At 45.5% G+C, this 66866-nt stretch overlaps 2 protein-coding genes across 9 annotated transcripts in view; one reads left to right on the forward strand and one right to left on the reverse strand.

Moving 5' to 3' along the window:
* The first annotated feature begins 31711 nt into the window (after window positions 1-31711).
* LOC122944490 (interferon-induced very large GTPase 1-like) lies at window positions 31712-59857 on the forward strand. Of its 8 annotated transcripts, XM_044302818.1 has the most exons (15): window positions 31712-32124; window positions 33093-33182; window positions 33333-33551; window positions 33981-34070; window positions 34559-34672; window positions 36279-36347; window positions 45325-45408; window positions 47113-47181; window positions 48309-48410; window positions 48737-48871; window positions 49488-49640; window positions 50524-50589; window positions 50711-51181; window positions 51818-51889; window positions 55095-59857. In XM_044302818.1, exons 2-15 carry the CDS (start codon window positions 33113-33115, stop codon window positions 59558-59560), a joined length of 6180 nt encoding a protein of 2059 aa, XP_044158753.1. In that variant the 5' UTR covers window positions 31712-32124; window positions 33093-33112; the 3' UTR covers window positions 59561-59857. The 8 variants fall into 8 exon arrangements, with proteins under 8 accessions (XP_044158753.1, XP_044158754.1, XP_044158757.1 ...); XM_044302819.1 differs by lacking the exon at window positions 51818-51889; XM_044302822.1 differs by lacking the exon at window positions 49488-49640.
* A 6160-nt stretch (window positions 59858-66017) lies between these two features.
* Window positions 66018-66866, reverse strand: part of LOC122945556 (vitamin K epoxide reductase complex subunit 1-like protein 1) — a 5873-nt gene continuing 5024 nt past the window's right edge. Inside the window, exon 3 of the mRNA XM_044304620.1 lies at window positions 66018-66794. Within this exon, the coding sequence (XP_044160555.1) occupies window positions 66559-66794 (236 nt within the window). The 3' untranslated portion in view covers window positions 66018-66558. The remainder of the gene's footprint in view (window positions 66795-66866) is intronic.

Raw genomic sequence — 66866 nt, forward strand, 5'->3', positions numbered from 1 at the left:
AGAACAAAGTTTTTCCCCTAGATCCTGCACCATCTGCGTCAGATTAGAGACATGGTCAGTCAGTGTCACCAGAGGATTCATTATACAGTGGTTATTGGGCCTGTTAATCTGTAACGGTCACGTACACACACACACAGGGGCAAGAATATAACTACTATAATGCTGCTCCTATGTACAAGAATATAACTACTATAATACTGCTCCTATGTACAAGAATATAACTACTATAATACTGCCCCTATGCACAGGAATATAACTGCTATAATACTGCTCCTATGTACAAGAATATATCTACTATAATACTGCTCCTATGTACAAGAATATAACTACTATAATACTGCCTCCTATGTACAAGAATATAACTACTATAATACTGCCCCTATGTACAAGAATATAACTACTATAATACTGCTCCTATGTACAAGAATATAACTACTATAATACTGCCTCCTCTTCTATGGAAAAATGAATCAGCCCCTTCGTTCTTGATGTGGACGGAAAAAATTGACCAATTATATCGGTTCGAAGAATTAGCCCACTGGGAAAATGACTCTAGAGCAGTTTTTGTAAAAATATGGTCTCCTTGGAAGCTATATCGCAATTTCTAGGTTTAGACATGTCTTGACTTAAGATGTTGATTGACATCCAACTCTCCCCCTCCCCTCTATCCCCCCCTGTTTCACCTTCCTTTGTCTTGTTATGACCCCCCTCGTCAGATATTTGTTCATTTTTGTCACTTTATTATTTGAAGTCGTGTATGCCATCATTTTGCACATAGTGTGCTTGCTGATTATGCACTTTTCCAGCTGCGTCTGGACACAAGATGTATGTTTCTCTACATGACTGTGTATATCTCTCAAATAAAAAGAAATTTGATAAAGAATATAACTACTATAATACTGCCCCTATGTACAAGAATATAACTACTATAATACTGCCTCCTATGTACAAGAATATAACTGCTATAATACTGCTCCTATGTACAGGAATATAACTACTATAATACTGCTTCTATGTACAAGACTATAACTACTATAATACTGCTCCTATGTACAAGACTATAACTACTATAATACTGCTCCTATGTACAAGACTATAACTACTATAATACTGCCTCCTATGTACAAGAATATAACTACTATAATACTACTCCTATGTACAAGAATATAACTACTATAATACTGCCTCCTATGTACAAGAATATAACTACTATAATACTGCTCCTATGTACAAGAATATAACTACTATAATACTGCTCCTATGTACAAGAATATAACTACTATAATACTGCTCCTATATACAAGAATATAACTACTATAATACTGCTCCTATGTACAAGAATATAACTACTATAATACTGCTCCTATGTACAAGAATATATCTACTATAATACTGCTCCTATGTACAAGAATATAACTACTATAATACTGCTCCTATGTACAGGAATATAACTACTATAATACTGCTCCTATGTACAAGAATATAACTACTATAATACTGCTCCTATGTACAGGAATATAACTACTATAATACTGCCTCCTATGTACAAGAATATAACTACTATAATACTGCTCCTATGTACAAGAATATAACTACTATAATACTGCCTCCTATGTACAAGAATATAACTACTATAATACTGCTCCTATGTACAAGAATATAACTACTATAATACTGCTCCTATATACAAGAATATAACTACTATAATACTGCTCCTATGTACAAGAATATAACTACTATAATACTGCTCCTATGTACAAGAATATATCTACTATAATACTGCTCCTATGTACAAGAATATAACTACTATAATACTGCTCCTATGTACAGGAATATAACTACTATAATACTGCTCCTATGTACAAGAATATAACTACTATAATACTGCTCCTATGTACAGGAATATAACTACTATAATACTGCCTCCTATGTACAAGAATATAACTACTATAATACTGCTCCTATGTACAAGAATATAACTACTATAATACTGCTCCTATGTGCAAGAATATAACTACTATAATACTGCTCCTATGTACAAGAATATAACTACTATAATACTGCTCCTATGTACAAGAATATAACTACTATAATACTGCTCCTATGTACAAGACTATAACTACTATAATACTGCCTCCTATGTACAAGAATATAACTACTATAATACTGCTCCTATGTACAGGAATATAACTACTATAATACTGCTCCTATGTACAAGAATATAACTACTATAATACTGCCTCCTGAGGAGTGGAAGAACCTTGCCCTAACTCAAAAGAACAAAGTTTTTCCCCTAGCTCCTGCACCATCTGCGTCAGATTAGAGACATGGTCAGTCAGTGTCACCAGAGGATTCATTATACAGTGGTTATTGGGCCTGTTAATCTGTAACGGTCACGTACACACACACACAGGGGCAAGAATATAACTACTATAATACTGCTCCTATGTACAAGAATATAACTACTATAGAGGGGCGGAGCCTAGCCACGCTGCTGAATGGCCGCACGAGCTTGAGCTCCTCCAGCAGCCCGGCTCATTTGCCCTAATTAAGCATACAATTTCACCTTATTATGGGGAAACCTGGCAAGGACAAGGTCAGAGGAAGCACAGAGACGACTCCGAGGCACTCCAAACAGCCAGAAATGGAGAAGTTTCTCCGGAAAACGCCGCGGCTTGTGGCACAGAAAGGCCCCAATATGGCGGAGTCTGCTGCTCATGACTCCGATGCCGGAGACCTCTCAGATGCGTGCAGCGGATCCGACATCTCCGACAGGAGACCCAGAGACCCACCGATTTCAGAGCGGACTCTCCGAAGGGTCCTGGAATCAGCCCTCTCACCCATCAAGCAAGACCTATCCGACATAAAGGATGATCTAAGGCATTTAGGGCAGAGGGTGGTTGCGCTAGAAACAGCGCAAGAATCCATCATGGCGTATGAAGGCAAAGCTTCGGAGGCGCTGGCGGCCCATAGGGCCTTACTGAATGATGCTTTTTTAAAGCTTGAAGACCAGGAGAACCGCAGCCGCAGGCGCAATATTCGATTCCGCGGTTTACCTGAATCGATAGCGGCGGAGGCCCTGCCGACAATGGCGCGCGAAATTTTCTCCATGCTGCTAGGCCCGGATAGAGCGGAAGGTATCGTGGTGGAGCGGATACATCGGGCGCTGCGGCCCAGGCCTAAGCCGCAAGAGCCCCCACGCGACATCATCTGCGGCTTGTTGAGCTACGTGGACACTGCGGCCCTCTTGAAGAGGCAAAGAGAAATGGAGACACTCGAATATGAAGGTACGCCATTCCAGATGTACCAAGATTTGGCGCCATCGACTCTGGCGAAGCGACGCCTGCTGAAGCCCCTTCTGGATGTTCTGAGAAAATCGTCTACGCCATTTCGGTGGCTATACCCCTTTGGGCTTGCTGTATCCAGAAACGGTAAAGTACTTACCATACGATCCCCTGCCGATCTTGCTTCAGTCTGGAACTCTCTGGATGTCCCTCCTGTGGAGATTCCTTCCTGGCTGCCGGCCGACCAGGATGGCCCGTTACCAGTCCCGCCGCGGACCTCGGCCTGGCAGAAGGCCTCATCGGGCCGACCGGAGCGCCCGAATCGTGGCAAGGCGGACAGGGCCCCCACCTGATTTTTGCTAACCTTTTTTCTTTAAGAATAAGTTTCTGGGCCTGAGGTTTTATTTTTCCCCTATGGTTATGGGGGTGTCTGTTTTGCATCCTTTGTCCTGCATTCCTCAGTTTCCACGTGGCCAGGGGAGATCCTGACCTATTTTTCTGGTTTTGGGGCCAGAGCTGTTTTCTTCCATATTGACGGATGGGAATATGTTGTTATGAGGAACTGCAATACCTCTTTATTATATGCTGAACGTTATCTCTGAACTGAGAACTTTGATCCCCACATGCAGGGTAATGACCGGAGCGTTTCCGGTGCTGGATATGTTTTTTGTTGTTGGTCTCTTTTTATTACAGACCATAGGGTGCTTTACCTGCCCCCTCGCCAATCCAACCCTGTCTTGGATGGTGATGGGTGAAGCACTCACTCTCTTTTTCAGATGGATATTCTGTCTGCGCTGGCTCATTGCCAGTTTCACATGTTGGTTGTTCTGTTTTTTTTTACTTTTTATTCCTTTTTGCCTTCTCCCCCCTTTCCCTCATATTCCTTGCTCTGCTCGCATATTCTATGCGCTATTTAATACTTTCCTGGGTATCTGGTACTATTTCTCTCATGAATGTATGTTGATATGTCGTCCATTGTAGTCGCCTCCCTAAATGTTCATGGGCTGAACGAGCCATGCAAACGGTCTCAAATTATTTCTCTTCTCCTGAGGGACAAGGTCTCAGTTGCTTTTCTGCAGGAGACTCATTTTAGGACGGGTAAAATCCCCAATCTCCCCCCTAAGAAATTTGTTCAGTGGTTCCATAGCACAAATGACTCAGCTAGTAGAGGAGTTAGTGTGGCTCTGCACAAAAGTCTACCATTCAAGCACACCGCTACCTCGGCGGACCCTGAGGGACGGTACATTTTTGTGAAGGGTGTTTTAAACGACTCTCCGGTTACATTCGCCAATCTATATGCGCCTAATAGGGGCCAAGTACCATGGCTCGTTCAGACCCTTGACCTACTGGCGTCCTTCTCTGATGGACTATTGGTTTTGGGGGGCGACTTCAATGTTGCCCTGGAACCGGCGGTGGATACCTCCGTGGGCAGACCGTCTGTGTCCTACAGGCTTTTGAAAAGGCTTAAATCTTCCCTGCGAAAATTGAAGGTCAGGGATGTGTGGCGTACTTTGAATCCCAGTGGCAGGGATTATACATATTACTCACATGCCAGGTCGTCCTTCCACAGGTTGGATTACCTGTTCTTGTCTGACTCACACATACGCAATGTCTCTGGGGCCCGGATTGGTAGTATCACGTTATCCGATCACGCGCCTGTTATTATTAAATTCTCCCTGTCTGGACCACTCAGAAAAGACCGTTTATGGCGTCTCAACGACACCTTGATTTTGGATCCCACCCACGCTTGCAAAATCAAGAAGTCGATTTCTGAGTTTTTCAAACTTAATGATACACCTGACTCCCCTCCTTCTCCTTCCATATTATGGGAATCCCATAAGGTAGTAATTAGGGGGGAACTTATTGCGTTAGGAGCTCATGTGAAGAAACAGAGGACGCAGGCCTTAGATACTGTACTAGCGGACATTGCTCGCCTTGAATCCTCTCACAAGGAGTCACAGGCCAAACGCTGTTTGAAGGATCTTACTGAAGCCAGAGTACGCTTGAGAAATCTACTAAATGTCACCTCTGCTAAGTTGGTCCTGCGCTCACGTTTTAAGGCTTATGCACATGGAGATAGAGGAAACAGACTGATGTCGGCGATTGCCAAGAAGCAGTTCTCTGACTCCTTTGTTTCCTCTATTAAGGACTCCAAAGGTATAATACATAAGTCCACTCCTGATATTGCCAAGGCATTCTGCGCCTTCTATGAAGCCTTATATAACTTACCCACACCTGGGGGGTCCACTACGGGTGACCTTTCAGAGGCAACAGATAAGTTTGTACAGACACTAGACCTTCCCTCTATATCCTCAAACAAGGCATCCCAGCTTACTGAGCCCGTTACTGATTCTGAGATTCTGAAGGTGCTCGCGTCCATTCCCTCGGGCAAAAGCCCGGGCCCAGACGGTTTCTCTATTACTTATTATAAGTCCTTTAAGGACGTTTTAATCCCCCGCTTCAGGGATTTGTGCAATTATCTCCTCTCAGGAGGTTCCCTGGCTCCTCACTCTTTATTGGCGCACATCACTGTCCTGCATAAGGAGAATAAGGATCCCACTTGCTGCAGCAACTACAGGCCGATCTCTTTGCTTAACTGTGATGTGAAGTGGTGGGCGAAGATTTTGGCTACTAGGCTTCAGGATGTTCTCCCTGACATCGTTCATGAAGATCAAGTTGGCTTTGTCCATGGCAGACAGGGGTCCGATAATACGGTACGGCTTCTTCATCTTGTAAATTGGGCCAAAAGATCCTCTAAGCCTTTGGTGTTGGTTAGCACCGATGCAGAAAAGGCCTTCGACAGGGTCGGCTGGCACTATATGTCGCGGACCCTGTCGAGGTTTGGTCTTCCAGACCAATTCATTGCAGCCATTTATACCCTGTATTCGTCCCCCTCTGCCAGGGTCAAGGTCAACGGTGCATTGTCGCCCCCATTTCGCATCACTAACGGAACGAGGCAGGGTTGCCCCCTCTCTCCTGCACTATTCGTCTTGGTAATGGAGACCCTTTTGTGTAAAATAAGAGGGGATCCAGATATTAAAGGCCTTCAGATCGGCGCTTCTACACATGTTGCTGCAGCATTTGCGGATGACTTACTGGTCATGATCTCTAATCCTAAGGAGGCTTTACCCAAATTACTGAATATATTCGAGGACTTTGGATTTATATCCAATTTTAAAATTAATTATGGGAAATCCATGGCTCTTAACATCTCTTGCCCACCAGCGCTGGTTAAGGTTATCAAGCGTGCCACTCCACTCACTTGGGCCTCCAGAGACATTGCGTATTTGGGGACTCACATATCGGCCAATGTACAGGATCTGGCTTCCCTTAACTATATACCGCTTTTGAACACTGTGCGTACGCATTTACAAAATTTGAGGCTTCCATTTGTGTCCTGGGTAGGGAGAAAGAACTACCTTAAGACCTTTATTCTTCCCAAATTTTTGTATTTGCTGCAAGTGCTTCCTATTTGGTTGCCAAACTCATATTTTACGGAAATACGGAGAATATTCACTCGCTTCCTGTGGAATGGGAAATCTCCGCGTATAGCTTATTCGGTTCTCACGAGGGACAGACGGTTTGGTGGTTTTGGGATGCCAGATGTGAAATTATATTATAATGCAGTACAGCTCTGTAGATGTGTGGCTGTCATGACTCGTCACTCTAGTTCTCTTTGCTCCCGCCTTGAAAAGGTACTGTTCACGAACCAAGAACTACTTACTTTATGGGGCATTAGGCCTCTTTCGGCTAACCACTACTACTCCTCTCCGGTTTGGAAAGGTATGCTGGTTGAATGGTCCAAAATGGTTCAGTCTCGCATTTTTAATTTTCCTAACCCTAGTATGCCACTTAACTTGTTACAAGGCCACATCCACCCCTCTGTACTAAACCCCTCCGGGATTTGGTCTAAGCTCGCTGACATTCCTCTGCGGGATGTCCTTCTCCCGGATGGTAGTTTGAACTGGGACCCAGTGGTGGACCTCCCTGAGGTTAAAACTGCGCCTTTTTTCCACTTAGCAGATTTTAAACGAGACACAAAAAAGTGTTCTGGGCCTTTTACAGGTCATAGCTCCCCCTCCTGGCTTGAAAAAAAGGTTTTGGCTACTAAACCTCCCCTTAGACCATTATCCCAGATGTATAAAGAAATACTTTCTTCATTACCCCCAGAGCTACATTATGTGGTCTCCTGGGAGCGAGAGCTCTCCATGTCTCTTACGGAGCCGGAGAAGGCGTCCATCTTGTCCCACTCGCACGGCTTCAGTCGCTGTGTGAGGATTCAAGAGAATTCATTTAAGCTTCTCAGTAGATGGTACAAAACACCCGAGTTTTTGCATAAATTAAACCCTGAGGTCCCTGAATCGTGTTGGAGATGTGGTACAGGCATTGGGTCTTTGTCGCATATTTGGTGGTTTTGTCATAAGATCCAACCGTTTTGGAAGTCCATTGAGTCAATGGTCAACCAAATTTGCAAGACTAAGGTTTCGATAGATGCTAAACTGGTGCTCTTATGGTGCCCTAACAGCTCTCTAACTCCCTCTAAACATGACCTCCCCACGATGCTGCTTACAGCAGCTAAGTTGCTTATTCCCTTTTTGTGGAAGAATGACTCCCCACCGACTCTTCTTATGTGGTCCGACAAGGTGGACCAGATCTACCGTTTTGAGGAGCTTGCGCATTGGGAGACTAACTCACGCGCCCGCTTCTTAAGATTGTGGTCCCCATGGAAAGTTCACAGAAATTTTACATGATAGAGCAGAAGTTATCTCACTTCCTCGTTTCCCCCCCTCCTCCCTTTTCTCCCTCCTGATTGTTCCTTCCCCTTCTTCCCCTTTTACATTTTTATTTGATGTTTCTTACTAACTATGACAAGATTGATTGTACTGTCTATGCATGATGTATATGCCAGATGAGCATTTGGAGATTTGTCATCACCACTGAAATGTCATGTATGGGCCTTGACCCTGATTTCTTGCTCTTTTTCAATAAAAAGAAATATGGTTAAGAATATAACTACTATAATACTGCTCCTATGTACAAGAATATAACTACTATAATAAGCCAGCTTCCCTTTTGAGAAAGGGAATTTGTACAGAGAAGTGGGAGAAAGTGTCCAGCACCAGCAAAGACCTGCAGAGACTCCTCAAAAGGTACCACAAGTTCCAGCAGTAGCAGTGCAGTCACCACAAGCGCTGGGGGGCAGTAGAGAGCAGCAGGACTGTGGACTCAAACCAGAAGGTAACTCTGCAGTAGCAGTGCAGTCACCATGAGCCCTGGGGGGCAGTAGAGAGCAGCAGGACTGTGGACTCTCGCCTGAAGGTAACTCTGCAGTAGCAGTGCAGTCACCACAAGCCCTGGGGGGCAGTAGAGAGCAGCAGGACTGTGGACTCTCGCCTGAAGGTAACTCTGCAGTTGCAGTGCAGTCACCACAAGTCCTGGGGGGCAGTAGAGAGCAGCAGGACTGTGGTCTCTCGCCTGAAGGTAACTCTGCAGTAGCAGTGCAGTCACCACAAGCGCTGGGGGGCAGTAGAGAGCAGCAGGACTGTGGACTCTCGCCTGAAGGTAACTCTGCAGTAGCAGTGCAGTCACCACAAGTCCTGGGGGGCAGTAGAGAGCAGCAGGACTGTGGACTCTCGCCCGAAGGCAGCAGTGCAGCAGAGAGCTCGCAGGTCATGGCTCAGCAGGACTGTCAGGGCTCTGTAGAGCAGGATCATACTGCCAGTGACTGCATTGATATGACTGCATGTGATGTTACTGATGATGTTTCTGCAGAGGGGAGCGCTTCACAGTCTGTGTGGGATTTGGGGTCATCTCTAGACTCGGGTCCACCATTGGGTCAGCCTTCAGAGGCTTGTGACCCGCAGAGTATAAAGGATGATGGTGGGGAGGGGGCTGTGCAGTCTGATGCACAGCACTTCCCCCCTTTAGTTACACCAGAAGTGTCAGACCCCCATAGTGCAGGCGGTCAGCAGCCACCACAGCGCCCCCAAGTTCAGCAGGAGGGTGGAACTGGTGGTGTCTCCTCTGGTAATGCCTGGAGCCGTGGGTCACCATCCTTCACATCTAATGTGAACTATACAGGTCAGGCTTTTAAGAGGAGGAACGTGGTCAGGTTCAGACATAGAGGGGCCAAGGAGGAGTTGCCTGACAGGAGGTTTGTGGTCCGTGAACTTCTGTGCCACCAAATGGGTCTCCTGCCATCTAACATCCTGGCAGTGATAAACCTTCCTGACAGGCAGGGGTATGACGTCAGCTTTAAACTCATGTCTGACCTGGACCGCTTCTGGGCTCATTTCTCCCGGGTGAGAGATGCTGATGGCTGGAATAAGTTCAGCCTCATCCCCATCTCTAGACCAGACACAGCAAGCGTCACCATAATATTCTGGAACGAGTCGGTACCCTACCAGGATATTGTTGTATGGCTAAAAAGACACTGTGACCTAATGTCAGATCTCACCAAGACCAGGGACGAGGATGGCATATGGACTGGGGGGTGGAAGGTCCTGGTAAAGTTACGGCAGGTTAACAACATTACCCAACATCTGCCCAACTCCTTCTTTATTGGCCGGGAGAAAGGGGTATGCTTCTATGCGGGTCAGCCTAGAAAATGTTTTAAATGCGGAAAGGCCGGTCATATTGCGAGTGTGTGCACCCTGGTAAAATGTAACTTGTGCGGGGAGATCGGCCATGTCAGCGCCACCTGCCAGAACATCCGGTGCAACCTCTGTGGTAGGATCGGTCACTCCCACAGGGACTGTCCAGACGCCTGGCATAATGTTTGTAAGGACTTCCCTGATGAGGACTTGCTGGAAGGGGCAGATGACCTAGAGGAGGAGATGTTGTTGTCAGGGTCAGCAGTGACACCGCCCGAGCCTCAGCACAATATGGTTGACAATATAGGTGACATAGTGCCTGACCAGTCCCAGCCAGGAGCCACTGAGGGGAACGGGGAGGTCACTGAGCAGGTTGTGGGCACGTCGTCTTCTGGCCGAGCATCAATAAATCCACAGAAAAGACGGAAGAAGGACAAAACCAGCCGTAAGCCTGAGGGGGAATGGACCACTGTCCAAAAACCTTCCAAAAAGAAAGTAGACCCCGGGTCAGGTGTCATGACCATAACAAATAGGTACGGTGTCCTATCAGAGTCAGACGCTGAGGAAGAGATGGAGAGAGAGTTAAAGAGAGTGGTAGATGAATTTAATGAGGACCAGGAGGGCAACCCCCCCACAAAAAGGAAACCCCCGCGAGCTAAACGTCTGTCCGAATCAGACATGGAGACAGGTGGTCGGCAGGTGGGCTCAGACTCGGATCTATGATTATGGGGGTAATATCTCTGCTACTTGTGCTTTGCTATGCTTTGATGGCTGACTTCAACCTTAAAGTGTTCTCCAGTAATGTGAACAGTGTCAGAGTGAGGAGGACCAGGCATGCGGTTTATGAACATCTAAGGTCTCTTGATGCTGATATATTCTTCCTACAAGAGACACGTTTAAATACGTTAGGACTCTTACGGGAAGCCGAGCGTGAATGGCGGTCTGGTCCATCCTTTTGGTCACTGGCTGTAGAACCAAGTGCCGGGGTCTCTATCCTCTTTAACACCAATGATGTAACTATACATAGGTTGACAGAGGTATTGATGGGAAGGTGCCTAATTCTGGAAGTTACTATTCGGGGTAGGAGGCTCCGTCTCATCAATATCTATGGTTCGCAGACAGTGACTGAAAGGATTAACCTTTATAATGAAGTGAAGCCATATCTCTTCACATCTATCCCTATCATCATGGCTGGAGATTTTAATGCCACCAGGGCATCTAGTGACAGGACCTCTAATAGGCCTCTTACCAGAGACTCCAAGGTCCTAAACAGAATCATTCAACAGGCCGGGTTGTCAGATGTGTTTGTGCAGGGTGGTCGGAAACCCAAATTTACTTATTTTTGTGGTGAAAGAAGAAGTCGGATAGATTTAGCTCTGGTGAGTCCTACAGAGACCATTGGTGAGAAAGATGAGAAGATCGTCCCTTATTCAGACCATCTGGCCTTATATTTCTGTTTGGGTGTCACAAAGTGTTCTGGGACAGGTAGAGGGTTATGGAGACTTAATTCCAGTCTATTAGAAGACCCTTCGGATCAGAGTCATGTTCACTCTCTTATACAGAGTCAGCTAGAGAGAGTGGACTTTTATGGCAATATGGCCGACTGGTGGGAGGATGTCAAGGATGAGATCAGATCCCTCTTAAAGAGACTGTCAGTTATAAAGGGGAAGAGTAAGTATGGCCAGTATCTCAAGCTGCGGAAAGAATTGGAGTCACTCTATTCGGCGGGAGGGGGTGACCAACAAAGGATTGACCGGCTGAAATCTGAGATGAGGCAGTATCAGTACAGCAGGTATACCTCCCTGGTTCTTGAACGGGATTATGGGACCTTAGGGTCTCCTGATCCCTTTGAGAATTGCCGGGAGTGAGTGGCAAATAAATCTGTCACCGGTCTCACTGACCTCCAGGGTGTTTTGCAAGAATCTCGGGAGGGTATCCTGGGGGTGGTGAGATCTTACTATGCTGACTTGTTTCAGAGGAAGGTTTTGGATAGTGACAAGATGACCCAATTCTTGGAGGCAACTCCGCTCCCTGATACTAATGATTTGGACTTTTCTCCTTTGACAGCAGATTTGACGGTGGCAGAGGTTAAAGAGGCCATTGATAAGTTACATCTGAAGAAGGCACCAGGTCCAGATGGGATAACAGCAGAATTCTATAAGACATTCAGAGACCTCTTGGCCCCAATCCTCGTGGATGTATATACAAATTGTCTAGAAAGTCACCTGATGCCTCCATCCATGAGAGTGTCCTCGCTGATTCTGCTGTCCAAAGGTAAAGAGCCGAGTGACATCAAGAACTGGAGGCCGATTGCCCTCTTGAATGTCGACAGAAAGATTCTGGCAAAAATTCTGTTTTCTAGATTAGTTTGTCTGTCCTCAGCACTGTTGTCAGGCTGTCAGTTTGGCACAGTAAAAGGGCGGAGCATCTCTGGAGCAGTCCTCTCGATAAGGGAGATGTTTGAGAGATGTAAAGCTCTGAGGTGTGGGAGATATGTCGTGAGTCTTGACCAGGCTAAAGCCTTTGACAGAGTAGATCATGAGTATCTATGGGCCACTTTGTCAAAGTACGGTATTCCGGGGCAATTCATCGATTGGCTGAAGACTTTGTATTGCGAGGCTGAGAGCTTTCCTCTGGTCAATGGTTGGCAGGGTGATACCTTCAGGGTTGAGGCAGGGGTGAGACAAGGTTGCCCACTGAGTCCACTGCTGTATGTATTTGCCCTAGACCCATTCCTGAGGTCACTGCAGGAGTGTGGTTTTCAGGGGGTGCCGGTCCCCCATTGCCTGCCCCTGAGTGTTGTTGCCTATGCGGATGATGTGACTGCAGTGATATCTGAGCCTCGTGAGGTGGAGATGTTGTCTGCAGCCATCAGAAGTTACTCGGAGGCCTCAGGGTCTCTGGTCAACCTTGAGAAGAGTCAAGCTCTTTGGATATCAGACAGTGATCCAGATTTTGATCTGCCACAATTTGTGAGAGCCTCCACCTATATTAAAATCCTAGGGGTCAAATTTGGGAGGGATGATAACGGCAAACTAAATTGGGAAGAGAAGTTGGAAGCCGGAAATGCAAAGGTTCAGCGATGGAAGAACTCGAGGCTGACCTATAGAGAAAGGGTTAAAATGTTGAAGACTTACCTGGTCCCTGTCTTCTTGTATGTCTCTGTCGTTTTTCCTTTGCCGGGATCTTTCTCCACTAGGCTCTTTAGCCTGTTCTTCCAACTGTTGTGGGGGAACAGGTTGAACCTGATAAAAAGAGGGATCACCTACCTACAGAGGAGAGAGGGTGGGTTGGATATGCTGAATCCAAGGGTGTTCTTTGACTCCATGTTTCTAAAAGTTAATTTTGGTTGCCTGGACTCAGAGAACAGCTCCCTGTGGGTGAACAGTGTCAGGGACTGGATATTGCCTTTTGCAGAATCTTGGGTGCGAGGCGGCAGTCTCAAGAGGGGTCGATGGACGAGTGACTACCTCCCCCAGTACCTGGACTATGGGCTGAAGTGTGTGAGAAGGTGGAAGATAGAGAAGTCCTACATTCAGGGTAAGCCAAGGAAAGATCTATATGTGAGGATCTGTAGGGCTTTCTTTTGTTCTCCACTAGTCTTGAGGGATTGTGTGACTAGCACTTTACAAGAAAGTCTGAAGCTCCTCAATGGGAAACGTCTCCCCGCCAAATTCTTTGACATAGCTTGGTTGTCATTACATGGAAAGCTATTTGTTAGGGGTAACCTAAAATTTTTAAGTGTTTCAGATAGGAACTGTCCTCTCGGTTGTCAGCAGGAGGAGACGATGGAGCACTTCATATCTGACTGCAGGGGTGGGAGGAGAATATGGGAAGAGGTGTCACAAAAGCTAAACATCCCATTACTGCAGTCCCTGACTTATCCTGACATCATCTATGCTGTTCCATCCAGAAATAGTAATGTAGACAGGGGGACAATGTACCTGATCATTTCTGTCATAAAATATTACCATTGGCACATGAGAACCCGCGTGTCTATACACAATGAGCCATTCCACCACACCACAGCCGTAAGCCAAATAATGTCTGAGCTCCAGTGGGTTAAGTCATTAGAGATAAGGAGTAACCCAAATAATAGGAAATTATGGAGGAATGTGTCTTTGGTTTAAAACAGAAAATATGTTATTTTGTGTTTGTTTTGTTTTTTGTTTCCCCCGACCCCCCCTCTTCTTTTTCCTCCCCAGCAAATATGGACTTTATAAGTTTAATATAATTCTATAGGCATTCTAGCCGAGTAGTCATTGTGTGTACAATGCCTGTTATTTTTTGGGTTTTGTATTGTAAGAATGTATTTTTATTGTATTTTTTGTTTGTTTGTTTTTACAATAAAAATTGCCTCCTATGTACAAGAATATAACTACTATAATACTGCCTCCTATGTACAAGAATATAACTACTATAACACTGCTTCCTATGTACAAGAATATAACTACTATAATACTGCTCCTATGTACAAGAATATAACTACTATAATACTGCTCCTATGTACAAGAATATAACTACTATAATACTGCCTCCTATGTACAGGAATATAACTACTATAATACTGCCCCCTATGTACAAGAATATAACTACTATAATACTGCTCCTATGTACAAGAATATAACTACTATAATACTGCCTCCTATGTACAAGAACATAACTACTATAATACTGCCTCCTATGTACAAGAATATAACTACTATAATACTGCTCCTATGTACAAGAACATAACTACTATAATACTGCTCCTATGTACAAGAATATAACTACTATAATACTGCCTCCTATGTACAAGAATATAACTACTATAATACTGCTCCTATGTACAAGAATATAACTACTATAATACTGCCTCCTATGTACAAGAATATAACTACTATAACACTGCTTCCTATGTACAAGAATATAACTACTATAACACTGCCTCCTATGTACAAGAATATAACTACTATAATACTGCTCCTATGTACAAGAATATAACTACTATAAAACTGCATCCTATGTACAAGAATATAACTACTATAATACTGCTCCTATGTACAAGAATATAACTACTATAATACTGCTCCTATGTACAAGAATATAACTACTATAATACTGTCTCCTATGTACAAGAATATAACTACTATAATACTGCTCCTATGTACAAGAATATAACTACTATAATACTGCCTCCTATGTACAAGAATATAACTACTATAATACTGCCTCCTATGTACAAGAATATAACTACTATAACACTGCTTCCTATGTACAAGAATATAACTACTATAATACTGCTCCTATGTACAAGAATATAACTACTATAATACTGCTCCTATGTACAAGAATATAACTACTATAATACTGCCTCCTATGTACAAGAATATATGCTATAATTGTAACGGTCACGTACAAACACACACAGGGGGGAGGATAGTGACCACTGCGCTCCACCCTCACCCCTGGCCCTGGCTACTTGCCTCACGGGTCCTGATGACAGGGGACAACTGGACGGCAGTCCCTAACTTAGGATACGTGCGGGAAGGACAGACAAGACAAATAACGGATAGTGAACGGACCGGGTCAAAACCAAGAGGACAACGCAGTACAGAGGGATAAGCAAAGAAAGGTCAGGAGAAGCCAGGGTCATAAATACCAGGAGAGTCGAGAAGTACCAAAGGAGTCCGCAAAGAATAGTCAGGTAGAAGCTGAGGTCAATATACCAGGAAGGATGCGCATTACAGGAGGAGCAGGCAAAGGATCGTCAGGGAACAGGATCAGGTAAGTACACAGGTATCAAACAACTGCCAGGAACCTAAATTAACAGGCAACCTGTGGCCAGCAGGCTGCCTGTATTTATAGTGGGGAGTGAGGGTCATGTGACGTGGCCAGCGTCACATGACCGACAGACCGACCAGTCGAGCACCAAGTGATCAGCTCGGCGCTCAAGGCAGACCTAGGAGCAGGAAGCCTCCCAGCTAGCAAAGCCGCCCTGGGAACGAGGTCAAACACAGATCCTCACTCCCGAAGCTAAGCAGCAGGTCTGCGGCTGATGGGAGACCGAGTACGCCTTCATCCCCCCCGTTACAATAATACTGCCTCCTATAGACAAGAATATAACTACTATAATACTGCCTCCTATGTACAAGAATATAACTACTATAATACTGCCTCCTATGTACAAGAATATAACTACTATAATACTGCCTCCTATGTACAAGAATATAACTACTATAATACTGCTCCTATGTACAAGAATATAACTACTATAATACTGCTCCTATGTACAGGAATATAACTACTATAATACTGCCTCCTATGTACAAGAATATAACTACTATAATACTGCCCCTATATACAAGAATATAACTACTATAATACTGCTCCTATGTACAGGAATATAACTACTATAATACTGCCCCTATGTACAAGAATATAACTACTATAATACTGCTCCTATGTACAAGAATATAACTACTATAATACTGCTCCTATGTACAAGAATATAACTGCTATAATACTGCTCCTATGTACAAGAATATAACTACTATAATACTGCTCCTATGTACAAGAATATAACTACTATAATACTGCTCCTATGTACAAGAATATAACTGCTATAATACTGCTCCTATGTACAAGACTATAACTACTATAATACTGCCTCTTATGTACAAGACTATAACTACTATAATACTGCTCCTATGTACAAGAATATAACTGCTATAATACTGCTCCTATGTACAAGAATATAACTACTATAATACTGCTCCTATGTACAAGAATATAACTACTATAATACTGCTCCTATAAACAGGAATATAACTACTATAATACTGCTCCTATGTACAAGAATATAACTACTATAATACTGCTCCTATGTACAAGAATATAACTACTATAATACTGCCTCTATGTACAAGAATATAACTACTATAATACTGCTCCTATGTACAAGAATATAACTACTATAATACTGCTCCTATGTACAAGAATATAACTACTATAGTACTGCTCCTATGTACAAGAATATAACTACTATAGGGGCGGAGCCTAGCCACGCTGCTGAATGGCCGCACGAGCTTGAGCTCCTCCAGCATCCTGGCTCATTTGCCCTAAATTAAGCTATCATTTGCCTTACTATGGGGAAGACTGGCAAGGACAAGTCCAGAGGAAGTTCAGAGACGACCCCACTGCACTCCAAACAGCCAGAAATGGAAAAGTTTCTCAGGAAGACTTCGAGGCTTGCTGTGCAGAGAGGCCCTAACATTGCGGCATCCATTACTCACGATTCTGATGCAGGAGACCTCTCGGACGCGGGAAGTGGCTCTGATATCTCAGAAAGGCGACCCCGCGACCCACCACTTTCTGAACGGACCCTTAGGAGAGTCCTAGATTCAGCTCTCTCGCCTCTTAAGCAAGGCTTATCTGACATAAAAGACGATTTGAAACATCTAGGCCAGAGAGTCGTCTCCCTGGAGTCTGCTCAAGAAGACATCATGGCGTACGAAAGTAAAGCCTCAGAAGTATTAGCGACTCACAAGGCCTTATTGAATGATGCATTCCTGAAATTAGAAGACCAGGAAAACCGCAGTCGAAGGTGGAATATCCGCATACGGGGCCTACCGGAATCGCATGCGGTGGAGGCCTTGCCGTCAGTAGCGCGCGAAATATTCTCAAACTTACTGGGCGCAGAGAGGGCGGCCGGAATCGTGATTGAGCGAATACACAGAGCATTGCGCCCCAGACCAAAGCCACAGGAACCACCGCGGGACGTGATCTGTGGCTTATTGAGCTTTGTCGACACTGCGGCTCTCCTGCAGAAACAGCGGGAATCGGAAGCTCTGGAGTACGAAAACGCCCCGATTCAAATGTTTCAAGACCTTGCTCCGTCTACTTTGGCCAAACGGCGCCTGTTGCGGCCATTTCTGGATATCTTGAAGAAGTCATCGATTCCATTCCGATGGTTGTACCTGTAACGGTCAGCAGAGGAAGAGACCGTAGAGCAGGACTCAAGTACAGTGCAGCAGACAAGGAGGCTGAAGTAGAAACCGGCTTTATTAAAGGAGAACTCTAACTGCCGGAGAAGCAGATTTACAATATGAACAGCTTGAGAATTCACAACAAAGATAATGGAAATTTGCATAAAGAAAACAAATGAATCACAAACACAAGTACAGACAATAGCAGGCTACTCTCTTCTAGGTAGTCCTATCTGTCCCCGCTACCCGGGGTGCACCTCTACGGTGCACTAAACTAAATCCTATTCCACTATGTCCTAGCTCCGGTTAGCATCAGTGCACTCACAGTTCGGTGTCCGCACATGCAGGCAGGTACAGTCTGGGTCCCGATCTGGTTGCTTGCTTGCTTCAGCGTGGCTCAGCTCTGGCCTCTCTTTGTGGTCTCTGTAACTCTGGTTAGAGATAATCAGCAGCTCTGGATGTGTAATCAGGCAGGGCCTGGAATTCACTCACAGTTCCTCTGGTAAGTGCCTCACACTACAGCAGTCTCTCTTCTGCACCAGGAAACATCAGCTCAGTCAGGGAGCAAACACACTCCAATGTCTCAGATACTGTGTCACAGCAGGTTGGCAGGGAGAAATCACTCTAATCTTCCCTGTGGATCTCCCTCTCAGTGCACAGGGTCCTTCTTCCTGTGTACTCAGACACCTGCAGCCCAGGCTCTCTGCTCAGCCCGGGAAAAACACTTAACTCCTTGCCCTCTGGAAACAACTCCTCTCACTGTCCTACTCAGCCACAGTGGCCTCTGGTGGCTGGAGGGAAACATGACAGTCTGCTATATATATATGTGTTGGAAATGTTGCTGGATGATCAGGGCTGCCTCTTACATGCCTCCCCACTTAAAGGTGGCCGTCCTCGGCCTTGCTATATAGTCCATAGAAATAATGGTTAATGTAACTTTTTATACAGCAGTACAACATTGTCCGCAATACATACAGGTGGACCAAATGAACTCATCAGCAGCGTACCTGTTTGGTGGAACCCCTGCAGTAAGCCTACTGGATCTCCGGAGGTCCTGGCTATCTGTTACGACCTGACTCTCTCCACTAGGAACTGCCAGTCTGGATTCATCCACCACAATAGGAGGTTCGGGTGTGTCCGAGGGCCCCTCTCTATTACGGGCCGGCAATGGTTCTGTGACAGTGCCTTCATCACCTGTAACCTGGGAGGCTCCTTCAGTGTTGGGAGCAGTCCACCAGTCTTCACCATAATCTCCATCAGAGATAACAAGTTCTGAGTATGGGGCAGGAGGAGGTGTCCTCTGAACAGGTGCGGGATCTTTGGACCGGCATGGCCGTAACATATTCCTATGTAGAGTCCGTGAAGCAAATTCCTCATTCTCAACCTGCACTTCGTAGACCGGACCATTAGGGTACACTCTCTTGATCACTTTATACGGCTGTACTTCCCAACGCTCACTCAACTTGCCTCTGGGACGTTTCTCTCGTACCAGTACCCGATCCCCAGGCTGCAATGGAACCTCCTGAACTGGAGGACGGTCTGTATGAGCTCTCTCCTGTAACCGCTGACCTGCCAACCGGCGAATGGTCTGAAGACGCCGACGGTGTTCTTTCACCCATGAGGTGGTTGATCGCTCTATTAGGTCTTCTGGCTGTTGTAGGTTTAATTCCACGATCTCTCGACCAGCCCTACCGAACAGTAACATGTATGGGGTGTAACCGGTGGTGGTGTGGACACGATTATTGTAAGCCCAGACTAATTCTGGCAGGTAGTCAGGCCAGTGTGCCCTCTTGTCTTCCTCTAGTGTCCTCAGCATTTGCAGCAATGTGCGGTTAAAGCGCTCACAGGCTCCGTTTCCTTGGGGATGATAAGGAGTTGTCCTGGATTTTTCAATGCCGTACAGTCGATGTAGCTCTTCCATCACTTTTCCTTGAAAGCACGCCCCTTGATCTGAATGGATCCGCTTTGGACACCCATAGACCCGAATGAAGTCTTGACAAATGGCTCGTGCCGCGGACTCGGCCGTCTGGTCCCGAGTTGGGGTGACTACTGCAAACTTGGAGAAGTGGTCGATCATGACCAGGCAATACTGTGGACCTCTTGACGATTGTCCCACAAGAAGATAGTCTATCATCAACACTTCCAGCGGTTCTGTGGTCTGGATGGACTGTAGGGGTGCTCTCTGTTCTGTACTCTTCGTGAGTTCACACACTCGACACTGTCGGCAAACTTCTTCAACTGTGGCCTCCAGTCGCGGACAATACACATAACGCTGCAGCCACTGGTATGTCTTGACTGGCCCGAAGTGAGCTCCAAACTCATGAGCCTCTTTGGCTATCTCCCGTGCCATTCTTCTGGGTATCACTACCTGCCACCTCGCCTCTAGGTCGGCAGGCTGTTGCCACTTGCGGAACAAAACAGCTCCATGCACTTCCAGTCTGTCCCATTGATGTAGAACGGACTTCATCTCGGCATCCAGATCAGTCCTTTCTTCTTTGTTGGGTTTCCTGCACTGGGTTACCCAGCTTTTCATTTGCTGCAGTCCAATGTCTTCATCTTGCAATCTGCCCCATTCTTCATTAGTTCTCCCCAATGCTTTGGGTAGCTTACGGGCCTCCCCACTTGTCTGGGCCGCGACTGTTGGGGGAGCGAACTTGCGGAAGTCAGGAGTTTCATCTTCTTCCTTTTGTTCATCCATATCCCCTACTGGAGTTTCAAAAGTAACCCTTGAGAGACCATCAGCATTAGTGTTCTCTGTAGCGGAGCGGTAGCGAATTGAGAAGTCATACTTTGCGAGGCGAGCCGCCCAGCGTTGCTCCAGGGCTCCCAACTTGGCAGTACCCAGATGGGCCAGGGGATTGTTATCCGTCCGTACGAAGATCTTAGCTCCTGTCAGATATCCTGCAAATTTCTCCGTCATAGCCCACACCAGGGCAAGGAGTTCCAGCCGGAAGGAACTGTAGTTATGGGGGTTTCGCTCCGTATCTCGCAAGGATCTACTGGCATAAGCGATCACTCTCTCATGTCCATCTTGTACCTGCGACAGGACTGCCCCAAGTCCGTAGAGGCTGCCATCAGTAGCTAAGATGAATGGTTTATCAAAATCGGCATAAGCCAAGATGGGGGCCGATGTCAGGGCTTCTTTCAGGGCCTGGAAGGCCTCTTCCTGTTTCTGTCCCCAGGGAATACTTTGGCCCTTGGGTTGCCCAGCCGTTCCTCTCAACAACTCATTCAGAGGGCCCGCTATTTTTGCGTAGTCTTTGATGAACCGCCGGTAGTACCCAGTCAGTCCCAGGAAGGCCTTCAACTCACGCAGTGTTCTCGGCACTATCCATTGTCGTATTGCAGCCACTTTGTCTTGGGACGGTAGCACTCCGTCTTGGGACACCCTATGGCCCAGGTACTCAATCTCCCTCTTGAAGAGATGACACTTCTTTGGCTTTACCTTCAGGCCATGGGATCGCAGTCGCTCGAGTACCTGCCCTAGCCGATTCAAGTGTTCTTGAAAAGTAGCAGAGTATACGATGATATCGTCTAGGTATATCAGAGTGGCTTCAAAATTCAGGTCTCCCAGGCATCTCTCCATCAGCCGCTGGAAGGTTCCAGGGGCATTAGTCAGTCCGAATGGCATCCTGTTGAATTCAAATAACCCCATGGGGAGTATGAATGCTGTCTTTGCCTTGTCCTGCTCAGCCACTGGTACTTGCCAGTACCCACTTGCTAGATCCAGGGTGGAGAAGTATTTGGCTCGTCCTAGAGCCGTCAGAGACTCCTCGATGCGTGGCAGAGGATATGAGTCTCGCGCAGTGCAAGCATTCAACCGCCGGTAATCCACACAAAATCGAATAGTGCCGTCCTTCTTCTTGACAAGCACCACTGGGGCTGCCCAAGGGCTCTGGCTTCCCCGCACCACTCCGGAATCTATCATCTGTTTCAATAGCGTCTTCACTTCCTGGTACAACTTGGGCGGAATCTGTCGATATCTCTCCCGAATTGGTGGAGTGTCCCCCGTCGGTATATCATGTGTGATAGCATTCGTGCAGCCAAAGTCATCGGCGTGGCGGGCAAACGCAGCCTGATTCTCCCACAGCATGGTTTCAACTGCTCGCTGTTGGTCTAAACTGAGAGCCTTAACATCTATCTCCATTTGATCCAAGATGGTTCCCCCATTCCATTCTGGGGTCGGCGCCTCTTCTGCACTGGCAGTAACTGCCAGGGTCCAACCAGCATCCCCTACCGGAGCTAGAGTCACTTCTCTCTGACTCAGGATTTCTCCCTGATGTAGGTACACACGAGCCAGTTCCACCCCTGGCGTCAAGGGAACTTCTAGATATCCCACATTCACAGCTCTTATGGGTACTCGTCCATTCTGGACCACTCCCAGTGTCCGGGCCACCAGGACGTCCTGACCCAGCTCTCCTAGGCCTGTTGGTTCAACGAACACCTCCATGCCTTCAAGATTACGGAAAGTTCCCACGGGTAACGTCAGCACGGTCTCCCGACCAGGGGGAAGGGTGAAGGTAGCCTTTCCTGGCGCTCGGATCGTTCCCACCGCCTGGTGTGCTGGTACACTTTTCTGTGTTCCACAAAAACGGATTAGCCGTTGAAATGCTTTCTGGGTAGGTTTGTGCGGGGTGGCTTGTTTCCAGTAACCCGGCCCCCGTTTGGTGAACATGATCTGATCCAATTCTCGCAGGATATTCATGCCCATTATCACCGGCACATCTTCTTTGAACGTTTCGGGGACCAACAAGATACCTTTCCGCCCCACTTCCTGTCCACATAGCCGTACATTCATCCACACGACCCCTGTGACAGGAATCTGTTGTTGGTTAGCCGCTGTAACCCGGACCAGTGTCTCTCGTTCTGGCTTGGCCAGCGCTTGAAAGTAACGGTAGAAGAATGACTCGGGCATAGTTGTCACTTGAGACCCAGTATCCACTAAGCAGTCGACAGGAACACCTTCGAACTCAGCTCGTATAGTGGGGCACCCTGCGACCAGGTGTTCGGAGCTTTGCTGGGTAACTTGGCTCTCCACCTCCCCTGCAGTACGCCCCACTACTGCAGGGGTCGGTAGTTTAACGGCGGCTCTTGGCGTCCAGCTGGATTATTCCGACACTCTCTGGCGAAATGTCCTAGATCTCCACACCGCCAACACTGTGCCCCTTGACGGCCCACTTTTTGCCTGCGAGTGGGAGGTGCCCTCAGAGCTTGGCTGGATGGCCCCACTGAAGGGTAATGAGGGGCTTGATGGTATGGTAAACTAGCATAAGGGCATTCGGGTGTAGGAACCCACGGAGTCGCCTGATAGGTTTGTTGTCGGGCTGGATAGGCAGCCTCAGTAGTATGGCGCGACTCTATCCGTTTCTCCAGGTGTGTCAACTTTTCGTGCATGGCACTCAGGGAGCTCTGCAAGTCTTGTACCACTCTGACCAGGGCTTCCTCATTTCTTGTAAGCCCGGGGGGTGTAACGGTCTGGGTCCGTATTACTCCAGAAGCATAGCCGTCTTCTTTGTTTCGCGTCACGGCCTCTGCCAAAATTTGTCTAAAGGTTAGGGTAGGGTCTACTCTGACTCGTTCCCGCAGAGCCTGTTTCAGGGGATTGCTGTAGAGCCCCAGAATAAATTGTTCCCGCAGTATCCGGTCTATGGGTCCCATGCCAGTAACCCCATCTGCCTCTTTTTTTTGTACCTCGGCCAACACTTCCTGTAGGGCTGTAGCGTACTGAGAGACACCTTCGTCTTCCCGTTGAATCCGGTAAAAAAACTTCGCCCGGAGGTGCCCTGCACTGGCTGTTTCCCCATATATTTCTTCCAGGAATCTCACCATCTCTTGCAATGTATTGCGCGTGGCTTCTGGTTGTAGGAGAACATTTCTTCGGGCCTCACCCTCGAGAGCGGCCAAAGCAATTTCTACTTGTAGTTCTGGGCTGACATTGTAAATCCTAACAGCACTCTGTAACCTTGTCACCCAGTCTGACAATGTCATGTTCTGGCCATCAAATTTGGGTAGCAAGTTGAACAACGTGCCAATAGGAAGGGCCCTTGCAAGGGTTCCACCATTGCCTGAGGTACTCACATTAACATCATGCACATTGCCTTCAGCCGCCTCCATCTCTGTGACTGTACCCTGCTCGCAGCGCCACTTGTAACGGTCAGCAGAGGAAGAGACCGTAGAGCAGGACTCAAGTACAGTGCAGCAGACAAGGAGGCTGAAGTAGAAACCGGCTTTATTAAAGGAGAACTCTAACTGCCGGAGAAGCAGATTTACAATATGAACAGCTTGAGAATTCACAACAAAGATAATGGAAATTTGCATAAAGAAAACAAATGAATCACAAACACAAGTACAGACAATAGCAGGCTACTCTCTTCTAGGTAGTCCTATCTGTCCCCGCTACCCGGGGTGCACCTCTACGGTGCACTAAACTAAATCCTATTCCACTATGTCCTAGCTCCGGTTAGCATCAGTGCACTCACAGTTCGGTGTCCGCACATGCAGGCAGGTACAGTCTGGGTCCCGATCTGGTTGCTTGCTTGCTTCAGCGTGGCTCAGCTCTGGCCTCTCTTTGTGGTCTCTGTAACTCTGGTTAGAGATAATCAGCAGCTCTGGATGTGTAATCAGGCAGGGCCTGGAATTCACTCACAGTTCCTCTGGTAAGTGCCTCACACTACAGCAGTCTCTCTTCTGCACCAGGAAACATCAGCTCAGTCAGGGAGCAAACACACTCCAATGTCTCAGATACTGTGTCACAGCAGGTTGGCAGGGAGAAATCACTCTAATCTTCCCTGTGGATCTCCCTCTCAGTGCACAGGGTCCTTCTTCCTGTGTACTCAGACACCTGCAGCCCAGGCTCTCTGCTCAGCCCGGGAAAAACACTTAACTCCTTGCCCTCTGGAAACAACTCCTCACCCTGTCCTACTCAGCCACAGTGGCCTCTGGTGGCTGGAGGGAAACATGACAGTCTGCTATATATATATGTGTTGGAAATGTTGCTGGATGATCAGGGCTGCCTCTTACATACCCTTTCGGTCTGGCGATTTCCAGAAATGGTAAATTACTTACCGTACGTTCTCCTCAAGACCTTGCCTCTGTCTGGGAATCGCTTGGGGTACCTCCTGTCGACATTCCTTCATGGCTCCCGGCTGACCAAGATGGCCCCTTACCTGCTCCACCTCGTGTCGCTAACTGGCAGAAGGTTTCGGCTGGAAAACCCGACCGTCTGGGAAGAGGCAGGATGGATAAGAACCCCACCTGAACGCCATTTTCTTCATTAACGTATGATGATCTATGAGGTTCCTGTTCGCTCTCTCCAGGCCTGGAGGTGACTGTCTTCCATTTTCATGTTTTTCAGTTTATTATGCAGGAGTTTCTCTCTTTTACTGTTTTCTGTTTATTGCTCTGTTTAGCATGACAGGATGATAAGGAGGCACTCCTCAGTTTTTTCTGGACATTGCTCCTGTTGCTGCAGATATTGCCACCCCTATGAAGGGTAAGGACCGGCGAGTTCCCTGTGCTGGACATATTTTTGTTGGTCCATTGTTAGAGACCGCAAGGTGCTTTACTTGCCCCCTCGCCAGCTCAACCCTGTCTGGGCTGACGATAAGTGAAGCATTCACTTCTCTCCAGATCCCATGTTTTCTGTGCTGGTTATTTACCGGTTTGTTTTACCACTGGTTTATTATTTTGTTCTACTATGTCTATCCCTCCTTTTTCCCTTCCCTCTCTCTGCTCTAGTCTACTGTGTGCTACCAAGCATTTCCATGGATACTCTGTGCTGGCAGTTATGTGACCTGCTAATGCAATGGCGTCTATTGTAGTTGCTTCTTTAAATGTGCATGGGTTGAACGAGCCATGCAAAAGGTCCCAAACTCTCTCCCTCCTTTTGAGGGACAAAGTCTCAGTGGCTTTCTTACAAGAGACTCACTTTAAATCGGGTAAGGTTCCTAACCTTCCCCCTAGGAAGTTTGCTCAATGGTTCCACAGTACCTATAGCACTGCCAGCAGGGGAGTTAGTGTGGCTGTGCACAAAAACCTCCCCTTCAAACACTCTGCTACTGCTGTGGATCCAGAGGGCAGATACATCTTCGTAAAGGGTGTACTAGGTGATTCCCTTGTGACTTTTGCCAATCTTTATGCCCCTAATAGAGGCCAAGTCCCATGGCTCGTTCAAACCTTAAGCCTTCTCTCCTCGTTCACAGAGGGATTGCTTATTCTGGGGGGCGATTTCAACGTTGCCTTAGACCCTGCCATTGATACCTCCACAGGCAGACCTTCTGTTTCTTATAGGCTCCTGAGACGGTTAAAAATCTCTCTGAAGAAATTGAAGGTCTTAGATGTATGGCGCTCCCTGAACCCCAATGGTCGTGATTTTTCTTATTATTCCCATGCCAAAGCTTCCTTTCACAGGTTAGATTACTTATTCCTCTCTGAGTCACATCTGCGCAACGTCTCTAAAGCTCGAATAGGCTCCATCACACTTTCTGACCACGCTCCTGTTATCATCCACTTTTCCCTTTCTGACCCACAGAAAAAAGAACGTTTATGGCATCTAAATGACACTTTGATTTTGGACCCCATTCACGCTTCTAAGATTAAAGCCTCCATTTCTGAATTTTTCACGCTTAATGATACACCGGACTCCCCTCCCTCCCCTTCCATATTATGGGAATCTCATAAGGTAGTGTTAAGGGGGGAACTCATCGCCTTAGGGGCTTATGTGAAAAAACAAAGGACGCAGGCTCTAGATGCTCTGTTGACAAAAATTGCCCGCCTTGAGTCCTTGAGGCCCTTCATACCCTAGCAGAACTCACGGAAGCTAGGACACATCTAAGAAATATGTTAAACGTCACGTCAGCAAAGCTGGTCCTGCGCTCAAGGTTTAAGGCTTATGCCCATGGAAATAGAGGAAACAGACTGATGTCAGCCATAGCTAAGAAGCAATTCTCTGACTCCTTTGTTTCCTCTATTAAAGATCCAAAAGGGAAAGTACATAAATCCACCCCTGATATCGCCAAGGCTTTCTGCGCCTTTTATGAGGCTTTATATAATTTACCTCCCCCAAACGGGGCCACCTCTAGTGACCTCTCAGATGCCACGGATAAATTTTTACAGTCTCTAGACCTTCCTTCCATATCCCCAACAAAAGCAGCTCACTTAACTAGGCCCATTACTGACTCCGAAATCCACAAAGTACTCATGTCCATCCCCTCGGGTAAAAGCCCGGGCCCGGATGGTTTTTCCATCATTTACTACAAATCCTTTCAGGATATCTTAATCCCCCGTTTTAAGAATCTATGTAATTATCTTCTCACTGGAGGTTCCCTCGCTCCCCACTCCTTATTGGCGCACATTACTGTCCTGCATAAGGAGAATAAAGATCCGACTTGCTGCAGTAATTATAGGCCGATCTCCTTGCTCAATACTGATGTGAAGTGGTGGGCGAAAATCTTAGCTACCAGGCTTCAAGATGTCCTTCCTGACATTGTCAATGGAGAACAAGTGGGCTTTGTCCATGGCAGACAGGGGTCGGAGAACACGATACGGCTTCTCCACCTTATACACTGGGCCAAGAAATCCTCGAAACCTTTAGTATTAGTGAGCACAGATGCGGAAAAGGCCTTCGACAGGGTCAGCTGGCAATTTATGTCTCGGACCCTGGCGAGGTTTGGCCTCTCTGATCAGTTTATTGCTGCCATCTACACTTTATACTCGGCCCCCTCTGCCATGGTCAAAGTTAATGGTGCATTGTCCCCTCCATTTCGCATCACTAATGGGACAAGGCAAGGGTGCCCCCTGTCTCCGGCACTGTTTGTATTAGTGATGGAGACTCTTCTATGTAAAATCAGGGCGGACCCAGATATAAAAGGCCTCCAGGTGGGCACTGGCACTCATGTTACTGCAGCATTTGCGGACGACCTCTTGGTTATAACATCCAACCCTAGAGAGGCCCTACCTAAGTTATTAAATATATTTGAGGACTTTGGGTTCGTATCCAATTTTAAAATTAATTATGGGAAGTCTATGGCACTCAACATTTCGTGCTCCCAAGCTATGATCAACACGCTTAAACGTGACACTCCATTTGTCTGGGCACCCAGAGACATTACGTTCCTAGGGACGCATATTTCGGCCAATGTCCAGGAGTTGGCCTCACTTAATTACACACCGCTACTTCAGTCAGTCCGTACCCACCTCCAGAATCTAAAACTGCCTTTTGTATCTTGGGTTGGAAGGAAAAACTACCTTAAAACTTTTATCCTCCCCAAATTCCTGTATCTGCTACAAACCCTCCCTATTTGGTTACCAAATTCATATTTCACAGAAGTCCGCCGTGTGTTCACACGCTTCCTTTGGAATGGCAAATCTCCTCGTATTGCCTATTCAGTCCTCACTAGGGATAAGAAGCTTGGAGGCTTTGGGATGCCGGATGTTAAAGTATATTACACTGCTGTACAACTCTGTAGATGCGTAGCTGCTATGTCTCGTCAATCTAGCTCCCTTTGCTCTCGCCTTGAATCTACACTGCTCACCAACCAAGATCGGCTCACTCTGTGGGGTGTCCGAGCCTTCTCGGCTAACCATTATGCCTCTTCACCGGTTTGGAAGGGTATGCTGGTAGAGTGGTCTAAAATGGTCCAATCCCAAACATTTAACTTCCCTAATCCATGTATGCCACTTAAACTGCTACAAAGCTACTTCCACCCATCCATTTTAAACCCCTCCGGTATTTGGTCTAGGCTCGCCGACATGTCTTTGCGTAATGTCCTCTTACCGGATGGCAGTTTGAATTTGGATTCGTTATTGGACCTCCCCGAGGTTAAGACTGCGCCATTTTTCCACTTAGCTAATTTTAAGAGAGATATTACAGGTGGTATTAGGTCCCTTCCTGGTAGCAGCTCTTTATCATGGCTCGAGAAGAAAGTGGCCACTAAACCCACTCTTAGGCCGCTATCCCAGATGTACAAAAAAATACTCTCCTCACTCCCTCCGGAGCTTCGTTTTGTGACCTCCTGGGAGAAGGAGCTCTCTTTGAGCCTTACGGAGCCGGAAAGAGCCTTTATCTTGGCACATTCGCACGGCTTTAACCGCTGCGTGAGGATTCAGGAGAATTCCTTCAAGCTCCTTAGTAGGTGGTATAAGACACCTGAATTCTTACATAAATTGAACCCGGAAGTTCCAGAAGCTTGTTGGAGGTGCGGCTTGGAAATTGGCTCTTTGTCACATATTTGGTGGACCTGCCGGAAAATTCTGCCGTTTTGGAAACTAATTGAGCCTTTGATTAACCAAATATGCAATTCCAGGATTGTCCTGGATGCTAAACTTATTTTATTATGGTGCCCCAATACTACCCTCACCCCTGCCAAAGATAACCTTCCGACCATGTTGCTCACAGCAGCTAAGCTGCTTATTCCTTTCCTGTGGAAAAATGACTCTCCCCCGACTATCCTTATGTGGACAGACAAGGTAGACCAGATCTACCGTTTTGAGGAGCTGGCACACTGGGAAACTAACTCACGTTCCCGCTTCCTGAAAATGTGGTCTCCATGGAAAACATATAGAAACTTTGCTTAGAAGAGCAGAATTCCCTACTTCCCTGTTCTCCCCCGTTCCATCCCTTCTTGTGTGTTTCCTCCCTATGTTTCCCGTCCCCTTGCTAACTCTTATTTTATGTTTGATAAACATGATTATATATAATGTTTGTACATGATGTATATGTCGGACTCATATTGTGATTCATTGTCATTGAGCTGTAGTCATGTATAGGCATTTAACCTCTGCTTTTTCTTTCAATAAAAAGAAATATGGTTAAGAATATAACTACTATAATACTGCTCCTATGTACAAGAATATAACTACTATAATACTGCCTCCTATGTACAAGAATATAACTACTATAATACTGCTCCTGTGTACAAGAATATAACTGCTATAATACTGCTCCTATGTACAAGAATATAACTACTATAATACTGCCTCCTATGTACAAGAATATAACTACTATAATACTGCTCCTATGTAGAGGAATATAACTACTATAATACTGCTCCTATGTACAAGAATATAACTACTATAATACTGCCCCTATGTACAAGAATATAACTACTATAATACTGCCCCTATGTACAAGAATATAACTACTATAATACTGCCCCTATGTACAAGAATATAACTACTATAATACTGCCCCTATGTACAAGAATATAACTACTATAATACTGCTCCTATGTACAAGAATATAACTACTATAATACTGCTCCTATGTACAAGAATATAACTACTATAATACTGCTCCTATGTACAAGGATATAACTACTATAATACTGCCTCCTATGTACAAGAATATAACTACTATAATACTGCTCCTATGTACAAGAATATATCTACTATAATACTGCTCCTATGTACAGGAATATAACTACTATAATACTGCTCCTATGTACAAGAATATAACTACTATAATACTGCCTCCTATGTGCAAGAATATAACTACTATAATACTGCTCCTATGTACAGGAATATAACTACTATAATACTGCTCCTATGTACAGGAATATAACTACTATAATACTGCTCCTATGTACAAGAATATAACTACTATAATACTGCTCCTATGTACAGGAATATAACTACTATAATACTGCCTCCTATGTACAGGAATATAACTACTATAATACTGCTCCTATGTGCAAGACTATAACTACTATAATACTGCTCCTATGTACAGGAATATAACTACTATAATACTGCTCCTATGTGCAAGACTATAACTACTATAATACTGCTCCTATGTACAAGAATATAACTACTATAATACTGCTCCTATGTACAAGAATATAACTACTATAATACTGCTCCTATGTACAAGAATATAACTACTATAATACTGCCCCTATGTAAAAGAATATAACTACTATAATACTGCCCCTATGTACAAGAATATAACTACTATAATACTGCTCCTATGTACAGGAATATAACTACTATAATACTGCTCCTATGTACAAGAATATAACTACTATAATACTGCTCCTATGTACAAGTATATAACTACTATAATACTGCTCCTATGTACAAGAATATAACTACTATAATACTGCTCCTATGTACAGGAATATAAACTACTATAATACTGCCTCCTATGTACAAGAATATAACTACTATAATACTGCTCCTATGTACAAGAATATAACTACTATAATACTGCTCCTATGTACAAGAATATAACTACTATAATACTGCCTCCTATGTACAAGAATATAACTACTATAATACTGCCTCCTGTGTACAAGAATATAACTACTATAATACTGCTCCTATGTACAGGAATATAATTACTATAATACTGCTCCTATGTACAAGAATATAACTACTATAATACTGCTCCTATGTACAGGAATATAATTACTATAATACAGCCTCCTATGTACAAGAATATAACTACTATAATACTGCTCCTATGTACCAGAATATAACTACTATAATACTTTGAAAATAAAATATAATATAATATACTACTTTTATCAATGGTAATGTGTAGGTGAACATTTCTGATTGGATGATTTCAGAGTTATAACTTTTTTGGACATGACATTAAATCGTTTGTGACTGGTTGTTGCTGTGGATTTTTCTTTATCTACATATGGCACGTTTGGTCGGATCCTGAAGATTTCTTTGTTCTGCTTCAATACAGTGCGGGTGAATTTCTCATGCAGGAACCTGGTTTTGGATTATACATTTCATTGCCTTCTTATGAGAACATTGAGCTCAGGGAGGAACGAGGGAAGAACGAGGCAGCAGTGAAAGTGAAAGTAAATCTGGTCAGCTCCAGCCTCTGTCTCACAGAACTGAAAGTAACAGTCATTGAGACACCGCTGGAGAGGATCAAAGTGTGAACCAGGCGTCGAGCTGCCTCCACCCAGCAGAGCACAGGGCTATCACCGCTCTCAGAGATCAGGGTCGTCTCCAAACCCAGAGTCCAGAACCCTTCCTAGAGGCCAGGACCAGATCTCTTTCTAGAGGCCTTGACTACAGTCTTCACGGAGGCCAGGACCAGAACGCTTTCCAGACTCCAGAACCAGAGCCCTTCCCTGAGTCCTTCACAGAGTCCAGGGCTGGCACCATTATCAGAGCGTAGAACCAGAACCCTTCCCAGGGTTTGGCACTATTCTCAGAGCCCAGGATTGCCACCTTTCACAGATATTAGGCTTCATGGTCAGATTGAGGGTGACATTTGACCATTATTCAATCTGCAACACAGAGATTCCAGGAGAAGGACAGGTGAGTGCGTGTCTGAGTGGGTTCTGTGGTGACTGAGCAGATCACAAGATATCCACCAGTGGAGTCCTGTTGTATTTTTCAGTGGTCATAGAGTGGTGGACATCCTTTTGAGTCTCCACTCCAACGTAGTGGAAAAGACTGTATGAGGCAGGTTTAACAACAATGGTATTGTCAACATCAGCCTGAAACTGAAGTGCGTTGGAGAAATATGTGCGAGACATGTGTGAAATGCAATATGAACCGCACTGATCGTACATTTGGCGCAGTTTGGTTTGTTTTTACATCTGCGCTGTTGTGACCAGGGCGATATTTTTGCCTCTTTTTGGACAATTTTTTGGCTTAAAACTTGAAGGACGACTTTTTAAATACCTTTGTGACTAAATGTATTCAGAAGTGATGTTTCTACGCAGCACTTGCCAGTTTTCACGATGGTGGTGTGGCCAGCGGGACGGCACATCGATCTTCTTTTATAATAATTTTCTGGCTTAAATTTAAACAGAGATGGGTGGCCGCTCCGAGCTGCCGTAGGCTTCAGTTTAGGTGCACAGACTGCCGATCATGCGCCAACACAAGGGATATCAAAACCAATGTAGGACACACCGCTCTTGATAAATCTCACCCATTGTGTGAATACTGATCACCGACCACATCTACTCTTTTGCCAGTGAAAAAGTGTTTGCACCACTATTGTGGCATAAAAAAGTTGCAAATTAGGGTGCATGCAATATTTGTGCCATAATTAGTGATTTTTTTGAGCTTCCTGACACTTTTCTACAGTGGTGAGAAAAAGGGCAGGGCTTGGTAGGAGGGGTGGGGCTTTGTTCTGCCCGCCGAATGTACTATAACTTATGGCAGAAACTTGTGTAAGTTACAGCTGAAGTCTACCCCAGCACCGAGCCCCAACCCATCCCTTGGTTGGACTCTACAGCTCTTCATCGCCATCATCATCATCTCTTCTCTCTTTGTAGCATTACTTAGAAATAGGAGGATGAGAAGAATATGTTTGTCCATCATCATCATCATCATCCTGTGTATTGTGTCCAAAGCCTACACTAAAGGTCAGTCTGAGTGTGGTAATATCTATCTATCTATCTATCTATCTATCTATCTATCATTTATCTTCTGACTAGGGCTGGTCTGTCCTTGTTTGAACTCTAGAAATCTTGTTAATTTGGAGAATTTTCATCTACTGTATTTCCTTTCCACAGACGTTCAACAATCTAATGATCTCGTCAGAAATCCATCTAACCAGATGTCTGATCATCCTGAGGAACAAGAAGTGAGCCCTCAAGTGGGAGATAGCTTTTCTGCTAAAGACATTCCTTCATCTAAAGAGACAGAATTGGGACGTAGGCAACCATCGGGGGAAGACCCCTTGTCAGAGAATCAGGATAGTAGGATACCAAGAAGGGTACGGAAGTCAGCAGGTGAGGCCTCCACTACCACCATTGTCTTCTTGTGCTTTGTGTGGAGTCCTGTTCTATCACATAACACGGTGAATATGGCGGGGACAGGACTCTGGCCTACAAAAGTGCTACAACCAGAAACACCTGAAAGTGGCAGAACTTTACATTATATGATGATCGGGCCCTGTAGACTGTGGCCCTGTGGGGACGTGTTCTGCTTATTAGCTGTATTCTGGAGACTCTAGATAAGTCGCCCATGATCAGCAATAGAATGACTATGATTAGAGGTGGTTTTATTGTTTCACTATGGAAAAGGCAGTTACAAGCAAACTTGTAAATATCACGTAAAAAGTCCAGGCCAATATCTTTGAATACTGGTAAGCGGCACAGAGCACCCCTACATCTACAACCCCCTGCCCTGACCCCTGCTATTGTCTATTCTACCTTCAGAGCCTTCTATCAACAGGGATCGGATCCGCTGGTTACTTCTGGTCAGTCCGCTGCTGATTGTCCTGCTGAGTCTGATCACGTGTGCTCTAGGTAAGAGGTCCATGGTTCAGTCACAGTTAGAGATGAGCGAACTTCTGTTTTAAGTTCGGCGTCTAAAGTTCGGCTTCCGGTTAGCGGAGAATCCCGATCTGGATCCGGATATGGATTCCGACTTCCGTTGTGGTCCGTGGTAGCGGAATCAATAATCGGCCATTATTGATTCCGCTACCACGGACCACAACGGAAGTCGGAATCCATATCCGGATCCAGATCGGGATTCTCCGCTAACCGGAAGCCGAACTTTAGACGCCGAACTTAAAACAGAAGTTCGCTCATCTCTAGTCACAGTCTCTACATCTATTACCTGCTCAGAGGCTGAGTACATGCGGTGAGTGCGGATCCCCCCCTCCGACCCCAGCCTGGCCCTCTACAGGGGTGATAACACTGGGTGCAGTCACTTTACATTTCATGGTCTTCTTCTAATATATTTATTGGACTAAGCTTAGTTGTGGTTCATTTTGTGCAACATCTTTTCACAGGTAAAAAGGCGCTATGGAAACCAGGAGAAGACACCCAAAAAATTGTACTCTCCCCTCCCCAAATATCTTTTATGGTACAACCAGGACATGGTGGTGAAGTCCCCCGAGGTGGAGGTGAGACTTATATTTATAGTCAGCTAATATTTTTGCTTTCGTAGGCCGGCCATACACAAGAGATAACGCTTGTTCAGCCGACAGTTATCTCTCCCGATCCTCCCATTCAAGACGTTTGGTCGACCATGCGAATGTAGTGAATGGGGACTGGGGAGAAAGACGCTGACAGATTCATTTGGCAGCAACTGGTTGAAATCCAGCACGCCCAATCCTTACCTCCCCTGATATCAGTCAATGGGAAGAGTTGTGAAGACGCTTTACACAACAGATGGGTGGTCAAATCTGTTGAAATTGACAGGTTCAACCAACATAGATCTCATGTGTATGGCCAGCTTTACACTGTGTCTGCCCAAGTCATGCTTCAGGACCTGTTTAAAGGGCCAGACATTGACTCATAGAGTAGACATCCAGCAGTTGAAATTCGAGAGGCAACTTATTCACATTCCGTTTTTCGCAGGGAGCATTGCCATTGTCCTAAGACTCCCTACGCCAACTTGTCGCTCTCCACAAGGAGAAGCTTTATATCCCCAGACCTGACACACCAAGAACACACAATCATCACATCACTTTGCTGCTCAATCTTTACCTCTGAGTTCTCAGAAAACCATAGTCATAGTGACAAATCAAAAGTTTTGATTGGTCGGAGTACAAGTGCTGAGAGCACGCTGTTTCTCCTCGCTGCAATGAGGAGAGTATGCGAGCGCGTCTCTCTCCTCGTTCTATAGATCAGTGGAGGTCTCGGTGCTCAAACCCCCAACAATCAAAACACTGAAATAGATCTCTATGACATAGCAAACACTTCCTGAAAACTCAATGGCCCTTTAAGCACTATGTAATTTTTAGCTCATTAATTCTGTGCTGATTAATTCAATAATATGTCTTTATAGTGGTCAGATCTTGTTTTTTCAGATACAGAGCTCTAAATCCTCTGCTTCCCTGTCATACTTTAATGTTGACATTTTGACTGTCTGTAGCCACCACCAGAGGTATTGGGAAGTTTAATGGGAGCTGTATACATCAGACTAGAGTGAGCTCCCCCTAGTGGTGGCTTTAGTCTATGATGGATTCTTTCTCTCTGTTAATTACAGAACTAATGCTTCAATGATGATAGTGTAGACAGAATATTGTATTTGTTATCTTGTCACACACATATAGGGATAGAATGGAAAACAAAATAAAGGAGAGGGATGATCAAGGTGTTGTATGTATGAAACCAAGGACTGGACAAACCAAAATTTCAAAATATATTGTAACTTTGATGGGTTGTCCGATAAGGGAACAACTTCAATTAATGTGGGGCTCTTGAGCCTCAACACTTGTAGGATCCTTTAGAATTATTGAGAACCAACGTCCCGAGACAAGAGACATTTCTTGTGGGTCACAAGCTGGTATGATGTAAACCTGTGAGGAGCTCTATGTCTGAGGCCACTAACCTCATAGATGAAGATGCTGTTATAAAACATGGAGAAGGTCATTGAAAATATTCATGACATGAAAGCTTCATTCTTATAACGTTCTTATGTGAGGAGATCTAGTAAAGGAGAGTTACTGTAAATGACTAGACAATATTTCTATATAATAATAAGGTTATTTTCTATCCAAACAGAAGGAAGAAGAAACATGAAGACAAGCTCCAGAGGTGCAAAGCCTGGAGGAGACCATGATTCCTACTCAGGTAAGATACATGCACCTCTATAGACCCAATGACAACTAGAAACAAGGTCCTGGGTTACTCATTTAGACAAACCATTTAAGAAGATCCAGATATAGATTACAAACATTAGAGTATACACAAGCGTATATCCAGCTCACCAGCACTCCTGTAGAGGTGGTTTCTATTGCACGGATTCAGCCCCAGCCTGGGCTCCAGTTAGGACCAATGCTTGAAAGGAGATCCAGCAAATGTTGAAACAAACCTTCTCTTTATTGCCATCCAACGTATGAAAAGACAGTGACACAAATTACACCAACCCCAATTCTAATTTGTGTCACTATGTCTTTAAAAACTTTAGATGGCAATAAAGAGAAGGTTTTTTTCAACATTTGCTGGATCTCCTTAAAGGGGGTTGTTCGGGTTCAGAGCTGAACCCAGACATAACCCGTTCTTAACCCTTCTGAGTTAGTGCCATAGACGTCACTGGGAATACTACTAGGCGGAAACCTCCACCTAGCAGAGCCCGGTACGTCACCGGATCTGCGGAAAAAGCCCTTGCCCTGGGAGAGCATTGGAGCATGAAATGGCCCCATACTCAACTCATACGGGCTGATTTGGTAAAGACGGGGTTATGTCTGGGTTCAGACAACCCCTTTAAGGGAGATTTTTGGGTGTATATAGGCTAATTTCAGGCTATACAGTCCGTGCATTTCGCCATAAGCTTCTGTGAAACAATCACCAGTATAAGAGAACCAGTGGGGACTCTCCAACATCTTCATGTTTCTTCTACATGGGAAAAGATAATAGTCTTGGCACTGTACCAAAGGCTCTGAGAAATATCTCCACAACTGTAGAAGAAGCAGGTGACCAGGACAAGCTCCAGAACCTCTGGAAATGTCTCATCTTCAGGTACAACACAAATGCATAATCCTGCGAGCAACAGCCGGGTAATATATCACAGGGTTTCTCTGGGACTGAATGTCTCATGGTGGGAGGAGGTCAATACTCCAGGACATCTGCTGATCAGTAGGAGGATCAGCTGCAGTACCAGGCAGGACAGGTCATCAGTGTTGGAGTCCACGAAAACCTTACAGGGAATGTGTCATCAGAAAATTACCTATTGTTTAAATCACGTTTTTATGTTAAACATTTTATAAGAGTCACAATTCTTTCACACAATTTCATTTGTAATTAGCAAATTTCGAAGTCATTTCAATTTAAAAAAATCTGCATCCTCCTGAAAAAAATCTATAAAGTCATGGCCACCCGGGGTCTCACATCCAGCTAAGTTGCCGTCCACTGCCTGTTGTCAGGCAGGATCTATCCATGGTAACAGAGACTCAGAAGACATCTGACAGGAAGTGGGGGCGTGTCAGAGCTCGCCGAGTCCTGAGCCTGACGAAGAACTGCTTTTCACTGCCTCTGAAGACCAGAGAAGCTACTGTGTGCTTTGGACTTTTCCCTGATCACGCCAGGTCTAAATTTGTGGCCGTGGCGAGGAATGGGAAGGGGAGGGGCCGGCAGGCACGTTTTAGGGTCAGCACGTTGTAAGGTCCATTCAGATGTCTGTAGTGTTTAGCAGTTCGCAAATTGCGGACCGCTAAACACTGACACCGCACATCGCCGGCACTTAATAGGTAATTCCTATTCTTGTCCGCAGCTGCGGACAAGAATAGGACATGCTCTATTTTTTCCCTGAGCCGCAGACCGGAAGTTCGGGGCCACAGACCGGAAATGCGGATGCAGACAGCACACTGTGGGCTGTCCGCATCTTTTCCACCCCTATTGAAAATGAATGGGTCCGCACCCATTCCGCATTATTGTGGAATGGATCCGGACCATTCAACGGACGTCTGAATGGACCCTTAGGAGTAGAAAATGGTCTAAATGTAACAGCGAGGAAGCTTCTTACATTTAGAACTGGCGCTGTAGAGGCCTGCTTTTCCTGATAACTTCGGCGGATCCTCCGCCAGCACAGGGGTTTATTAAGACCGGCATCTAAAATAAATGTGCCCCTATGGCTCTTAGAAAAGAGCAACACAAAAACATGATTGTTTTTCAAAAATGCTTTGTTTAGCAGTGGAAACAGATAAAACTTTATAAAATCGGTGTCTCTGTATCGTAGGGATGAGCAGAATAAAAGTGACGTTGTGTTTCCCACACGGTGCGCACCGCAATAACAAAACCCAAAAGTCGCATGTACCCCGAATTATAACCAATAATGATGGCAGCTCATCCCACAAGAAGTAAGCCCTGACACAGCTGCATCCAGAGAAAAATACAAAAATAGTTGTCAGAAAATGTCTGTACTGGTCCCAGAGGCTGTTCAATAGCAACATGGCGACCGTAGCCCAATCCATCAAAATGTGCGCTGCAAAAGCAAAAAGGTGTCATTCCTGAACCCTGCATCGTACCCAAACATCAGTTTCCATCCACATTTAAGGCATTTCCATACACAGTAGAACCCGCCTAACAACTTAAGGGGCGCGTTGTGTCTCAGATGCCACACACTGGGTACGATATACCCCAGAGCCTCTGCAGTTGTCAGCACGAGATGCGTAAATCACCACACTGGACCTCAATTGGGCATGGTGCTCTTTTACTCCTGAACCCTCTTCAGGCAAATTATTAGGGCCACATGAAGGATGTTTTTAATATTAGGGCCACATGTAGGGTGTTTCTAAAACCATTTTGCCCAGTACAAGAATAAGAGGACTCGCCCTTGTGACGGAATGGTGTGTCCGCCTGCGGTCCTGCTCCTATCTGACCCCCTGGTTGGTGATGTCTCGGACGTCTGCGGAGGGGATGGGGCACCCACGGTGGAGATCAGCCCGACTGCCGAGTGGCCCGGCCTTCTTGGTACAATGTGTTGCGCCCTGGAATCACTCACCAGACGTTGCTGTATGACTTGAAACAGGGACTGACTGATTTATTTAGGGTCTTGGACACAAGCATTTATACACACACTGAAAGCCTTATGTAACCCTAGACATGTCCAGGCTGGAATCAGACCATCGGATTTGCATACAGATGGCCTTCTTACAGCCTCAGATTACACAGCCCTGGAGAGGTGAGGTACACAGTAATTAGCGTACAATTGCATTTCAACCAGGCCATTCCAATCCTTACAACAAAGGGAAAAGAGAATACATTTAAAAGCACACCAGTAACCAAATCTAGCACGAAATAAGATGTCCATACACTTAAACGCACAACCGAAATATAAAAGGAAGGAAAATGGTCTTTCAAATTGTTATTTGTCACGTGGCCCGCTGGACGGCGCGCTCAGGGCCGTTTCGTGACATTTCTCCCCCCCAATAAAGTCCGACGACGCGGTTGGACCCCAACGGGTCAAATAGGGGGAGTCGGTGAGCTCGGGTCTCCGGGTTCCCGGGCAGATTGCCGTGATAGTCCATCGGCATTCCCATTCTGAGACCCGGGCCGGTACTGGACCGTAAAATTAAATGGTTGGAGGGCCAGGCTCCACCGCAACAGGCGTCCGTTTTCCCCCGCCACCCGGTTGAGCCACACCAGTGGATTGTGGTCGGTCATAACGGTGAAGGACCGCCCGTAAACATATGGCTGAAATTTCCTCAGGGCCCAGACCAAGGCCAAACACTCCTTCTCCACCGCGGCGTATCCCACCTCCCGGGGTAAGAGTTTGCGGCTGATGTACGCCATCGGATGATCCCCCCGTCCTCCCCCACTTGGCTTAGCACGGCTCCCAGTCCGAACATTGAGGCGTCTGTATGGACGATAAAACGTTTGTTATAATTCGGAGCTGCTAAGAGGGGGGCTTGGGTTAGGGCGGTTTTCAGCTTCTGGAAGGCTGCTTCACACTCCGGGGACCACAGGACTTGGCGGGGTAGGGATTTCTTGGTCAGGTCTGTCAGGGGTTTGGCGAGGTCGCTGTAGTGGGGGACAAACTTCCTGTAGTACCCCGCGGTGCCCAAGAAGGCGAGGACCTGGATCTTGGTCACGGGGGTGGGCCATTCTAGAATGGCTTCTACCTTGGCGGGTTCTGGTCGCTGGGTCCCACAGCCCACCCGGTGGCCGAGGTACTGCACCTCGGACATCCCTATTTTACATTTTTCCGGTTTAAGGGTCAGGTTGGCGTCCCTGATTCGATCTAATACCACCCCCAGATGGTGGAGGTGTTCCTCCCAGGTCTGGCTGTATATGGCTATGTCGTCCAGGTACGCGCAAGCGAACTCCTGTAGGCCATCGAGGAGGCGATCGATTAACCGCTGAAAGGTGGCCGGAGCGTTCTTCATCCCGAACGGCATGACCCGGAATTGGTACAGGCCGAACGGGGTGATGAAGGCCGACTTCGGGGTCGCCTCCTCTGCAAGGGGAATCTGCCAGTACCCCTTGCACAGATCGACGGTGGTCAAGAAATGGCCCTGGGAGATCTTGTCTAACAGCTCGTCGACTCGGGGCATGGGGTAAGCATCAGTGATGGTGCAGTCGTTTAACCTCCGGTAGTCGACGCAAAATCGAGTGGTACCGTCCTTTTTGGGGACCAGGACTACGGGCGATGCCCAGGGACTGGCCGAAGGCTCGATCACCCCCAGCTCCAGCATTTCCCGGATTTCAGCCCGCATGGGTTCGCGTACTGCCTCCGGGAGTCTGTATGCTGGTTGCCGGAGGGGTCTCTGGCCGGGGGTTTCTACTTGGTGCACGATCCGGCTGGTATAGCCGGGGAGGGCAGAAAAGATCTCTTGGCGGTCTTGGAGCAGCTGCCTAACCTGTGCCTGTTTATGGGGTCCCAACTCCTCCCCCAGCTGCACCTGCGCTACCCCTGAGGGCTGACTATCTATCTCGGGAAGCTCTATCAGGGGAAACTGTTCTGCCTCCTCGGTGGCTGGAGCGCAGATGGCCGACACCGTCTCCGGGCGCTCGTGGTAGGCCTTGAGCATGTTGACATGGAACGTCCGCTGAATCCTGGTGTCGGTACAGCTGACAACCACATAGGTGGTTTCTCCCACTTGGGTTACCACCCGATAAGGGCCCTGCCAGGACGCCTGCAGCTTATTCTGCCGCTGTGGCTTTAACACCAGGACTTTCTGCCCCACGAGGAACGAGCGGCTGCGGGCAGAGCGGTCGTACCATGCCTTCTGCTGGGCCTGAGCTGCCTGCATGTTCCCCTGAACTAATTCTGTGAGTTCGGTCAGGCGCTCTCGGAGCTCCAGGACGTAACTCAGGACGGGGAGACCATCGGCTTCCTGTCCTCCCTCCCACTGAGCCCTGACTAAATCCAAGGGACCCCTGACCCTGCGTCCGTACAATAATTCGAAGGGGGAGAACCCGGTCGATTCTTGGGGAACCTCTCGGTAGGCAAATAACAAGTGGGGCAGGTATTTTTCCCAGTCCTTCCTTTCGTGGGCGAAGGCTCGGATTAGCTGTTTCAGGGTCCCATTAAACCGTTCGCACAGCCCGTTCGTCTGAGGGTGATATGGGGCACTGTGAAGCGCCTTAACACCGCACAGGCGCCAGAGCTGTTGGGTCAGCTCAGCAGTGAACTGGGAGCCCTGATCAGACAAAATCTCCCGTGGGAATCCTACCCGAGAGAACACCCGTAGGAGGGCATCGGCGATGGTGTCAGCCTGGATGTTGGACAGGGCCACCGCCTCGGGGTATCGGGTGGCGTAGTCCACCACGGTGAGAATATATCTCTTCCCGGTGGCGCTGGGGCGAGGCAGGGGGCCAATTATGTCGACCGCCACCCGACTAAAGGGTTCTTGTATGATGGGCATGGGGTGCAGTGGGGCTTTTGGGTGGTCTCCGGTTTTCCCCGTCTTCTGACAAACCGGGCAGGTGCGACAGTACTCTCGGGCATCCTCACTAAGACGGGGCCAAAAGAACGCTTGTGTTAACCGGTGTCGGGTCTTGGTCACCCCTAGGTGACCGGCGAGGGGAATGTCGTGGGCCAGTCTCAGGAGCTCCTGTCTAGGGGCCTGAGGGACTATTAATTGTTTATGGGGAGCCTGTGGCTTCCGGGTGCCCCCCCTTGCGGTGTACCTATACAATAACCCATCCTCCCACTCAATGCTATCGTCCCTTGCGCCTTCCGGGCCCTTGCCGGCCCGGTCGCGATACCTCTCTAGGGTGGGGTCGGTCTGAGTCTGGTGTCGGAAGGTGGCCGGGGAGCCCCATGTGAGGGGGTGGTCAGGTCGAGGGGATGTGGTCTCGTTTGGTCGGGGTTTGGGTTGTGGTCTCACCTGGGTCCCGACGGGAGTGCCGTGGTTGTTCCGGTGGCTCTGTTGCCGGGTTGTCACCGGGGCTGCCGCGTCCGTGGCGTAGGCCGAGACCAAGCGTCCCAGGTCGTTCCCAAGGAGGATTTCAGCCGGTAGTTGGTCGAGTAAACCCACCCTCACAGATCCCTCCCCAGACCCCCAATCAAGGTGGACTCGGGCAGTAGCGAGTCGAAGTACTTTTCCTCCGGCCACGCGGACAGCGACGGTGTGGTCTAGCCGGTTCTTTTTGGATATCAGGTGGGGGCGCACGAGCGTGATGGTGGCGCCGGAGTCTCGGAGGCCCTCGGCAGCCCGCCCGTTGATCCACACCGCCTGTCGGTGGTGTTGGCGGTTGTCAGCCGAGGCAGCTTGTACGGGGTCGGCCTCGTGCAGCATCCCCCATTCTTCCTGGGGGTCCCAATACGGGGATTCGGTTTGGTAACAGTGGGCCGCAGGTGGTGCTCGGGGGGGTCCCCGCGGAAGGGGAGGTTGGTTGGGACAGTTCTGACGGTAGTGCCCCCCCTGGCCGCACCCGTAACATCGGATGGTAACCGTGGAGTGCGAGCGGTTTGTCTGGGGGCGGTTCGCCAGTCTGGGTGCCGGCCAGCGAGTCGGTGGCTCCGGGGAAGGGGTGGTGGATAGTGTGGGTCGAAGGGGTGGGGGTCGCTCTGTCCCGTTGGGTTTCCGTGTGTCCGTATACTCATCTGCCCAGGTAGCCGCTTGCTGCACCGTCTGGGGCTTCTTGTCCCTCACCCACTCCCGTACTGCCGGGGCGGTGTGGTCAAAGAATTGTTCGAGGAGGAACAGCTGGGTGATGTCTTCCACGGTTCGAGCTTTGCTCCCTGCGAACCAGGTCTTCAGGTCCCTTTGCAGCCGGTGTGCCCACTCCACATGGGTAGTGCCGTTGGGCCGGCGTGAGTTCCGGAACTTCATCCGGCTGGCCTCGGGAGTGATGGCAAAGCGGGCCAGTAAGGTTTGCTTTACCTGCTCGTAGTCCCGGGCTTCCTCGTCTGGGACGGTTCGATAGGCCTCCGCAGCTCGTCCGGTCAACTTACAGGCGAGAATCCCGACCCAAGCGGAACGTTGAACCTCGTGTATTTGGCACGACCGCTCAAAGTCTTGGAGGAAGCTCTCGATCTCTTCCTCCGCCTCGTTAAAAGTCTTGAAGACCTGGAAGGGTACTTTCCGGGCCGCTGGTCTCTCGGGGTTGGGGCTCTCCACTCTCTGGTACTGGATTTCTGCCAGCCGTAGCTCATGCTGGCGCACCCTCTCCCGCTCTTCCTCTTGAGCGATTTCTTGGACAATCTTGTGGAAGGTGGCTTCCGTCGGGGCTTCTCCGTAAGCCGCTGCCCGCTGTTGTACCTTTTTCTGGAAGGAATTTTCAGAGATGGGTGCCTGGGAGGGGGTCGGTGGTGGGGGTACGGGCGCGGCCCTCTCCCGCTGATCCATGTCCATTAGCTCTTCGACCAGAGCATCCTTGGTTTTCGAGCCCGCAGTCCCTCCACGGTTCTCCAGCAGATCTCGCAGAGTGTCTCGTTTACAGCTGGCGTATGCTGCCATGCTGAGATGAGGGTCTCTTCTGGGGGTGCAGAGAGCAATCCCACCGCTGCCACCAGTGTGACGGAATGGTGTGTCCGCCTGCGGTCCTGCTCCTATCTGACCCCCTGGTTGGTGATGTCTCGGACGTCTGCGGAGGGGATGGGGCACCCACGGTGGAGATCAGCCCGACTGCCGAGTGGCCCAGCCTTCTTGATACAATGTGTTGCGCCCTGGAATCACTCACCAGACGTTGCTGTATGACTTGAAACAGGGACTGACTGATTTATTTAGGGTCTTGGACACAAGCATTTATACACACACTGAAAGCCTTATGTAACCCTAGACATGTCCAGGCTGGAATCAGACCATCGGATTTGCATACAGATGGCCTTCTTACAGCCTCAGATTACACAGCCCTGGAGAGGTGAGGTACACAGTAATTAGCATACAATTGCATTTCAACCAGGCCATTCCAATCCTTACAACAAAGGGAAAAGAGAATACATTTAAAAGCACACCAGTAACCAAATCTAGCACGAAATAAGATGTCCATACACTTAAACGCACAACCGAAATATAAAAGGAAGGAAAATGGTCTTTCAAATTGTTATTTGTCACGTGGCCCGCTGGACGGCGCGCTCAGGGCCGTTTCGTGACAGCCCTTCACACTTCTTGCCACAGCAGGGGTACTGTAGGTTGTAGGCTTGTCTGAAGAGATGGGTTGTCAAGTTTCTCTTGAAGGTTTCCATGGTAGAAGAGAGTGTGTTATGTTGGGGTAGATAGTTACAGGGTAGAGAAGGAGGTCTTCTTCAGAGGATCAGAGATTACATGTGGGAAGGTACCAGGAGATCAGGTCACAGAGGTACGGAGAGGTCAGGTTTCTGGACGACCTTATATGTCATGGTGTTTTCGCATTGAATTCTCTGGGCAATGTGGAGCCAGTGAAGGAATTGCCAGCGCCAGTCTAAATGTGGGACAGGTTCTGAGCTTTCTTACATTTAGACCATTTTCTACGCCTAAAATAGGTGTAGAAAATGATGAATGAGAAGGGCCCACCGACCCCTTCCCTTCCCCACCCACGCCATGCCCTCTTTTTTAGACCTGGCGTTAACGGGGAAACATTGCAGATTGCGGCGCAACTAACCATTGGGCTGCATTTTGCACCTGAAATACACCTAATATAGGTGTATTTCAGATTAATAAATTACCCCCTATATGTCTAGTTTCCACCAAAACAGAAGAAAGAGGACACCGTAAGACAAGCTCTGGAGGACAAAAGTCTGGAAGAGGCCATGATTCATACTCAGGTAAGATACATGCGCCTCCATAGACTCAATGGAGATAAGAAACACTGATTGTTCTTACCCTACAACATGTTGGGTACTGATCCCCTGTGGGGTTAAAATGCTCATGACACCCCTTGGTAGATTCTGTGAGGGGTGTGGTTTCCAAAATGTCACTTCTTCGGGTTTTCTTTTTTTCTGTTTAGCCTCAGAGCCTCTGCAGTTGTCAGCCAGTGCTGTATAAATCACCAATCTAGGTTTCAGATGCACATGTGCTCTTTCTCTTCTGAGTCCTGCGTTGTGCCCATACCGCAGTTTACGACCACATATGGGTTGTTGATGTATTCAGGGGAAATGCGTAAGAAATTGTGGGGTGCTTTTTCTTCTGTTACCCCTTGTGAAAATGCAAAAATTTGTGACTAAAACTTTATCTTATTGGGAAAAAAAATGTCATTTTCACAGCAAAGTGTTTCTAAATATGTTGAAACAACGCACTCACTACACCCCTCAATATATTACTTGAGGGAGGTAGTTTCCAAAATGGGGTAACTTTCAGGGGGGTTTCCACTGTACTGGTAATTTAGGTTTCAAACGCAACATGGCTACTGAAAACTATTCTAGAAAAAAATCTTCTGTCTAAAAGCCATATGGTGCTCCTTCCCTACTGAGCTCTGTGGTATGCCCATATAGCAGTTTACAACCACATATGGGGTGCTGATGTATTCAAGTGAAACTGGGTAGCAAATTGTGTGGTGTATTTTCTCCTGTTCATCCTTGTGGAAATGAAAAATGTGGGACTTAAGCAAAATTTTATTGAAAGAAATAAAGTTTTTACAGCCAAATGTTTCAAAATTCAGTGAAGTCAAAGCACTTACTATACCCTAGATAATTTTGTGACTTTTGAAACTTTTTGCATTTTTACAACACTCACTCCAGTTTTGAAATATAGCTGGGAACGTAGGCGTGGTTAGCTATGTTAATTAGTTTCACTCCAGATTTATCACTGAGACTTGTTTTTGAAAAAAGTCACACAAAAAAAGTACATCTCACTCCAGTAGGAGGGCGGAGTAGGATAATTATAGGTTGGAGTCATGTCTGAAGAAGTGGGTTTCAGGTTTCTTTTGAAGGTTTCCACTGTAGATGAGAGTCTGATATGTTGGGGTAGCGAGTTCCAGAGTATGGGGGATGCACGGGAGAAATCCTGGAGGCGATTGTGGGAAGAGGCGATAAGAGGAGAGGAGAGAAGGAGGTCATGTAAGGATTGGAGATTATGTGTGGGATGTTACCAGGAGATCAGGTCACAGATGTATGGAGGACACAGTTTCTGGACAGCCTTGTATGTCATAGTGTTTTGTACTGGATTCTCTGGGCAATGGGAGCAAGTTAAGGGATTGGCAGCGAGAAGAGGCAGATGAGTAACTTATTAATAATATGTCTATTTTCCACCAAGAATAGGAACCATCTTGCTAGCACCACCTGTTGGAAGTGGCTCCTTATGAGCCACAATCTGACTTTCTAAGTAGCCTTGGGATTTAATAAGGGAATATAGCCAGGCCTGGTATCCATCTGAATACAGCTGTTTCGGGGTGTTTGCCCCTCATGAGTTCGGAGTAGGATTCTGGCTGGCATTGCCGATAAGTCTCTATACCATGGAGTACTTCCATTAAGCCTCCATACAGGATGGGTCTCGTTCAGCTCCCTGCCTAAGTCTATTTTCCACCAAAACAGAAGGAAGAGGACACTGCAAGACAAGCTCTGGAGGACTAAAGCCTGGAGGAGGCCATGATTCATACCCGGGTAATATACATGCACCTCTAAAGACTCAATGACAACAATGGTTTAGGCTCTGTTCACATCACCAATGGAAATTCCGATACATCGGAAGATGTTCTTCTTCCCATCAAAATGATGGACACCGTAACCAAAACCTAACAGACCCATTTTAAGTCAATGGTGACCATTGGGTGCAATTGGTGTCCTTAATAGTCATTTTTGTATTCATGTTCCTATGACAGGAGAGAAACAGCATGGATTTATTTTATTTTCGGAAAGAGAGCCACAGATGTAGCAGGGGTAACACACACGCTCTTAACTCAAATTTCTTAACTCATCGCGTTTTGAAACAAAAGCTTGAAAATCAATTGCTTAACGCATTTAGTTGCATTTACTTTAGATAACATGTCTCATGAAGCATGTGTGTTAACCCTGCTACATCCTTAATTTGTAGAACAGAAAAACAGAGCCTTACCCATGTAGCTGCACATTTAAGATTGATGTTTTTATAGCTTTGATCAAGGAGCCAACAGCTTCATCTCCAGAATAAGGTCCACCTGTAGACTATGATTGTACATGAACATTCGAAGAAAATAAAGGCCATATAGCTTATTACAGAGGTCTGGGTTAATATAAAGGGGAATCACCAATTTTGGACCTGCATTCATTAGCTGAAGCAAGAGCGGCTACCCAGAGTGTCTCCCTCAGTGGCACGCATTACGCAGACATCTCAGTGATTTTAGAGAAAACTGTGTAATGCTTAATTTCCCCTACGGGGGCGCTGCAGGAGAAGTAAACTACAGCTGATCGCTGGTGGTAGATCAGCCCTGTGCTGAAAACTCATTGGTGGAACCTCTGATGTTTGTCAGTCTAATCCCGTTGTATGGTTGAAACGCGTCAAGACTGCTCCTATGATGATTTTTAATGTTTTATCAAGTCCACTGGATCCGTCCCTGTAATTGCTGCCTTTATAAGACAACCTGTGATAACTGTGTAACTACAGGGCCCAAGGCTCTATTCATATGAGTTCTTCTCACATGGAAAGTATCTACACTGTAAATGACAATTTATACAGTAACAATAAATCAGGACCATAAATCACTGGAAATATTTGAATAGAAAAGCAATATTTTGATGTTTCTTCTAAATAGGAAAAACAGCTACTAGAACAATCCCCACAGATGTAGAAGATATGCAGCCGGGGCCAGCACCAAGCTCGAGAACCTCTAGACGTGATTTTCCTTCTCCTTCAGGTACAGTGTAGCTCAGACACATTGACCTACAAGTAAGATCTGGTAATAGATTACAGGGGTATTCTGGGTCTCAATAATTAGTCATGGGGGTCTGACCCAGGAACATCTGCTGAATAAATAAGCTCCTGGTTACACAGGTGCACCACTGTACAAACACATGGGGCCATGCCTCGGATTGTGACTCAGATCCCATTCATTTGAATGGCATAGTCACTGCCCATAGAGATGAGCACAGGTCATTAATGTTGAGTAATGGAAAACCCCAATAATATACTCCATTTATTTTTCTAGAAAATGACTAGACTTTTTTCTGTAAATAATAATAGGGATACGAGGCACGAATCAGAAGGAAGGTCGTCATTCCTCAGCAAAGGCTCCTGCAAAAATCTCAAATCATCTCGAGACAAATCAAAGGAAGGGAAGTTCCATGGGGTCAAAGTCTAGAGTAGACTCATATACAGGTAAGTACCCGCAGAATATAGAGAGTCAACACTCATCACTGTGAACATCTATTGGGTAGAGATGACCCCAAAACCTTTGGAGCCTGAGGTGAAAAATTAAACAGCACCCCCTTCTTCATGAAACTGGAGATAAGAACTAGCAGGGGCAGACTGTGTAACTGCCAAAAAGCTGCCCCCTCTGGATAGGGAAAGGTGCTACCTGTTGAAACAATTTAGCTTGTGCAACACCAACACCAGAGAAGATCTTTTTTTTTGGTAGATTTAGTCCTACAGAAAGTATTAATGCTCACTCATTAATATGTTATTCATTTGTTGTTTTGAGAACTACAGTGGAGTTAAGTTGATTTCTCCAAATGTATCCATCGGGTATTGTCGTAGAAGCCATATGAGGTACAGAAGTTATGGACTTCACTTGTACAAAGCTCATTCACATGCTAGTAAACTCATCTAATAATGCTGATATCTTTCTAAATCTACTCCTACTTATGAGACACCAATGAGTAGTCAAGTGTCCTCAAAATCATCTTCATTTACATTGAGCGATTGATATCACAGATCAAAGTAAATCTTGAAGTCTACTAAAAATATAACACAATCATTTCACTTTAACTATTAGAAAAACATGGAAAGAAGTTTCAAGAGGCAGGAATACGACCAACAGCAAGAAATGCTATATGTTCCGTTACTCAGTCATACTCTAATATGGATGGAGGAAACTTCAGGAGAGCAATTTCTGTAAAGGGTGATACAGCCATTAGATCATGGTCAGGTGGGACAAACCTTAGGATATTTTCTACTCAAAAGCGTCTATGGACACCATAATGTACTGTAACCTGATGAAGCCTTTGAAGAACTTTCTTGTTAGTCAGAGATATCAAAGGTTCCATCCTGTCAGTGGCTGATTCATACATGATCAGATATAACAATAGACGTCTCTTGACAGAAATGTTAATAAAAATCTTAGTTTTCTTCAAATTGGTTATAATAAGCATCTCTTCCTACTTGTAAGACACCATTTTAGTAGTTGTGTTATCATCACAATCATCGCTTTTCTGGATCAATGTAAATCCTGAAGTCCACCACTGTGGAGACATAATATGATGTTTCTACTGTAAATGTTTTTCCTTTAAAGAGGACCTTTCACTACTGTACAAACTAAAAACTAACTAGATCAGTGGGCAGAGCGGCGCCCAGGGGTCCCCCTGCACTTACTAGTATGCCTGGGCGCCGCTCCGTTCGCCCGGTATAGGCTCCGGTGTCTGCGCTCCCTCTGACTGATTTTTTGTAGGAGGCGTGTCCCTTGCTGCACTGCTGGCCAATCGCAGCGCACAGCTCATAGCCAGGCTATGAGCTGTGCGCTGCGATTGGCCAGCAGTGCAGCAAGGGACACGCCTCCTACAAAAAAATCTGTCAGAGGGAGCGCAGACACCGGAGCCTATACCGGGCGAACGGAGCGGCGCCCAGGCATACTAGTAAGTGCAGGGGGACCCCTGGGTGCCGCTCTGCCCACTGATCTAGTTAAGTTTTAGTTTGTACAGTAGTGAAAGGTCCTCTTTAAGTAATAGAAAGAAAAGGAGAAAAGTTTCAAGATGGAAGGATACATTCTGTAGACAAATATGTAAGTTCTGTTAATCAGCCATACACTTCTACAGATGGAGGAAGCTTGACAGTACCGACAGTATCTGCAGGGGGTGATCCAGACAATGGATACTATTTAGGTAGGACAAACATTATGAGATCATTTCTGCTAACCTTCTCTGTCTATCATATGCAGTAAACTTTGTGTGAATTGTGTAATACTGTAAACAAATCGATGAATCAGTCATTTCGTATTCACAGAAAATGAATTAACTACAGAGAATCGAATGAAAACATCATCAAAAGGCAAAGATCGAGTGAAGCAGGAGAAAACCTCATCAGAGGGTGAAGGCCAAGCAAAACGAGAGAAAACCTCATCAGAGGGTGAAGGCCAAGCAAAACGAGAGAAAACCTCATCTGAAGGTGAAGGCCAAGCAAAACGAGAGAAAACCTCATCAGAAGGTAAAGGCCAAGCAAAACCAGAGAAAACCTCATCAGAAGGTGAAGGCCAAGAGGAGCAAGTGAAAGTCTCATCAGAAGGTGAGGACCGATTTAGGCGAGAGATACCCTCACCAGAAGGCGAAAACCAAGCAAAGCGAGAGAGAACCTCATCAGAAAGTGAAAACCAAGTGAAGCGAAAGAAAATCTCATCAGGAGATAAGGACGAAGAGAAGCAAGAGAAAACCTCCTCAGAGGTTGAAGTCCAAGCTAAACAAAAAACTTCATCAGAAGGTGAAGACCAATGTTCTCCTAATGTTCATAGCAATGGCACTCTGCTGTTTCAGTAGCTCTCATTGCCATGCATGAGAGCTATGGAAAAAGCGTACCACAGCAAGCTATATTGATTCCCTAACTCAGAAACAGCATAGCTGGCTCTGCTACACTGTTTCTATAGCTCTCATGTAGCTCCTGCTGTTTCCCGGCCGGGAGGTGGTCGGGATTGTGTCTCATCTCGCTTTAGTAATGGTGAGTTGAGACAAACCCTTTAAGCTTTGCTCCTCATTTTGTATGATTATGTATAAGATTTTACGATTAAAAGGGTTGTCTGGGTTCTGAGCTGAAGGCAGCCCCAGAACCAGGCAGCCCCCTAAGCATGCTCTGATGCTCTCCTTTGCCCTGTGCTGGAGAACTAAAGCTATTTTAGGAGATCTGGTGCTCCCCATAGAGATTGCTAGGTGGAGGCTTCCACCCACCAATAAGCCTGGCGATGTCACCGCCACTAATGGGCGGGCTTTGGTGCTGCCCTAGCCTATAAAACGGCTAGGGTAGTGCTAAAGCCTACCCATCAGAGGCGGTGACCACTGAATACACTAGGAAAAACTGAAAATCTTAACTTGGCACTAAAGGCTCCTATAACAATCCCCACAGATGTAGAAGATATGCAGCCGGGGCCAGCACCAAGCTTGAGAACCTCTAGAAGTGATTTTCCTTCTCCTTCAGGTACAGTATAGCTCAGACACATTAACCTACAAGTAAGATCTGGTAATAGATTACAGGGGTATTCTTGGTCTCAATAATTAGTCATGGGGGTCTGACCCTGGAACATCTGCTGAATGAATAAGCTCCTGGTTACACAGGTGCACCACTGTACATACACATGGGGCCATGCCTCGGATTGTGACTCAGATCCCATTCATTTGAATGGCATAGTCACTGCTCATAGAGATGAGCACAGGTCATTAATGTTGAGTCCTGGAAAACCCCAATAATATACTCCATTTATTTTTCTAGAAAATTACTAGACTTTTTTCTGTAAATAATAATAGGGATACGAGGCACGAATCAGAAGGAAGGTCGTCATTTCAGTAGCTCTCATTGCCGTGCATTAGAGCTATGGAAACAGCGTACCACAGCAAGCAATACTGATTCCCTAACTCAGAAACAGCATAGCTGGCTCTGCTACACTGTTTCTATAGCTCCCCCAATAAGCTCTGTTTCTATAGCTCCCTGTGCTGGAGAGCTAAAGCTATTTTAGGAGATCTGGTGCTCTCCATATGGATTGCTAGGTGGAGGCTTCGACCCACCAATAAGCCTGGTGATGTCACGGCACTAATGGGCGGGCTTTGGTGCTGCCCTAGCCTATAAAACGGCTAGGGTAGTGCTAAAGCCTACCCATCAGAGGCGGTAACCACTGAATACACTGCTGGGTGGAAGCCTCAGCTTAGCAGTGTAAAAATCATTACCAAAAAAGCCCTTGTTCTGCGCTATACATGCTCCAATGCTCATATTAGGAGGGCTGTCTGGGCGAAAATGTGGGTATGTCTGGGTTCAGCTCTGAACCTGGACAACCCTTTTAAGGCCAACAGTCGGTCACTGAAGATGACAAGGGTGTATCCATTACAGCTATCCACAGATGGAACGCTTCTCCCTGACACAATGTCACTGGGATGATCTTCGAGAAAGGGTCATAAAAAGATACGATATGATTTGATGTCACAAATGGTTCTCCCCATAGATAAACATATGGTTTTCTCTGGAAATATTTTAGATTTGCTTTTCCCATGATTATTTTTCTTGGACTGTGGAAAGTAATTGCCTCAACAATAGAGCTTTTCACCAACAAGAAAACTGATGCAGATTCCCATCTTCCAGAACCAGTCACCTTCAGTAGCACAGCTATAGAGAAGATGGTTTGTTATACAATCACTATGGGAAAATTGCCCACTTCCCATCTGGAGTTACAAACCCAATGTCTGAGCTGCACTTCTAAGGACGGCGTGTCCTCTTTTGATCTCTATCTGGTTCAGTGATGTCATGAAGACTTTTTGTAACTGTAAATCAAGTAGATAAATGGAGAACGGTCACTATTCCTAAATGTCCACGATTATATGGACAGAACATCTACTGTCCAGACCAGATAGGATGTAGATATTGATGTGGACAAAGATTTAGTTCAACACAGAGAAGGACATTTATTAAGACTGGCATTACACTCTGGTCTTAATCTATCCGCTGGCATCAGATGCAGGTCCATGTGCCAAAATGCCAGAAAGGCAGCGGGTATAACGTTATGATATAATCTACACCACTTTCCTAATGTATTATAATAAAGGTGCCAAAGCGATTTTGGCCGCTCCCCGTACCAGACACTCCCCATCCAAAAGTCTAAAAATTTTGCACAAGCATGGTGTGCGGCAAACATTCTGTCCTCCAGAATCTCCATGAAAGAGATCGGAAAGACACAAGTGATCATCCGGATCTCTCAGTGGGGCAGCCTCAGGCTTCGGTGCTGTAACCAGATCTCCGCAGAGAATGAAGAGAATAAGCTCTTATGTTTAAGGTTCATTGTTATAATAATTAGTGATGAGAGGCAGGGGTCATATTCGAATTTGCGATATTTCGCAAATATTTTGTAGAATATTCGCCCATTCGAATATTCATTATATTCTACGATTTTTTTACTCGAAAAATCGGCAAGGTAATGATTGTGTAATATGCAAATTTTCGTAATGCGAATTTTTCAACTTACAAGTTACTATTAGACAAAGAAGATTATAGCGCTATATTAGCTAAATTGCTCTATATTCATTTTTTTTTCGAATATTCGCTATATTGCTATAACTTAGTTTTTTTGAATATTCGTAATATTCTAAAACAAGAATATATAGCAATATAGCGAATATTCAACAAAAAAAATGAATATAGAGCAATTTAGCTAATATAGCGCTATAATCTTCTTTGTCTAATAGCTGTAATTTTTTTCTCATCTGAAGTTCAGATTGGAAAAAAATTACAACTATTGGAAAAAAAACATTATAGCACTATATTAGCTAAATTGCTCTATATTCGTTATTTTTTTGAATATTCGCTATATTGCTATAACTTAGTTTTTTCGAATATTCGTAATATTCTAAAACAAGAATATATAGCAATATAGCGAATATTCAAAAAAAAAACTAATATAGAGCAATTTAGCTAATATAGTGCTATCATTTTTTTTATAGTTGTAATTTTTTTCCAATCTGGACTTCAGATGAGAAAAAAATTGCAACTATTAGACAAAGAAGATTATAACACTATATTAGCTAAATTTCTCAATATTCGTTATTTTTTTCGAATATTTGCTATATTGCTGTATATTCTTGTTTTAGAATATTACGAATATTCGAAAAAACTAAGTTATAGCAATATAGCGAATATACGGGAAAAAAATGAATATAGAGCAATTTAGCTAATATAGTGCTATAATCTTCTTTGTCTAATAGTTGTAAGTTGAAAAATTTGCAATACGAAAATTCGCAAGCAACACTACTCCTAAAGTCAAATATACTGCAGCCTTCTCATTGGCCCACAAGCTAGAAGCAGGGAGGGATCATGTGAACTGACAAAAAAAACAACGAATATTCGAAATTACGAATATATATCACTATATTCGAAATATTCGCAAATTTTTAAAATACCTATATTCGCGATAAAAATTTCTAATTCGAAATTCGAATATTCGTGATCAACACTAATAATAATAATCGTGTAGGTTTCCTATAGTCTTTACACCTATCACCATATTAACTAATCTTTACCTACAAGGAAAATAATGTCTACGCATGCATTTTTAGAAATGACAAGGATAATTTTTATCTAGTTATATCATAAATATTAAATTCTGGCTTCTCAACTAAAGATCTTCATGTTTGTTTTTTTCCAGAATTATTGCAAAGGACGTTTCTGCAGAAGCTGATGGCTTTGGACATTTCAGCCAGGAATACTGTTGACGATGAAGAAATATTATTGGATTCAGAAGAAGAGGAATATGGAGATATGAAGTCATCAGAATGCTTTAACCCTCTCGATGTGCTTTGTGGCCTCTTGCATCAATCAGATATGATCTTAAAACAACAGATTGTGTCCAAAATGTCCATGTGTCAATTTGCTGTCCCTCTACTTCTCCCTTCTCCCAACACACAAGACTGCACATTTATGCTGTGGTCAATGAGAGATATCGTGAAGAAATGGAGACCTCACTCTATGACTGCTAGTAAAACTTATGTGGAAGACAGTATAGTCAATGTTCCCATGCCCATGTTCTCCTTTGTTAGACTTGGGACCTGTAGCATATCAAAATCTCGATATCTCAACCAAGTCCTAAGTCCATCTCAGCAGAATCATAACTTCTTTGTGCATGGCGATATGCCTGGTGGGAATATACCTAGAAAACACTCTGATGGACTTGTGGAAATTATCTGGTATCTTCCATCAGGACATGAACAGTTAGATGTTTTTCCTGAGCCCATTGCTGTTATGAATCTACGAGGAGATCTTGAGTCCAATGAGAAACAGTTGAATTTTTTAACACGTGTATCATCTGCTCTGTTCATATTTATTGAGGAAGTACAAGAGAACCAGCACAACCTACTATCAAGATTACGAAATGTGACAAATGTCTTCTTGATTCTTAATGTAAGAGATAGAGAAGACAACATGAAGGACCTGAAGACTCTCAATGACACACTTCAACTGCCAAGACAAAATATTCTAGTTAAGACCAAACATATCAATGACTCACAGGTGGTAAAGAAAATAAGATCAGCAATGAAAATGATTTTTACAGAAATAAAAGAAACGTTTAATCTTGAGCAAATTTCGAAGAAGGCCACCGAATTCAGCATTGATGAGAACTCTCCAGAATGCAAAGAAACAAAAGCTAAAGCCAAGGAAATAACAGATGAAATAAACAATATAAATCACTATAAGCATGAAACAATGAAGCTACAGGGAGACCTCTGGAAAGAAATATCTAAAATGGAGAAGGAAATATGTAGAATGAGGAAACTAGGTGATGAAGATGCAGAAGAATATAAATCTGGGCTTCAGGCAAAAATACTAACACTCCAAATGGTACAAAGACAACACCACCTGACAGGTGGCATGCTGAGATATCAAGAAGCTTTGATGTTAACAGACAGGACGCTATTTCTGAAATGGCTGAAAATACTGCTTGACAAAATAGGGAAAAACCATCTCAGGGAATTACACAATGAATACAAATTTAAATATCAACGTCGATCAACAACTGAACAAGATCTTCAAATAATTGACCAGAAAATAGTAGATGGCTCACTGGGTGTAGAACATTTTATACGGGAGCTTGGGCAATATTACGAGGCTAAATGTTCCATGATAAAACAAGGATTTATTCCTGAGGATAAAATGCAGTTTGCTGGCTTGCCAGGAATTGCTTCTGACCTTCTTCTGGATGGGTTCCCATTTGAGCTTATTGATGGAGATGCCTCTAACATTCCCTTAGAGTGGATAACTGATGTCCTGACTGAGCTGGATAAGAAGACTGGAGGACAATGTAGGATGAGAGTGATAACTGTGCTGGGGGTGCAGAGTACAGGGAAGTCCACCCTTCTGAACACCATGTTTGGTCTACAGTTCCCTGTAGCCAGCGGACGATGCACACGAGGAGCCTTTATGACCCTTATTAAAGCGAAGGAGAACTTCCAGGAGGAGCTAAATTGTGACTTCATTCTAGTCATTGACACCGAAGGACTGAAATCCTTGGATCTTGCTTCTCTGGAAAACAGTTATGAACATGACAATGAATTGGCCACAGTCGTAGTTGGCTTAAGTGACATCACCATAGTCAACATGGCCATGGAAAATGCCGAAGAAATGAAAGATATTTTGCAGATTGTGGTCCACGCGTTCCTTAGAATGAAAGGAATAGGAAAGAAATCCAGCTGCAAGTTCGTGCATCAGAATGTGAGCGATGTGTCCGCTCATGTGAAAAACAGAAATGCTAGACAGAAATTTCTTCTACAGCTGAGTGAAATGGCAAAAGTCGCAGCAAAAATGGAGAAAAGAAGTGGAATTAATAACTTTTCAGACATTATTTACTGTGACATTGAAAAAGATTCCTGGTACATTCCTGGGTTATGGTACGGCATACCACCTATGGCTTCTGTGAACTCCGGGTACAGTGAAACGGTTAGCGAGTTAAAGCAATCAATAATTGGATCCCTACAGTCAATGGATGGGAAACCTCAAAATATTAGAGAATTTACAGAGTGGATAAAAAGTTTGTGGAATGCCGTAAAACATGAAAAATTTGTCTTCAGCTTTAGAAACCGATTAGTCACGGAAGCCTATAACCAGCTCTGTATTTATTATGCAGATTGGGAATGGACATTTCAGAAACATATTCATAGATGGATGATGGAGACAGAAACTTTCATCTACAACCTACCATATGAGAAACTAGGAGCAGATGTATGGAGCAAACTTCTAAATGATATTAATCAGATATTGGACAAGGAGGAGACAGCCATGCATCAATGTCTGGAGGAATATTTTGAGAGTGATTTTGAGAATGCTCATCTCTTGGAAATGTTTCGCGGAGATTTTTTTAGAAGTGTGAAATATCTCAGGAAAGAACTTGAAAATGTTCTTCGTGATAAGTGTGAGAAGACAATTCGTATTCAGAAAGAGAAATCCCAGATTCAAGCTATGCAAGCCCAATATATTAACATAATGGAAGAAAAAGTAGCAGAAATGATGGGCAGAAGGAGAAATGAAAAATACATGGGAAACAGTAAGGCTCTACAGGAAGAATTTGAGGAAATGTGGGTAAAAACAGTTTCCACTTTAAGGCTAAGTAAGCTAGAAGTACACGATGTTGGTCGCAAAATCTTTCAACAATTAAAAAGGGACATAGGTTGTGAAGATGATGTGATTAGGAACAGGCTCCGTAACCTCGATCAATATAAGGATATTGTTCTGGAAGACAAGCATCTCTCCAGTTATTCTCTAGAACATTTCACACTGGTAAATGCCTTAATTGAGAAATGTAGCAAATATGTTGAAGACATTATGAGTAACAAAGAAGACTTTAATGAATTGTATTCCCAAGATTTGCTGTCATTGATCAATAAAAGGCTAAGGATGCGAGACTTCCAAGATCTTCACATTACGAAATGCTTTGAGTTTGATCTTAAACTTTACATTCTAAAAAGTGCAACCATTAAATTCCAGCAGATACATGAAGACTTTGTACAAAGAAATGATCCAAGGACCTGCCTGGAGATGCTGAAACCTCAGTACTACTCCACTTTTAAAAACATGTATGAGAAAAGGGATGAATGTAGAAGGAAAGCGGAACAGTTCTGTCAATTATGCCTGAAGCCGGCCATCACCGATCACATCAACAAGTATCTCGGTAAGGAGATGATGGATGACATCCTGCAAGTCGGTGGCCCAGAAGAATTCAAGAGTCGGAAACGTTTACAATTAGTGATTCTTGAAAAGTTGCTAGAGGACAAATCATGTTATCAGTATGATGAATACATCAGTGATTATGAGCATTTTCTCAAAAGATGGATTTCATCCTACATTGCCGAACATTACAAAGACCAAGGACCGATCCGAGCAATGCAATTAAAAACACTCAATTCTCTAATGGCCAAAGTGCAGCAAACCTTCAATTATTCAACACTTATCTCGTCTGCAAGCCTTACTGAGTTTTTAGTGCATTTTTGTAACATTTTTGAGAAAGAACTTGTCATTTCCAAGAATGACATGAAAGCTGTCTTGTTCCAGAGTAATCTAAATGTTAAACAATTTGCCAAGGATGTCAAGTTGTATCTTCATCATTTACAAGATGAAATCCAGAAGGAGTTTAACACAAAGGGTATAGAAACAACATTTTCACAGCTGACACTAAAGCCTCAGGAGGAACTCTTCAGGAAGGTGATTGGATGTGGGAAGAAGTGTCCATTCTGTAAAGCCCCCTGTGAAGCCGGAGGAGCTGACCACAAAGAGCACTTTGCCTCTCTTCACCGACCCAGGGGACTAGGGCGACATGAAAACGAACAAACCAAAGATCTTGACCATTCTATATGTTCCACAAATGTCATCTCTAATAAGACTTTCAAAAATGAAGACACAGGCTGGAAGCCTCACCCTTACAAGGATTACAGGACCTATTATCCAGACTGGGCCATCTATCCTGATATGACTGCCAATTCCTCCAACTATTGGAAATTTGTCTTGAAAGAATTTAATGATTCATTTGCCCAAATTTATAGGAAAAAAACAGCAAAAATCCCAGAAGACTGGTGCAAAATAAGTTATCGTGAAGCCCTTACCAGCCTGAGGACAACGTTACAGTGAACCAGTCACCTGCAGCAGTGGGGACCATGCAGAGAGGAGATTACTATATACCGAGCCCAATAATAAAAGCCATGGTCACATTGGATACATGTGTTATCATCATGTCTTGTCTAATCCAAGTGAAGGACCATAAAGTACGAATGCAAGAAGGTCTTTGTTCCTGATTGACACCCACAGACTAACTAAAAATGTTAATTCTTCCTTCTCTTAATTATCTAATTCATTGTTCTTCTGTTAATTACTGTGGCTGTTATACATTATGTGGAACAATTTTGAATAAACTAATCATGATCTGAATGGTTGTCTTCACTTCTGATGTATTCCCTGTTGTTCTCCTGGAAGCCATCACATATCAAAACTGTAACCATGAGAAGATAAATGATGACTCCTGATTGTCCTGGTTGTAGAGGAGACCACAAGACAGCATGATCTCCAGCATGGTTCAGGCAGTAGGTAGTCATCAGAGAACCATGACCAGCAATTATAAAGAATGACTGACTAGAGGAGCAGCATGACCACAGTCCTACAATATCGTGCAGCGTCTGTTTTGTCCATAATGGCCATGATCTCCACTCTAGAACTCTCCTGCTGTCACAAATCTACAACTTCAACCATTCTTTACAGACATAGGCCATCGAGGTATGGTTGGACTTGTAACAGGTTGGAGATCACTGCTTTGTGGTACATGGATAGTCCCTCAGATGACCACTAGGGGTGGCTGCTGTAGTTTTATTATAATCTTATAAATATCTAACAATGATATTATAGGTCACCATGCACCAGGTGAGCATCAGGGGATTTATAGTTACAAAATGCATTAAAGTACAAATTCCCTTATGGGACAAGTAAAAAAGAAGTTAAAAAAAAGGGAGGAGTAAGAGATGGAGGATGAGGATGAAGGGCAAGGTGGCAATGGGGAAGGAGTTAGGAAAAGAAGGCATTGGGAAGAGATCGGGTGTAAGAGTGAGGTGGAGGCAGGAAATACAGGGCAGTCTGAGGGGGAGAGGGGTTCACAGTTAGGGTCATCCAACCTCCATCTGTGGATCCCGTCATTGAATATGTAGGACAGTCCCGGGACTGTTGGGCGCTGCTTACAGTGACATATAGAAGGTCATGCTGATACAGTACACGCAGCCGACACAGGACACATGCTACATACATGCACATATCTGTCACACAGGTATATCCCTGCGGTATATGCTGACATGTTACATACACACCGTATACACTTCTGCCTCCTGACGTGTTCCGACACAGGACACGCGATCACCATGGGTTTCCGGAGAGGTTAGCGATACGTAAATGAGGAAGATAATGATGGGAGGAAGCCCCCCCCCCATATACCGCACCCGGGGCCCCGTTACGCGGCAGGACCCCGGACACGACGTGAGGTACTTGATAAGATTAGACTGAGGAGAACCTCACTGATGGGGGTCTGAGGAGGGTCTCCGCTGATCTCCAGTCATGGAGTCACCGCCTGGACGAGGTTCATCGATACGGTCATGAGAGACGGCGTTTTACCAGAAACTAAAAACGAAAAGCTAATTATACTAAATGTATAAAAATGGCGCGCGTGGTGAAGTTGATACATTTCCCTAATTCCCGTCCTTAGAACGGCCACGGCTGAGGATGCCACGTCAATATTTTCAATCACAAATGTGGCGCTCTTCTGTGTTAATACCGTTACCGCATTTTCCAATATCTTAGCCACGCCCCTCTTCTAGAGACTTTACAGAATCGTTACGTTTTAAATGATAAAAGATTTTTTGTTGCATTCCAATTAGCAAAAACAATGTTAATGAGGAGACATCACAGACCGGATCCCGGTAGATCTAACCGCCAGTCCGGCCGCCATCACACGTCTGTGGACAGTGTACGCAGTAATGGCATTATCCGTGATCCTGGGACCTCTAGTGGTCGGCCAGCAGAATGCACCAGGGCAGGTGGCCATATTACACATCAGGTGCAGCTGCTGACCTCGGGCGGCTACATGAGCCCACTATGTGTGTCCTGCTCTGTGCAGAAGATCTGACATAGCTGTGGGGGGTGCTCCTGCTTTACTAGGTGGTCCCAGCAATCCCAGTTACACCCGTGTAGCACCCAGTGAGCACACCATCCCGGGGCCAGCAATAAGCTGTATATCGATGACCATACCCTGTAGATTGTAAGCCTCGCGGCCCTCTCCGTCTGTACCGGTCTGTACCTCGCCTTGTTCATGCTTAGTGCAGTTGTCTGTATTATGTATGTGCACTGCTCCTCATATGTGCACCGCTTATCATATGTGCACTGTTCATCATATGTGCATTGCTCCTTATATGTGCACCACTTATCATATGTGCACTGCTCCTCATATGTGCACCGCTTATCATATGTGCATTGCTCCGCATAGGTGCACCGCCTATCATATGTGCACTGCTCTGCATAGGTGCACCGCCTATCATATGTGCACTGCTCCGCATAGGTGCACCGCTTATCATATGTGCACTGCTCCGCATAGGTGCACCGCTCCTCATAAGTGCACCGCTTATCATACAGTATGTGCAGCGCCATGGAGTGAATGGCACATTAATAATAAATAATGTCTAGATGTGGTATGTGCAGCGATTATCCTCTTCAGAACCACCAGGGGGCGCTGGATTTCCATCAGCCGCTGCAGGCTCCGTGCTCATATCCAGGGCTGCCCGCCGCAGAGTGACCCCGCAGATGTCAGGGCGCCGCGCAGTCACGATGGTCCACATAAGATGTGACAGAAGATAATGCGGTTGCTTCTCTCTGTAGCAGTTGTTTTCTTTTTTGTTTGCTTTTCTGTATCTACAATATAAAAAACATGAAGCAACTCTACAAACAGCCCCCGTTTTGTGTACGCAGCTCTTGTGCAGATCTATTTGTCTTCATATTTTACGGGGATTGTTTATAGTCTGTAACTATGTCACCATCCGGAACCGCAGCCAGCAAACCTCCAAAACTACAGGGAGTCTTCCTTCTTCAGTCCAGTCAGTAGAAGGCTTCGCCTAGGTTCTTCACCACAGCCGACCACACACGTCTGTAAAGTGCTGCAGAATATAGTGCAAAGGGCTGAATGGACTTGCTTGCGAAATCGAGCATTTTTCACTCAACGCATCCGGACCTAATCGGCTCACATGCGTCTGCAAGGGGCCTAACTTGAATAAACGTTCTCCAAACGGTTACAGGCTTTGTCTTGGTTCCAGCAGGCTTTAGCAGTAAACTGGCAGGAAAACTCCACTCTGCTGTACTGACAGGCTGCCTGTATAACTCAGCTTCTTCTGTAGGCTGCACTTCTTCTCTGTCCTCAGACTCTAGGTTATGCCAGGGAACTTGGCTCCTGAGGCTTTAGCCTCTGTGGCCAGCAGAGCTTAAGGTGCTCTGGCTGGCATAGGCACGTCCAGATGAGACATGCCCCTGCACACCCTTCGCCTGTCTAGGGAAGACCTAAACTGGAACTAACTGGTCCCCACCCTTCCTGCAGGAAGTAGGACAAGTCCAATTATCTCCAGAGGGAGTCAGAAAGGAATGGGAAGTTCCATTCTAGCTAAGTACAGCTCTGCCATATTTGCTGCCACCTGCTGGTGAGCCAGGTATATTACATGAACAGTTACATAACATTATTAGGAATGCAAAGTGTGGAAGACCTGGACAAAAATACATAAGGTGGCACCAATAAAGACAGTAGCAGGGTGCAGTAGTGGTAACACCACTCTGGGGTGTTATAATAGCAGCACTATGTAAGGGAGTATAAAAATGATGACAGGACTGGGCATGTAAAACAGAGGACTACAAAACTAGCCAAGGAAAGTTCTTTATGAAAGCAACAAGTCAACTTGGTTGCCCCAAGGAAATAGGTTCATCAGGGCAATCAAAGACTTAACCTGGTTGAGAAATTGTACTTTCTGAAGTGGCTAAAAGTGGTATTCCCATCATAGACAATGGGGGCATATCGCTAGGATATGCCCCCATTGTCTGACAGGTACAGGTCCCACCGCTGGGACCAATACCTACAATGAGAACGGAGAGGGGGTTTATGAGCAATGCGCCCTCCATTAATTTCTATGGGGCCGCCACAAATAGCCGAGCACTAGCTCGGCTATTTCCTCCTGCCCCATAGAAATGAATGGGAGCAGGGGCCGCGATTCACTTCTATGGGAGCAGTGCTTGGTGGTGGACGGACCCTAGGAAATCCGGGGTCCTCCAGCAACAGCTCTCCCCGCTCCATTCTCGGTGTAGTTGTGGGACCCGCATCTATCAGACAATGGGGGCATATCCTAGCGATATGCCCCCATTGTCTGTTATGGGAATACCCCTTTAAGCTTTATCTTAGATCCTTCAAAAGCACGAGCACTTTACAAGCTGAGTAGAAGGACCTCTGCTCTGACGAGTGCCAGTGTGGACAAGCTGAAGGACTTGGATCACTTAGTATTAAGCAGCTCATTAGGGATAGAACATTTTATCAAAGAGGTTTGGCAGATTTATGAAGCTCGATGGTTTGCAGCAAAGAACTGTTTTGTAACTAGAATGCTCTGCAACAAATCCCAGGAATAGCTGCTGATCTTCTGCAGGATGGGTTCCCATTGGAACTGATTGATAGCGATGCCTCCAACATCCCTGACTGGATAACCAATATGCTGACTAAGCTGGATAGGAAGACAGGAGGACAATAGAGGAGGAGAGTGATACGTGTACTGGAGTAAAGAATACGGGGGAAGTCCAATCTTATGAACACCACAGTCTACAGTTCCTGTGGCCAATGCCTTTATGACTCAAATTAAAGTGAAGGAGAACTTCCATGGAGAACTTGGTTGTGAATTTATTCTGGTGATACTGAAGGGTTAAAAAGGTCCTGAATTGTTTTCACTTGAGGACAGTTCTGAACATGAGAATGAATTGACCACACTTGTGGTTGGGTTGAGAGACATCACCTTAAGTCAACATTGCCATGGAGAACACAGAAATGAGACATTTTGCAAATCGTGGTCCATGGATTTCTACGGATGGAAGAAAAAAAAATGGTCAAGAAAACCTGTCAGTTTGTTTATCAGAACGTAAGATGTGAAGATGTGTCTGCCCTTGACAAAAACATGAGAAACAAACATCTAGAACAATTAGACAATATTTCCTGCCTCGAGAAGGTGGAGACAAAATACTATAGAAATTAAACAATCCCCAAAGCATCTGCAAAGGCCCAGGATAAGCTCTTCAAGAAAGTATTAGGTCGGTGACATGACCTTCCTAAACTCAGACACAGAATAGAAGCCTCAGCTTTTCAAAAGGACACTGCAAACTTTAACCGGACTGAAGCTTTGGAGTCTGACGCCACCATCTGGGCCTTAGATTACTGGAAATTTGCCTTTATACTAAACAGTTTTCAGATAACAATGGTCACTAGAGAGCGATCCCATCAAAGCCTGAGATGAATGGCTAAGGCTGAAGTAACATCACTGTACCTTCTCCATTCTTCTGATCCGCCAGAAGAACATATAAAAAAAAAAAAAAAAAGCAGATCCTGGAAAAACTGGAGAGGTTAGAGGTTATCCTGCATGCAGGACATTTTTTTCCCCCCATTAAAAAAAAAAAGAGATCTGTCGGAAATGGCTCAAATGGATGCCAGATACATATAATTTGTACTCAGGATCCATATATTATTTTTTTTTACATGATCATTTTTCCTTCATTAATTTTTCTGTTGTTCTGCCTAAAGGCAGTCGGGTACAGTATGGTTGTTGTGTCTCCACCTGGATGTACCAAGATGTTCTTCAGCTCTGTACATAGGGCTCATTGGTGGGCTCTAGTCTTTGTGGTGGCTCTCTAAGGTTAATGGAGGGATCTCTCTAAAGAAACTTCTTTAAAAACGCTCACATCTTAGAATCTACTGGTGATCTCCAACACGTGGTTCTCCAGCTGCTAAACAACTTTCACCATGCCTGGAGTTGTGGTTTCTCAACTGCTTGAGATCACTGATCTTCAGGCTTATTTGACTGAAAGAGAGGAGACCTCTGAACAGATCTCAGAGGTCCCATATGGTGGGTGCAGGTCCTGTGTTCTCCAGACTGAATTCCCGGCAGAGGCCCAAGTGAGCTCCCACATCGGGCTTGCTATGTGGTTGCCATGCTAGCATCAACAGGCTGCCTCTTCTGTGTATGGACTTCCTGTCATGTAAGGTCCACTTTTGTAACAATGGGTGATCATCACATGACCGGAAATCCATAGAGTGTGTTGCTGTTACCTTGGTAACCTCAGATCAAGCACAATCACTACACGCCTGCAGCATAGAGGAGTGACTAACGGCTACACGAGTACTGCTAGGGGTCGTAGTTTTACCGAAGGCAGAGTCATCAGTTTGAGACCACTGTCCTAAATTGAGGTTTCACAATATGTAATGAGATAGGGGGCAGAAAGGGATGAAACCCCAAATCCAGCAGAAGGAGACGACTGCATCCAAAAATACTGAAAAACATTCCCTTTATTATAAAATCCCATAGGAAATGGAATGATGGAAGCTTCACATGAAGCTGCTCGCAGTCAGACCCTCAGAAGTGGTGGTCACCGCGAAGCGATCGTCTTCTATTGTTCTGACGGCTGGACCCTGAAGTGTCGGTCACACAGCTGGAGGGTCCGAGGTGACCGGAACAACTGCGTAACTGTTACATCTGCACATTTTATTCCCTGAGAACTTTGATGGTTTGAACTTCTTCCGATCCAGCGGCACAGTCTGAGGTTTGGCACAAACGATCATTTATTCCCAGACGTCACAGCTTATCTTTTATTGGCGCCTCCGCCTTTCGATGACGTGTAATCACCATAGTCACATGATCTGCAACAGACGAGCTAAAACTGGCGCCAGACTAAATAAAATCATAAAAACACCTGAACGTAAAACAGAAAGGTAACACTGCAGTGGAGCGCCCAAGCCTAGCAGTGCGCCGCTCATGGTCCGTGTCCTATCGGTGATATAACGCAGGAAATGTCGCAGGGGGGTGTGGTCCTCAGTTTTTCTTCTTCTTGTTCTTCTTTCTCTTCCTTGAAGAGCTCGTTGTCAGCCATCGCAGCCTCTTGACGTTGAGCAGTAGGAGGATGAAGTTTAGGACGTAGGTGGTGATGCAGATGACGCAGAAGTCCTCCAGGATGTAGAAGAGGACGTAGGCCAGGTACAGCGAGCCAGCGATTGACACCAGTGAGGTCACCAGCAGAGTGACTGTCGCCACCACCAATCCAGAAAACCCTAAAAACAACAAGAGATGGCGTGAAGGAAAAGACAACAGATGGGGAAGAGCAGCAGATGATGGGGGAGGTG

Source organism: Bufo gargarizans, chromosome 8, assembly GCF_014858855.1.
Source record: "Bufo gargarizans isolate SCDJY-AF-19 chromosome 8, ASM1485885v1, whole genome shotgun sequence".
NCBI lineage: Eukaryota > Metazoa > Chordata > Amphibia > Anura > Bufonidae > Bufo > Bufo gargarizans.

Excerpts from the sequence above, each read along its gene's own strand:
- LOC122944490 (XM_044302818.1), top strand. The coding sequence starts at position 33,113 with ATGAGAAGAATATGTTTGTCCATCATCATCATCATCATCCTGTGTATT. Across the intron at positions 48,872-49,487 it reads TAGAGTAGACTCATATACAG|AAAAACATGGAAAGAAGTTT; the intron begins GTAAGTACCCGC and ends TTTAACTATTAG. Across the intron at positions 50,590-50,710 it reads AGACAATGGATACTATTTAG|AAAATGAATTAACTACAGAG; the intron begins GTAGGACAAACA and ends TCGTATTCACAG.